General features: G+C 41.0%; 1 protein-coding gene and 1 pseudogene across 1 annotated transcript; one reads left to right on the top strand and one right to left on the bottom strand.

The window, feature by feature from the left end:
* Positions 1 to 13,061: 13,061 nt before the first annotated feature.
* haus7 (HAUS augmin-like complex, subunit 7) lies at positions 13,062 to 39,874 on the bottom strand. The gene is made up of 10 exons (XM_048560661.2): positions 39,763 to 39,874; positions 37,171 to 37,286; positions 33,696 to 33,778; positions 25,697 to 25,758; positions 21,341 to 21,447; positions 18,645 to 18,794; positions 17,627 to 17,729; positions 16,350 to 16,556; positions 15,706 to 15,817; positions 13,062 to 13,229 (listed from the first exon to the last, which is right to left on the bottom strand). Exons 1-10 carry the CDS (start codon positions 39,817 to 39,819, stop codon positions 13,162 to 13,164), a joined length of 1,065 nt encoding a protein of 354 aa, XP_048416618.1. The 5' UTR covers positions 39,820 to 39,874; the 3' UTR covers positions 13,062 to 13,161.
* Positions 39,875 to 52,065: 12,191 nt separating this feature from the next.
* LOC125466438 (deoxyribonuclease-1-like) lies at positions 52,066 to 65,838 on the top strand (annotated as a pseudogene).
* The last annotated feature ends 6,251 nt before the right edge of the window (positions 65,839 to 72,089 follow it).

Genomic DNA, 72,089 nt, shown 5'->3' with positions numbered 1-72,089 from the left:
TCTTCCAAAGTTCACTTATTACAGCAAAAACACTGAGGATTCAAAGCATTGTGCTGCAGAAATCCTTGCATAAAGTATGCTGTCTATTTCTGTAGAAATATTATTTAACAGCAATAATGCACTATCAAACATTGGTCAGTGAAGACTATCAACAAACTATTATAAAAAAGTTCAGGCATTATGTTGTCACTCACTCTAAAATCAATGTAAAAATCAATAGACCTTTTGCCCTAGATGTTCCTGCAGGAAACATGTTAATATGGTCCACTTCACAACAATGGTGCAAAGGGATAGACATCCTAACCTAGTGGACAGGTACAAATAAATGTTTGAAATATAACTATCAAGGACAGTCAGCATAGATTTAAGGGAAGGTATGTTTTAGACATTTAACTGAATATACTACAAATGTAACAAGGAGGTCAATGATAGTAATCTATTTAAAGTAACCTATCAGTATTTTAGTCAGGTTTTTGACCAGGTTCCATGAGGAAGATTGGTCAGAAAAGTAAGAGCCCGTGGGATCTAAGTTGGAGACAAAGTTTTTTCAAAAGGCAGAAAAAATGGTAATGAGCAAGTGTATTAATGATGGGAAGGGTGCTTCCAGTGGGGATCTACAGGGTAAAATAAAAACACTGATTTTTGTAATATGAATATCAATATCAATGTCTTGAATGTAAGGGACATGCAGAATTTGGTTGTGAATGATACAAAAATTAGCTGGGGAGTTGGGGAGTAGGGAAAAATGCAAACGACTGCAGGGAAATATCAATGGATAGCTCATTTATTGGCAGTGGAATTCAATTCCGAAAAGCATCAGTTAATACTTTCAGGAAGGACAAAGAAGCGAACACAATAAACGGTAGTATATTGTCACCCCAATGGGGTAGCATGCCATAAATTGGGCTCTGCTTTTCCAGGCTGATAGAAATCATGGACCAAGCTTCTGCACTAAACCAGAATTATTTATATAAGTGATTAGATTATGGATACAGGTAATCCAATAAATTTCATTAGAATATACCACTATTATCTAAAACTCTAATTCCCTTATAAACTCTCCCTTTACACACAGGCACATATACATACGGAAAACAGATAATTGCCAGAGATAGAGAAATAACTGAAGTTAGTTGAATGGTTTTTGTTTTCATACTCCAAGGTTAAGATTATTCTCTGAAAACTTCCACTGTTTCTAAGAAGTACTGATTGACTGATTCACTTGGAAAATGTCTCAGACTTATCAATCCAAAAGTCACAGCTATAGCAACTACTGTAGGAAAGGTAAGTGATTTTCTTCAAATTTAAACTAAGTCTTTCACAGCAGAAAACAGACTGCTTCTGATGAGACCAATAGCGCGTACCTCTATGTCTTTCTCTTGCTTGTGTCTGTGTCTCTTTAACTTGTTTCCAGTCCCAACCTGCTCAGTTAACTGAGAACCAATAACCTTCACTTGTAAACAGCTCATTGGCTCCTGATCATCTGCACATAGAATCATAGAATCCCCTCAGTGCGGAAGAAGGCCATTTGGCCCATCAAGTTCACACCTAACATCCAAACAGCATTCCACCTAGACCCCTACTTTATCCTTGTAATCCCACATTTATCATGGTTAGTCCACCTAGGCTACATATCCCTGGACATTGTGGGAAATTTAGCGTGATATAACCTGAACATCTTTGGATGTGGGAAGAAACTGGAACACCCAGAGGAAATCCACACAGACATGGGGAGAACATGCAAATTCAACAAAGATTATCACTGAGGATGGATTTGAGCCCAGGTCCCTGGCGCTGTGAAGCAGCAGTGCTAACCACTGTGCCAGCATGCCACACATCACAGGAAACTAGTGCCACTAAAAGAGTTCATAGTATACATCAAAATCAAAATTAAGCAGACATCCTGGTAAGGTTAGCTTACATTACAGTCTGAGTTTTTACAGATACAGAAATAAAAAGACATGGTTCTTGTACAAACTGGGGAAAGTACAGGTACAGCCAAATGCATGAGTTCACGTCTTTATCATAGCAAGACAGATAGATTCAAAAAAGTTGTTTATGGTGGATAGAGGGAATTACAAACAGCAGCAACCTGAGCTGAACATGGAAAGTGCAGAGAGTCACTTAAAAAAGTTAGGTGAGCAAAAGGGGACACAGAAATACACTTTTGGGTAAAACAACGGTTAATCCAAAAGCATTTTACAAGTATTTTAGAAGCAAAAGGATCACTGGGAGATAATAAGGCCTATTAGTGATCAAATTGTCAATCAGTAGGTGAAATTTTAAATGACTGTTGTGGGTTTGAAGTAATATGTAGATCAAACTAAGTATGGATGGAAAATTCCCTTCATTAAAAGGAATATTCAACGGTGGTCAAATTAGATTAGCTTTTTTATTACAATTTTTTCATTTATGTTAAATTTCATCACCTGTCGTGGTAGGATTTTAACCCCTGTCCTCAGAATATTGGAACAAAAGCAAAGTTGCTGGAAAAGCTCAGCAGGTCTGGCAGCATCTGTGGAGGAGAAAACAGAGTTAACATTTCAGGTCCAATGACCCTTCCTCAGAATCGTTTCGGGTCACCGGACCTGAAGCATTAACATTGCTTTCTCCACCACAGATGCTGCCAGACCTGCTGAGCTTTTCCAGCAACTTTGTTTTTGTTCCTGATTTACAGCATCCACAGTTCTTTTGGTTTTCCTCAGAATATTGGCCTGGAGTTCTGGATTACTAGCTTACAGTCAGTATCACTGCATCCCTATCCCTCTCTAAATGTGAAACTTGCATGGATTGAAATGAGTAAACTACATACAACATTTAGAGATCATTGCTAACGTTGAAGATGGATATTCCAGACATTTTCATTATTGAAGCTGTGTTTATATTTGATTTTTATCCTCACTCACAAGAACAGGGCTTTGGTGTGAGGTTTGAAGTCTTTAAGATATCATAAATGCGTGGGACAGATGGGGCAAACTAGCGGGTCTTTTTCTGTCTATCAGTATTTGTTCATAATAATTTTTGCTAAATGCATCTATTTAAAAGAAAAAGTAATGCAAAACAGATATCTTACATTTTTGCTGCATTGCTACTTTTGTTGGACATTCCTCCTTGAGAGTTTGTTTTCGAAGTTGATCTTTCTATCATGGCCCTTTTGCCATTTTCAGATTCATACATTCCTCGCTAGATTTTTGAAAAGAAATAGATACTGATTGCCAGAAGTAAAATCATTTCTCTTTACTAAGGGCATACGAATGTCAGCAATGTCACTGCTAATAAACCTAAGTATTTTGATTACTTTTAACACTTTATCCAGTGTCAATAAGAAGACTAAAAAACAAAAACGATTTGGTACATTTTACAACTTTAACGCTGCTACCTAAATGCAAATTGAGATTGTTACTTCTTCACCCAAAATTCAGGAAAACATAAACTGTTTTACAGCATTTCCACTTTTTACCAAAACAGAGCAGTAGAGAGTGCATTAAATTAAAAAGAGTGGAGAGGGGAGAGATTTGTAGCCCTACGAAGCAGAAGAATATGGAAGGGTAGCTATTGAAGTAATGATATCTAGTGTGGACAGGCCACGACAGACAGTACAAACAAAACAAAAGTAGCAAATAGGATCAAAGACAGAAAAATGGTGAAAAAGGCAAAGTTAACAGTTCTTAAATGTACTTGGTATTTGGAACAAAATATATGATTTAACAGCACAAATAGAGATTAGTGGATCTTATGGACACTTCAGAAACATCACTACAAGAATATGAAACCTGGCAACTAAATATCAAGGGTACGTCTTTTCAAAAGGACAGACAGGAAGAAAAGGGTGGTGAGGTAGCTTTGTCAATGTGAGATGGAATAAGCACAATAGCAAGAAGTGATCTGGGATTAGATGATGTAGAATCTATTTGAGTGAAAGGGGAAGATGACGCTAGTGGGAATGGTCTATAGGGCCCCTAACAGTAGCTGTTCTTCAGGACATAGAATAATTCAGGAGATAATGAGGGCATGTACTAAATGCGGCACATTAATCATAGGTGACTTTAATTGGCATGACGATTGGGAAAATCAAATTGCTAGAGGCTGCCATATGGAAGTTTATAGTGTGTTTGGAAAAGCTCCTAAAACAGTATGTTGTATACACAACTAGGGGATCAGGATTTTGGATCCAGTAAGCATAATAAAACAGGTTTAAGAAATGATATCAGGGTAAAAGGAAGCAGAGGAAGCAGCGACCTAACATGATAGAATTTAGCATTCAGTTTCAGAGCGAGCGACATGGGTTGTAAACAATTTTGCCAAACTTAAATATGTTTAATTCAAAGGAATATGGGTAGAGTTGGCTGCAGTGCACTGGGAAAGGAATTTAACAGAAAAGATAGTAGCAGATATTTAAGAGCACAGGTTATGTCTTACAGCAAAGCTATAGCAAAGTTACCACAGTCCCAGAGAACCGTAGGGCTGTTCTATCGTCAGAAACAATAGTAATGGTTGAACTGGAGACTCACCACATCTCAGGCAAGGGGAGAGGTTGAGATGGCAAGATCTTCAAAAATAACATCAGATGATACGGGAATTGAACCTGTATTTTTGGTGTTACTCTGTATCATCCAGACAAATTGACCTAACTGACACCCAGCAAAGATATATCCCACTGAGGCTGGAGGATTCTAGGAAGGGGTGGTTAACTATGGTTAATCATGGTACAGTATGGTTAAGCATGATATCAAATTGAAAGAAAAAAATATGCAATGTGGCAAAGTGGTAAGCCAGAGGTACAAAGATGACCTGCAAAGAGGGAGAAAAAAAACTGAGGGTAAATTAACATGTAATGTAAAAACAGACAGTAAGAGCTTCTTTAAATATAAAAAAGGAAGAGAGATGTTAAAGTGAATGAATGCAAAGTACATCTCAGAATTCTAATTTCACCTCATCAGCTTGATCATCGATGCTGTCGCCTGAAAAAGTAAAAATAATATTACAGCAACATACAAAGCAAACATGAAGTAACTTGTAGAATAACTGATTTCCAAATAAGGTACACTTATCATGCCACAAGTAAGTTGCCAGACTAAATTCAGAAATCACAGGTAATAGTTGTAATATTTTTTAATGTGCAAGTTCAGGATAGTTCACTTTTATTATTACATAAAGAGTATACCTATTGGTAACCACTTTTAATTTTGAATACTATAACTTAAAATGAAAAAATAAACAACCAAATACATTTATACTGAAAGGTAGGCATACATATCGACAAAATTGTAGATTAATTCACCTCTGAATACTTTTAAAACAATCTATATATAAAGATAATTACACAGAGTTGGCAAAACAGCTAAATTAACCACCATAGACACGTCTAATGGGAAGTGTTTGAAGAATTGGGAAATTACTGTGTCTGGAATGTATCTTAACAGTAATTGCATAGGACACACTTACAGTTTAAGTATGGGTAAAGAAGTGACCTTCAAATTAAAATCTGAGCCAAGCAATTATAATTGACAAAAGCTTAAAGTTCTTTTGTCTGCTTCGTGGCTGACATGTTCACCTGTACAAGCAAAACCTCTCAAATTAATACTGACCTATCTTTTGGCATCATCTCCTTCAAAGCAGTCATCATTCTTTCCCACAAAATCCACCTTAACTCTCAACTCCCCAGTTACGGTCTCCAAATTTCCCTTCCTCTTTCAACTCCTTAAGCGCATTCACAATACACACCTCTTTCCCATCACTCCCAGATCAAGATACAGTTTCTGTTCCACACAGCACAATATTCTTGACATCACTTACATCAATGACTATACTCACTGCTCCTCCTTGTGCTCTTGGACTTTCTCTCAGTCTTTTAAACCCTGTTTGTCATTCTATTCTCCACACTGTCTGTCCTTTGCAGGTCACCGTCATAGAACTGTTCTCTCCTTACTTGGCTTTTAACTCAAAAGGTTTCTTCTCCCCTGGTCCTCTCTTCTATCCATATGCTATCCCTGGCCAGTATCTGAAAGTACAAATTCCGTATGCATGATAAGGCAAAATTTTGCATTTTCTGTTCCTGTTTGATTCTAAAATTGTTAGTCCAATCTCTAATCTCCTGTTTTACGTTTCAGTTAAGTCAAATTTTTTACTGTTTTGAAGTGGGCAAAACTATAAATATTCAAATTAACTTGATTTAATCCAACTCCTTACTACCACCCCTGGTCAAGTAATAAGTGTGGGACCAAATAAGATGAGTTAATTCCATCTTAATACTTTCACTGGCTGGCATTTGTGTTTCCAGCACCAACAACTACAACTATTTCGCAATATTCTTACAATGCCCTTAGATCCTTGCTCAATGCTTTAACGCCAGTCCTTTTTAAGGCAACATGCTATTGTCAGAGATCCACCAAATTGCTGTGCCCAACTCCAGTGACCTCCTTCAGGGCTAAATTCCTTCTTTAAGCCTACAACTCTAACCAAGGTAACTATATCATCAGTCACTATGCTCCTGACCTTTGGACCTTATTCCCTAATCTTTCTAGTCTAACTGTTCCCACTCTGAATTTAGAGTGTATTAAGCACTTCCCCAACACCTTCCTGCAACAATGCAACACCATTCACCTCTCTGATGAAGGGTCTAGGCCCGAAACGTCAGCTTTTGTGCTCCTGAGATGCTGCTGGGCCTGCTGTGTTCATCCAGCCTCACATCTTATTACCATTCTACTTATTGTTTTTGCCTGCTTAGTGTTAATTTCACCCCAACAATGCAATGCACTGTTTAATATGTCCATGTAAAATGAGTATCCAGAATCATTTAATATAACAAAATGTGAGGCTGGATGAACACAGCAGGCCCAGCAGCATCTCAGGAGCACAAAAGCTGACGTTTCGGGCCTAGACCCTTCATCAGAGACGGGGATGGGGTGAGGGTTCTGGAATAAATAGGGAGAGAGGGGGAGGCGGACCGAAGATGGAGAGAAATGAAGATAGGTGGAGAGAGTATAGGTGGGGAGGTAGGGAGGGGATAGGTCAGTCCGGGGAGGACGGACAGGTCAAGGAGGTGGGATGAGGTTAGTAGGTAGGAGATGGAGGTGCGGCTTGGGGTGGGAGGAAGGGATGGGTGAGAGGAAGAACAGGTTAGGGAGGCAGAGACAGGTTGGACTGGTTTTGGGATGCAGTGGGTGGAGGGGAAGAGCTGGGCTGGTTGTGTGGCGCGGTGGGGGGAGGGGACGAACTGGGCTGGTTTAGGGATACAGTTGGGGAAAGGGAGATTTTGAAGCTGGTGAAGTCTACATTGTTATCATTGGGCTGCAGGGTTCCCAAGCGGAATATGAGTTGCTGTTCTTGCAACCTTCGGGTGGCATCATTGTGGCACTGCAGGAGGCCCATGATGGACATGTCATCTAAAGAATGGGAGGGGGAGTGGAAATGGTTTGCGACTGGGAGGTGCAGTTGTTTATTGCGAACCGAGCGGAGGTGTTCTGCAAAGCGGTCCCCAAGCCTCTGCTTGGTTTCCCCAACGTAGAGGAAGCCACACCGGGTACAGTGGATGCAGTATACCACATTAGCAGATGTGCAGGTGAACCTCTGCTTAATGTGGAAAGTCATCTTGGGGCCTGGGATAGGGGTGAGGGAGGAGGTGTGGGGGCGAGTGTAGCATTTCCTGCGGTTGCAGGGGAAGGTGCCGGGTGTGGTGGGGTTGGAGGGCAGTGTGGAGCGAACAAGGGAGTCACGGAGAGAGTGGTCTCTCCGGAAAGCAGACAAGGGTGGGGATGGAAAAATGTCTTGGGTGGTGGGGTCGGATCCAGAATCATTTGCTGGTACTCCTCAATTTGCAAAATCTTTTAGAAAGCCAGAAGTAATCAGCAGTGTTTCTCAGTATTTTGAAGCAGTAGAGCAGTCCCAAGACTACCATTCCTATTGCTATTAGGGGGCCATCATCCAAAATATTTACTTCCACATTCCTATCAGCTGTGACACAATTGCAATGCACATGGGCTAAATGCCTATTGCTGATATGATAGCCCAGTATAGCCAGTCATGCACAGCATACCAGTCCTCAACTGCAAAAATACACCCCAAGACTCAGCAAAAGGCTTATAATTCCCTGCAAAATCAGGAACGGTACTGACCCTGAAACTTAAATTTTATCCCAAACCGATTTCACAGAATCTGACAAAGGCGGATCATGAAACTATTCAAGCAATAAATTTACTTGCTCGGAAACTTGTACGTAATGAATACTGTGCAGAGTTGATTTGGGAATAGAATGGCAAAGTTAAGATTTACTTCAGGGGCTACACATGTTACTTGGGTATAAGATGGTAGTTTATTTGCCCAAAATACAAGTTTGCTGGATTGAAAATGAAACAACAGCCAAATGTAAATATAGTTTGACTCCATAAATTACACATTTGTAAAGACACAATATCCATGTTAAAAGTGTATTTAAGATCTAAATTATGCAGAAATAACACCAAAAATACCATTGTAGAGTACTTGAATAGCACTGACAAGGGCACTGAAAACCCTAATTGCAGTACATTCATACTCCTTTCAAGTAAATCATGCCAAACACCATACTGGTCAGGCAACTAGCCTGCAAAGTGAATGACTGGTAGAGGCACGTAAAACAGGCAGATTATAAAGCTAATCAGGGTCCAATGTTAATTTGAAAATATCCGCATCATTTTAAAGTTTAATGTTCAAGCTAACAGCCTTTCAAACTTGCAAAACTGAATGCACAATGTATCAGCAAAAAGGCCCAGTCAACAGTACTATTTGAAGAAATTGACCCATTAATAAGTTAGTAGCTGGTTGATTTCTTTTGGCTTCTGCTATGAATTGAGAAGTTTTCAAGCTTTTATTACTTCTTAAAATGCTGAAAAGACAACAGTGAGTGATGTAACAAGTGCTGACCATCTCTTTTTGCTGGCATCAAGGCTCCAGCATAAACCAGTTGCTCCGCCTCCCCCTCTCTCCCTATTTATTCCAGTTCCCTCTCCCCATCCCCCTCTCTGATGAAGGGTCTAGGCCCGAAACGTCAGCTTTTGTGCTCCTGAGATGCTGCTTGGCCTGCTGTGTTCATCCAGCCTCACATTTTATTATCTTGGAATGCTCCCAAATATGGGTACATTAATAGGCTCTTCACCTTGGAATAAAACGTTATTCGGAGCATGAATAATGGCCTCAATGAGCAGGACAATGTGCTGCAAGGAGGAGGAGGAACTGGAGAATAACATCAAACCAGGATGTACAGGAAGTTATTCACCCATCTGAGCATCAGTGAGGAACAATGCATCAGGTATAGTAAGGTGTTGAGCTGGATGAAGACAGCAGGCCGAGCAGCGTCAGAGGAGCAGAAAGGCTGACGTTTCGAGCCTAGGCCCGTCTTCAGAAATGGGGGAGGGGGAGGGGGAGGGGGTTCTGAAATAAATAGGGAGAGCAGGGGAGGCAGATAGAAGGTAGATAGAGGAGAAGATATGTGGAGAGGAGACAGCCATATCAACGAGGCAGGGTGGAGCCAGTAAAGGTGAGTGTAGGTGGGGAAGTAAGGAGGGGATAGGTCAGTCCAGGGAGGACGGGCAGGTCAAGGGGGTGGGATGAGGTTAGTAGGTCGAAGATGGACGTGGGGCTTGAGGTGAGAGGAAGGACAGGTTAGGGAGGCAGGGACGAACTGGGCTGGTTTTGGGATGCAGTAAGGGGAGGGGAGATTTTTCTGTGCTTCACTAAGAACATCCGCAATGAAATCTACCACCATAAATAGTTTAACCTCAGGCTGGGCAAGTATGTCATTGCTACCAGCTGTTGAAGTTGACGTGGTCAAGTAATTGAGCCGCTGGACTTTGAAATCGTTGAAATAAGCAAGCAGCCCATCGTTGCTATCATGTGCTTCACAATCAGAGGACATGGCTTAATTGCACATTCCTGCATCAGTTTTCAGTTCAGGGACTATCAAATTGATCTTTTGTTATTCTTAGATTGAGTTTCCCATTTCCAAACAGCTTTTCCTGTGTGAGTGAGATCCAATGATTTCATTATTCATTAAAGTGAACAACCATGGAGTAGATTGTTCCAAACAACTGATTGCATTTCACCTCAAGAATATCAACAATACTTCCTAATTAATTTAGCACAACAGAAAACATGTAGTATTGGAATTACTTCTGGGAGACTTTGGCTGTCTTGTAATAGATTAAACCAAAATAATTTAACTGTTGGATTTAACTAGTGTGTCAAACATGTAGCTATTTTTGAACTACAGAGTGGAAACATATTTGTCCCCAATGCATGTGGAGTGGTTGAAGTACTACATATGTGTATCGGCTCGCATATTCTGATGAGGCAATCCCATGCAGATTGCCACTTTGGCCCTTCCTTTCTACAAGATTGGGGAACTTCACTCAGAGATCCCACAGAAATGGAATTGTCCTTCCAATAGTTCATTCATAGCAGATTGTTAAGTGGTGGTAAAGCACACCCCTTTCCCCAGCAGCTGCCATATTCTAAAGCTTAAGAACCTTGACAGCCACTTTGAGACAAGTGCAGTAACGTAAGTACAATAGGAAATTGTGATGCTAAGTATGCTGAAAGGTGGGGTGCCAGATAGATAGGAAAATATGGTGCCAGGAGGGCAGTGTAGGAAATGGCACTAATCAGGTACATGCAATGTCAATAAAACCTACAGGGACATAGCTTTGTTAATGCAATGGTCCTAGATACAATAGCCATTATTCATCAGGCTGCTGGAAACATATAACATACATCACTTGATATTTGGAGGCTCATAACTTTTTCTAAAATTTACTGACCGCTTCCCATTTTGGTAGATTTCAAATTTGAGGGAACGTGATTTGTACCAGCCATGGTGGCTCTGCTTATCTGATCTTTCTGTATAATAGGTGATTGATGAAAGACAGACGTCACAAAACTCCATCATAGGCATCGATTAAAACTTTCCTGAAGTAGTTGCTGTGGACACTGCTATTATTACATCATACAGTTGCTGCATTTGCCAATGGACTTAATGTGTAATGCAATAATCCATTACCTGATCCTCTGTGACCTGTGACATCACAAAACGAGACCACATGCAGTAACGGATACCAGGTTGGAATCAGCTGCTCTGTGAAAATTCAATATCGATATTTTTAATCAACCCATTCAAACACGGCGTGCTTCACCTCTTGAACAGGTGGATCTTGAACATGGACCATTTGACACAGAGGTAGGGAAATTACCACTGCATCACAAGAGCCCCAGAAAGCTTAAGCTTTAAAAATAGTACAGGCAAGATAATAGTGATAAATGAAAGACTGACAGCAAACAAAATATAACTCTTATGAAAACTATCTAGCTGGACAATGTCAGGTGTACCTTTAGTCAGCAGATTTCAAAGACTGCAGATGGCTGAAGCACCCCTAGATGAGGAAGGAGGAATGGGGAGCAAACATGCTTGATGACTATTCATTATTTTGTGCTGGTGCTGCATGAGCATGGACATGAAGTGATTGGGCTCCATTGTGATGTCCTCTAGTAAAATGATATCCCACAACTCACTGCAGCATGAGATTGAAAAGTCAGTCTTTGAAAGAGGTATTATCGGATTATAAGTACTATAGAAGGGTACCATAATGGGGATTCACCACATTTGGCTGTTTTGTTTTTAAAAGGAGTCCTTCACTTAATTAATTGATGCGACTTAAAATACCCTATTTGTTGCTAGTCACATCAATTTTGGTAACTAGCAAGAATATTTTATGTGGCAAAAAGAGGTATATTACTGTGTGGAGAATAGAATCAAGCACCACGTGAATAATTTCTAAAAGGACAATTTAAAGTTTCCATATCCACTGTTGTCACAAGACTGATGCATGAGTTTAGGGTCCACTAGAATTCAGTAATAAGTTGGCCAGGAATTTAAACTGTTGACTTGGTTTCTCACTCCACAGATGCCACCAGACTTGCTGAGCTTCTCCAGAAATTTCTGATTCTGTTTTCCGGATAAATTGGTTTTGGTAATGGTTGATTGTCAACAGCTTGTTTCTCCTACAAAATTGTTGAGATACTTACCCCTTCATTCTCAATTTTTCCCTTTAACTTTCAATCACAGATTTCTTCTCTTCCAAATTTAACTTGATTGACCATTATGGCTTTCTAATTTATCACCAATTGTTCACATCCGCTTTGATCAATACCACATTTTGCTCAATTTACTCTTTAATTATGTCTTTTATATTTTGTCTCTTTCCAAGATAGTAATCAACTGGCACTGATCATAAGTATAAGCCACATTTGACAGTGGTGGCTAAATGAGTTCTAGTCAATATTGACTCATCTGCTGTTAACACTATCCATAGTTGAGAGGTATGTGCTACAATATTAATTTAAAGCAAACTACATGATAGGTGAAAATACTTCAGCTGAATAATTTATGAATTAATGCATTTTGTAGTTTGTAAATGAAAATGTACGCAGATATACACAAAAAGGGAATGATTTCTAATTTTCATCTAATCAGAGGTACTTCACTTGCACTAAACTTGTGCAAACAGCACATAATTTTATACAATAAAACTGAACATCTCATGGACATTCTACCTATAACACAAATACAAAGTGATTCCAGAAATTTAAAAACTGTAATCTATGATAGATGCTGCAAGGACAAGATTCATGTACTGTGAACGTCATTGTTTTGTTTTAATCTTTGCACTTTCTCTTTCAAGTTTTGGCTAGTTGTATAGAAAACACTGCTCAAAGTAGAACAGAGAATATGAACAAAGTCAGTTCTTGCAAAATAGAATGTAAATGTTTTTATTTCAGAAGATCTTTTCAAAAGAAAAATCAAAATAGAAAACAGCAACGCTTCAGGCAAAGTATGTATAGCAACATTAAGCCAATAAAAGCTTTGTTTAAAAAACATAGTTCCACTGGCGAAGCTCACTAACACCATTTACATCACATGGTTGTTAAAAACAAATAATGTCATAAAATTCAACGGGGTGTTGCACCCTACCACCAAATTTGAACAAAATCACTACACTATACAATAAGTTTTAGAGTCAACATTCCACTCGAGAATTTTAAAGGGTTTTATTTTCAAAGAATAGGTGAGAAGAGCTTTGCAGGAGTCAACAGTGATAGAACATATTATGTACATAGAGTATTACAACTTAGTTATGCATGGCTCCGAAAGACTTCCAGAAATTCAGTGTATTTCTTCTTCATTTCTTTAACCTGTACCGCTGCAGAAAAGGGAAAAGATGAACAGTCATATTCTTTGACAAATTTAATGTCCTTAATGTATAATAATCCTGCATACTAAATATTTAGAAACATGATCATGTCTGTCATTAATACAAAAACAATGCAACTTTTGCACAAAAATCTTATGTACATTAACAAAACTTTTATTAACTATAATAATTGCAACTGTAACATGCCTTAATTTGATTTGATTTATTATTATCACATGTACTGAGGAGCACAGTAAAATACTGTTTTGCGTGCTATCCAGGCAAATCATACCTTACATAAGGAGATCAGGGCAGTAGAACAGAATGCAGAAATACAGTGTTATAGCTACAGAGAAGGTGGAAAGAAAGAACAACTTCATTCTGATGCTCCCAGTGTTCAAATGGCCTAATGACCCATGCTCTGCCCAATCTGTGTGCATGTATGGCCAATCAGCAGTCAGGCAGACACCTTGCTCCATGGTAAACATGGTACCTGCTCAAAACATTTGTAAAGTACATAACAACAAAATTTTGTTATGGGAACACTCATAACCTGAGGTCAAATGAATAAGGACATCAAATATAACAAGGGGAGGCAATGAGCCAGTGGTATTATCGCTGGACTGTTAAGCTAAAGACCCAGATAATGTTCTGGGAACCTGGGTTTGAATCGCGCAATGGCACATGGTAGAATTTTGTTAATTCCAGATATTTATTCACTATCTAATGATGACCATGAATCCACTGTCGATTGTCAGAAAAACCCACGTGGTTCCTTTAGGGAAGGAAATTGCCATCCTTACCTTGTCTGGCCTACATGTGACTCCAGACCTGCAGCAATGTGGTTGACTCTGAACTGCCCACTGGGCTACTAGGGATGGGCAATAAATGCTGCTTGGTCAGCGACGCCCTCATCCCATGAATGAATAGAGAATAAAAAACAAAAACTAGCCCAGAACACATGGATCAATGGATTCACATACTGAAGCATCGCAATCCTTCTGGAAAGGAAGATTAGTGAAGGACTTGAAAAGGTAACGCTCTGCACCAGCATCTGAATACGTAGCATACAAACAGTAGGAGAGGTAGGTAATGACCTAATGGTATTATTGCTGCGCAATTAATCCAGAGACGAGGTGATGTTCTGGGAAGCCGGGTTCGAATCTCACCATGGCAAATGGTGGAATATGAATCCAATAAAAATCTGGAATTAAGAGTCTAATGTACATGCATTACAGTATACTAATAGCATAAGGCAAAAGGTTTTTTTAAAAAAAATAAACCCATCTTAGTACATTGATATTTCCATTTTTTTTAGGTGGGGAAGGTGTGACAATGCTATGGTTTGAAGAGGTATATTTTGTCCTTTTATGAAAAAAAGGTTGCAAGAGGCACTGAGCAGTCTGCTCAAAATCAACAGAGTAAACAACTTGTGAGGACTTCAGTTTTTTAAAAGTTGGAACAATAGAAGCAACATGAATGGCTGAACCAGGACTTTTAGTTTGAGCTTTCTGCAGTTGCTGGGTCATGATGTTGAATGTGGAGACTCTTATTCCTCTCTGTGCTCCAGCTAAAAGCTGCGGTTCTCTTCCTGCTGCTAGAGGTGTATGTGAAACAGTCTGCTTTACCAAATTTGCCCTTGCCAAGAATATGTTTATGACAGGATACTGTATTGGAAAATTAATTAATAGTAGTTAATATATATTATTTTGATAGAGTTACAATTAAGCCGATTCTTTCATTTTTATTTTTACATTACATTAAAATACAGACAAAATTAAGTGTGTTTTGCTCAAAAGGTGAGTAACATGATTGATTGCATTGCATCTGGAATGCAACACCTTATACTTGCCTTTAAAGTAAGGAAATGTTACAGTCTAGTTTGTCTCCCAATATGTTTCGAGGGGGTTTACTTTGGTCCATACAATGAATAGGAAAGTTTTAGAGAGATATGGGCCGAACACAAGCTAGTGGGACTAGTTTAGTTTGGGAAACTTGGTTGGCGTGGGCGAGCTGGACCAAAAGCTGTTTTCATGCAGTATAACTCTATGACTCTATGATGTCCATAATTGTCTGGAAAAACCCATGTGATTCACAAATGTCCTTTGAGTAAGAAAACTGCCACCCTTCCCTGGTCTGACCTACATGTGACTCCATACCCCAGCAATGTCACTGACTCTTAATTGCCCTCTGGGCGATTAGGGAAGGCCAATAAATGGTGAACTAGCCAGTGACGATTTCATCTCATGAGTGAATAAAAAAAATTAATCTACAAGAAATATTAGGCAAAATTCTAATTTAAGTTGGTCGATGAGAATGTTTATTCAAGATACATGTTCATGTAACCTTGCAAAATTCTGAATATGCACCATATCTTTGGTATATTTAATGTCACAATTAACAGTGACATTGACAATGGAAAGATCATGCAACATACAAGTGTATATTGAGAGGTAGGCAATAGTTGCCAGATTGCTTTACTTACGCAGTGTAGCAACTTCACCACCTTCCCAGTTTATCGCATCTTGTTGAAGTCCATTCACAACAGTCTCCAACTTCCTGCATGTGTCACTTATCTCTGCCAAGGCTGCAAGCTCCTTTGTAACAGGGTACGTGCATGTAATCAGATAACAAGCATTTTTTAGGTTCATATATCACACAGACACCAAGTGTACAGAAGAACAGATCCATACCAAATGATTGGTACGAAATGTGCAAACTCTGGCACATGATTTGATGAAGGTCTCATTTTGTGCAAGTTGGATGAACTTTATACAATTGGTTTACATACTGTGAGCTGATTATTAATGTGAAGGAACTACGTTAACTCGCTCTTATAGCTTCAAACTACAAATAATGTGATCAAGGTGCAAGCCTGCTCTCAAGATTCAAAAATGAATTAACTGGATTCTGTGTTCATGGAAAACAAACATTTTCATGTAAATTCAGAAATCATATCTATGATTACTGCTAATTTGCTTTGCCTCCAAGCTAAAAGTTATTATGCCCAATCTGACTGCATTTCAAACAAATAATTCTGCTTTAAAAGATTAAAAAAACAAAACTTAAGTGTTAAGAATCACATTACTGCACTTTAAAACCACAAATATGTATATGTATAAGACTTACATCAACACAAGATGTCAGAAGCTTATGGACAGCTTTGCAGAGTGATCCAAAGTTGCAAAGTTCAGGTGGTGCTTTATTACAGTGCATCCCAAATTCATGCTCAAATGCCAGAGAAAACACAGTCATCAGCTGATGGAAGTCTGAAAGCGTGAGCTTCAAGGTTTGAAAGGTGGTATCATTATTCTCAGCGGGACCCAGAAAAACAAGCTAATTTTTTTTGGAAGAAAGGTTAAAAACAAATTACCAGCATTACCAGGGCAGCTCCTTGTTCAGAATGAGTAAATATACAGAAATGAATACAGGATCAAATTCCATGGATGCTGAATAACTGACGTTAAAAATAAAAAATACCTAATTATTCAGCAAATCAGACAACATTTGTGATGGAAGAAATAAAATTAATATTTCAAGTTAATGACCTTTCAGTCATTATTTCTCTCTTCACAGATGTTTGCCTGACCTGCTAAGCACTCCTACAACTTTATACAGAAAATTAGACATGTCTAATAACTGTGGCATTGGATTGGATCCATCAAAGTGGAATAAACATACCACAATCCTGCCTACATTTACTTTATAAAAGTCCACACTTGGCTTCCAATAGATATGAGCCATAATGCAGAATTGATCATAAGCTGACAATATTTGAAATTTAATGCAAATAGCCCACAGATTAACTAGTGCAAAAAATGGTAAACATCTTGCTGGTGCATTATAGAGTATTCTTAACATTAGGTTTGTTTGAGCTACTGAACAAGATTTATTCTGCACTAAACCATCCTACATCTGATCTGGGATTGCCAGATACTACGTTAGGAAGATGTTCCAAATCAGCAGCGTGATCATTCAACTTTGTACATAATTTATGTAGTAAAGTCTTTCAGAAACACTGTAGAATCTATTCACCAAAAATATTGCAAATCCCACCTCACCCTCTCTTAATTCAGATACTTATTGTTTGTAGAGAAACACCCTCTTTCCACCACTTAAACGGAGAAGCAGAGGTTGGTTTTTTCCAGTTTCATCCAATCTCACAGGGTGTTCATTTCTCTCTAGAGTTGACAGAAACGTTCTTACAACCCAACTGCACCACTTAATGCTATTTACAGCTCCAACTGACTGAACAAAAAGGACCAACAAGCATCGACACAGTTGCCTTTAAGACATTCAGAGCAACTGCCAATAAGCAATCATTTACAGCTACCTTCTTAATAACAGGCATTGGCTTTTCAGGATAAATCAGTTATACAAAGTTTCAAATATGCTATAAATCTTACTGTTTTCTTCATCTCTTCCAAACATCCATTTGTTTCCTTTAATTCCTCAGACAGCTTCACCAACATTTTCTCCACTGAATCAGTAGAAGGTGGTGAGCATCTCCTGAAATTATTTTCAGACAAAAGAATTGGCTGTAAATATAACAGCTTGCCTCTAAAACAGTTTGAAGTTTATGCAAGTCTCTCTCTTTTTTGGAGACACTTTGCATGTACCTATCCAAGGAAATTAAAAGAACTATAATTGCTAAACATATTAACCTTACATGAGTCATTGTACGTTATCCTTTGAATGAAATGGTAGAGACCTAAGCACAATCTAAATTGACACATTAATGCACCACTGATGGTGAGCTGCATTTGGATGCACCATCTTTTGGGCAAATTTTATTTTTGGATTTTAACAGAAGAACCTACAACCTTCCCAGATGGATTTTAAGATCCCAAGTTATAAATGAAATAAAAAACAGAAAACACATCTGTGTCATCATACACTACCAATACAGTTAATCTGCTCACTTATTTCTTCAATGTTTGTGAAATCTTGGTGAGCACATGTCAGTGATCATATTTTCTTGCATCATAGTATTGACAATATGTTGAAAACATTTAAACTGATTCTGAAAAACTTTGGCATGTCCCAAGGACACAAAAGTCATAACTCATAATCGTAAGCTGGAGTCAAAGTTTAAATCTTCAACTGTGAAACATTCTTGCAGAAAAATTTGATCTATTTGTAGATAAAGGCAACAAAAATGAATTGTAAAATTAAGTAATGAGTTTCCAACATTATTTGGTTCATGTTCATTTTTTTTTGAAAATTTCCGATGCCTGCAATATTTCAAGAAAAACTTGCAGATTCAATACAACTTTTCTCCAATGTTTTTCTCCTCAATATACAAGCTGGGAGTTTTCAAATTTCATGAAAAACTGTTTGTACATTTGACCCTTCTAGTATTACCATCTGGGTAGTAAAACATTCTTAAAAGGTTCAGATAACATTCTACCAAAAAAAACTTGCTTTTTTCCTCGTGATTCAAAATTGGCCTCAGCTCTTCTAAGAAGTCTGTGTGCATCAAGAGAGAGATTGAAATCCAGTTTTGCAGGTGATCGAAGATGGGGGTCGTTTCGAACTTCTGTGAGTAACTGAGAATTCCATGCATGTACAGAACTAAAATCAAAATACAAGTTCATTAGCATATTTTAACGTATCAAGGAAAAATTTCAGTTTATTGGTGTTCAAACCAGTGAATTATACTCAGCATGAAATTTTAACTTTAAGGGTCCATTGTAATGTCTTTACGTATGACTTGAAAGGGTGAAATCATGTAATCGTTAGATTTATTTACCATATTCCAAACATTTCTCATAGGATGGTTCATCTTCAATTTCGAATTGCTCAATCGGCACTTAATTCTATGGATTCAACAATCTATCTCCAAGGTGGAATCTTCCCCTCCATTAAAATGGAGAGGAAAGTGGCAGGAGGGGAAAAAAATTAAGGGAATTGGCATCAAGGAGTTTTTTGCCACTACAGGAATTAAGCTTAAAAGACCACAAGGGCTTCTTTATTCTTCCACTATGATTACTTTGATACTCAGCAAGTAGGAACCCTGGCAGCCTTCCAAACCTATAAAACAGAGTAGACTGCCAATCGAGTAGGGAGAAGTCCTCTGATCTACTCTAATTTGATGGTCAGAGGGGCATTTGAGACACAAATGGGGCTGACTGCTGAAAAATAAACTTCTGCCAATACTTCTGACAACTTACACCTCTATCCCCAACGCCCCACTTCCCACAAGCCCTCCTCCAATGGTGAGCCGCAGCTTCTGGATTTTTAGTGATATATGCTACAGCTCACGGTGGCTGCCAGACTCCGATTATGCTGGACAGAACGTAACTGCTGCCAGTACTGTCCTGGGAAGTGATCTTGTTGAAAGCCCAATGGGTGACCACTTAGGCATAAGATCTTGGTGGATGCCTCACCTGGTTTTATCCCTGTCACCATATTTAGAACTAAGAAAGAATGGAAAATTCTGCCACAAGGCTTTGTAAAAAATTCCACTGAGTATAAATCGATACTCCTATCTTTTGATACTTGTCACAGTCCATATATGTGTAACAAAAGTTTCACTTAACCATCTTTAGACTACAATACAGATGTATGAATATTTCACATTTTTCCCATTATGCTTTATTGAAATCCTCCAAACACCAGGGAAGGAACTTCATACAAACAACATTTTTTTAAATGTTAAAGGCATAACATTTAAGAACTTACTTTGGTTTTCTAAATATATATTAAACTGCACAGCAATACACATTTTTAAACATGTTAATTAAATAGCGTTACTGTCATTACAATACCAATAGATTTCCTATAGCCCTTTCCAAAGTCAAAATCAATTGCAGTTTAAGGGCACATTGTGTTAAAGACCATTGGATATTACAGTAGCATTTATTGACATAAGTCAGGACCCATTTCAAACAATACATTGTATGCATTCTGATTTTAACCATTACGTAGCAAAATTACAGCAATTTAGGCATGAGAGTAGAGCTAATCAGAAAATAGCTGTTTCTCAACAGAGCAAGAGAAGACAGAAATTGTAAAACTGAAGCATTGGTGCAAGGACAATTTTACTATAATGCTTAGGCACCATAAACATGAACACTGGAATTTGTAAGATGGGGGACTAAGAACTGAAGCATTATTACAAATATTTTTACAGTGCAAATATACTTCACAAAATAAACACCTGAACTTGCATTTCATGGTACTTGCTCAGAAATAGCAAATAACACAGCAATCAGGATACTGAATTTGATTTGCAGTCTCTACCCAATTACTTGGTTTCAGATTTGCCAGCTCCAGATGTGCTCCAACTGGCAACAGGTCCCTATGGTAGAAAATTGTCTAAGGTTCTTGTTCGCTTCATTGGGATCCCTGAAGGAACGTATGTGCGTGCACACCACTGACAGGATTACACTATAAGAATATAAAATGCAGGAGCAGAATTAGACCATTAGGCGTATCAAGTCTGCTCAACCATTCAGTTATGGCTGATAAGTTTCTCAATCCCATTCTCCTGCCTTCTCCCTGTAACTCTTGGTCTCCTTACTAACCAAGGCGCTATCTCCCTCTCTCTTCAATGCACTCAATGGTTTGGCCCCCACAGCCTTCTGCAGCAATGAGTGCCGCAGATTCACCATCACCTGGTTGAAGAAATTCCTCATCTCATAATTAACCATAACTTTCTTCCTATACCTAGGTTCACAACTTTTTTTTTAATTCTGATATTTCCATTAAATTATACCCTGGTTAGGAATCAATACCTTCAAGAAAGGATGGGAGCAGATTGGAGCAAGAAAGAAGGTCTGATATCATTCGGTAAAGGATCCAGGGAAACATCAGAAGAAGTTTAAATTTTCTGTATAGATATAACAGATTAAAAATGTATTTTTCAATGAAATTAAGTTACTGCAATGAATTAAGTTGACATTAAAAATTATAACTCTTTGGTGCATGCTCTGCTGTTTTCTCCTTCAGTTCCTCTAATAGAACATGCAACATTTTAGCCCAAACAGGATGTAGATTACACCTCTATCACAGATGTACACAGGCCCTGACGATAAGCAAGGAATGAATCCCTTTTAATGAAGGCAACTTTAGAAATATGAAACAGGATTACATGGGAACAGAAAAAATTTACTTACCCAATACATTTTAAATCTGTTGATACTGTAGTAATTTGTTTATATTGCTGAAGGCCACCCAACATTTTATCCATCATTGTCAACTGTCTAGAAGGGCTTTCCTGACCCTAGTATCCAAACAAAAATATTACAATTTTGTAATTTGCAGAATCATTTAACCCATCATAAATGCAACACTAAGATGCTACATATTTAAAATCAGCCTATTTCTGTCGTGTTAAGGATACCCATCTAAATTGTCACAATTGTGCAGTACCATGCCATATTTTAGCAAGGCATTTGATAAGGTTCCCCATCATTCAGAAAGTAAGGAGGCATGGGAGTCAGGGAAATTTGGCTGTCTGGATACAGAATTGGCTGTCCAATAAAAGACAGTGGGTGGTAGTAGATGGAAAGTATTCAGCCTGACATTCAGCAACCAGTGGCATTCCACAGGGATCTGTTCTGATCTGCTCTTTGGGATCTTTATAAAGGACTTGGATGAGGAAGTGGAAGGGTGGGTTAGTCAGTTTGTTGATGACACAAAGATTGGTGGAGTAATGGACAGTGTGGAGGGCTGTTGCCAGTTGCAATGGGACATTGACAGGATGCAGAGCTGGGCAAAGAAGTGGCAGATGGAATTCGACCCAGAAAAGTGTGAAGTGATTCATTTTGGAAGGTTGAATTTGAATGCAGAATACAGAGTTAATGGCACGATTCTTGGCAGTGTGGTGAAATACAGGGATCTTGGGGTCCACATCCATCAATCCCTCCAAGTTGCTACCCAAGTTGACAGGGTTGTGAAGAAGGCCTATGGTGTGTTGGCTTTCTTTGCAGCAGAACTGCGTTTAAGAGCCGCGACATTATGCTGCAGCTCTATAAAACCCTGGTTAGACCACACTTGGAATATTGTGTTCAGTTCTGGTCGCCTCATTATAGGAAGGACGTGGAAGCTTTAGAGAGGGTGCAGAGGAGATTTACCAGGATTTACCTGGACTGCATGGCAGGTCTTATGAGGAAAGGTTGAGGGAGCTAGGGTTTTCTCACTGCAGCGAAGGAGGAGGAGAGGTGACTTGACAGAGGTGTACAAGATGATGAGAAGTATAAATGGAGTGGATAGCCAGAGACTTTTTCCCAGGGCGGAAATGACTATTACGAGGGGGTATAACTTTAAGGTGAATTGGAGGAAGGTATGGGGAAATGTCAGAGGTTGTTTCTTTACACAGAGAGTGGTGGGTGTGCAAAATGCGCTGCTGGCAGTGGTAGTGGAGTCAATTCCCATCAACTACTTTCAACATATTCAATGTTGAATATGTCGAAAGTAGTTTATGGGGACAGATTTACTCATTAGTTTGCATATATCTAAGTTAGATTTGACTAATATATGTGATTAAAACAAAATCCTTGAGTTCATTTTGATCAGACCTTAAAGAACTTTCAGCCTAATACATAGTGCCAACAAAAGTATGTTTCCATCAAGATGGTACTGCAAGAGATCAGTAACTACAAAGCTATAAACCATGGAAGACATGGAAAGAAAATCAAGTTCATTAGCATCCACTGAGTTCCAATACAGCACATCAGACAATACATTGATAAAGGAGAGTGTGCTCTTAATGCCTGACAGAAACAAATCTACCAGCTCAAATGTGAAAGCTTTGGAAAGGGTGCAGAGGAGATTTACTAGGATGTTGCCCGGTACGGAGGGAAGGTCTTACGAGGAAAGGCTGAGGGACTTGAGGCTGTTTTCATTAGAGAGAAGAAGGTTGAGAGGTGACTTAATTGAAACATATAAAATAATCAGGGGGTTAGATAGGGTGGATAGGGAGTGCCTTTATCCTAGGATGGTGACGGCGAGCACGAGGGGGCACAGCTTTAAATTGAGGGGTGAAAGATCTAGGACAGATGTCAGAGGTAGTTTCTTTACTCAGAGAGTAGTAAGGGAATGGAACGCTTTGCCTGCAATGGTAGTAGATTCGCCAACTTTGGGTACATTTAAGTCGTCATTGGACAAGCATATGGACGTACATGGAATAGTGTAGGTTAGATGGGCTTGAGATCGGTATGACAGGTCAGCGCAACATCGAGGGCCAAAGGGCCTGTACTGTGCTGTAATGTTCTATGTTCAAATGTGGCATCTATTAGGTAGATCTGCAACTGAAGTATTGGAACTGAACACAATCTGCAACTTCCAAGTCTGGCAAATGCCTCATTCTACCATGACTGTCAATCCACAGGGTCAAGCCTGGCTCAGTGCAGAGTGCAGGAAAACATGTTACGAGTAGCAGCAGGAGCAGCCACATTTAAAAATAAGGTACCAAACGAGTGAACCTGATGAGACAAATGCAAACTAAACAACAGAAGCAGCGTGCTGTAAACAAAAGTAAGTGATTCCACAAACAATACATCAAATTAAACTCAAAGTCTACCATATCCAGTTGCACAATTAAATAACCGACTGGAGGCTTCAGCTTCATTTAAGGCCTCCAACATCCCTGATAATATTCTTGAGCAAATTTGATCTCTTCCACATAATTTCAAGAAAGAGCAGAAAGCAGTGGACATAACAAAAGTGATGCATCCTGACAACATTTCAGTTGCATTGAAGACTGGTGCTTCAAAACTAGCTGCAAATCTAAACAGGCTGATCCAGCTCAGCCAAGACACTGCCAACTACTTGCCAAAGTAAAAAATTGCCCAGTTATATCCCTTCCACAAAAAAAGGACAAATCCAATCTGGCCTCTCAGTGCGCCATCAGTTTTTCAATCAAGTGACAAAGGTGACAGTGACAACCATTAAGTGGCACACTCAGCAATACCCTATTCACCTACACTCAGCTTTGGCCCTGCCAGGGCCCCTCAACTCCTGACTTATTTAGAGCCTTAACTCAAGCTAAAACATCTCGGTAAGCAAAGAGTGACTACCTAGGACATAAATACAACACTTTACCAACTGTCGCACCAAGCCGCCCGAGCAAATTGAAATTGAAGGGAACCAGAGGAAAACTGACCACTGACTGGAATCAAACTTAGCACAGAATAAGATAGTTCTAGTTATTGGAAACAAGTTCTCTCAGTTGAAGGGAATGGCTGCAGGAACTTCTCTGAAATTCGTTCTATTACTTTATCATTGATCTTCCTTCAATCACTTCCCACAATCACAAGGTCAGGAGTGGAGATGTTTGATGATGACTACTCAGTATTCAGTACCATTCATAAATAGTGAAGCAGCCTACGCCTGCATGCAGTAAGATCTGAATGATATTCAGACTTGAGCTGCTCGTGCCATTAATGCCACAGAAGTGTAATAATGATTTACAAGTGGTATCTAACCACCTCTCTTGAAAATCTAATGGCACCCACACCACTAAATACTCGAACAACAATATCTTGGGAACAGCCATTGAGCATAAACATAAATGTTCCAACTACGTACGTGCATTCTGTGACTACACAGTAAGTCAGAGATTGCTAATTCTGTGGTGAATAACTTTCCTCCTGCCTCTGCCAAAGTCTAAACTAACTACAAGGCACAAAGACAGGAGTGTGAATTCCCTCCACTTGCCAGGATTTATGTGCCTCCAATGGCACTCAGGAAACTCAACACCATCCAAGGAAAACAGCCCTCTTGATCACCTTACACATTCACTCCCTCGCCACTGGCACATACTGACAGCAGCATGTACCAACACATGGCACAATGAAGCAACTTGCCAAGCCTCCTCTGACAGCCCTACCAACAGCCCCAACATTCATCATCGAGAGGGACAATGACAGCAGATGAATGTGAACATTACCATTTGCAAGTTTCCTTTCAAGCAACACAGCATCCTAATTTGGAACAATTATATAGTTCTTTCACTGCTGTGGAGCAAAATCCTGAGACTACTTCCCAAACAGCACTGAATTTACTTTTATTAGATCAGCTGCAGTAGTTCAAGTAGTCAGTTCACTACTACCTTCTCAAGGGCAACTAGGGATGACCAAGAATTGCTAAGGCATTTACACCCCATGAATTAGCTCATCATAATCCAAAGAAGCAGCCTTCAAGTACATACATTGACCTATTCTTCCATAACATCCAAAGTCAGGCTAATTGCCATGGGCATCCTACATTGCACCCTTATGAGAGAAATGCCAAACTCAGACTATTATACAGTAATGTCAGCACAATATTGGAAAAAATAAAAAAAGCAAAGTGCAGACAAATGATATGGAGGAACTCGTGCAGGTGACCACTACAAAGCCCAGGCATCACGAGCTCAGCCACACTTGTGCAAGTATAGCATCCAATGGGAATTTGCAATCTAATTTTAGAATAGCCCAAAAAATTGAGGAAAATTAGGTAATTTAACAACAATCAAGATCATACATTACCAAAAACAGATCATCGTCTTCAGCACTGCAGACCCCCAAGCTATGACCAAGCCATGTCATTTCTGTGAAACAGAGGGCGTCAGTATTTTTAACACTGAAGCAATTTTATATCAACTAAATTCACAATGGTTTTAATTTCAGGTAAATTTAGCAGTTATGTTTTTAAATGATTGCAGTTCTATAAAAGTAAAATATATACTGTCCAGTATTTCTTTGAGTATAGAAGACAAGGCAGTGATTTAATTTATGTATTGATAATTATAAGAGGATTTAAACAGGGGGATACAAAAAAAATTTCCCTTGATGGGATCATCTTAACTTAAGGGCTATTTCATTCAACAGAGATCAGAAAGTACGAATGAAATCAGGATTTGAAAACTGTTTTCTCCAGAAGCTGTGGTTGTTGAACTGACTGGTTAGACAGACTGAGAATTCTTCAGGCCACAGAGTCTTGTTTCTGGGATCGCAGATCGCTTGTTTCCAGACTGGGACTAATGGTCCTCTTCATGTCCTGTTGCCCCCTTCTTTTCCTCGTGTGTTAGTCATACCCCCTCTCTTTTCCATCATTCAGATTTACTGCATCATTCCACTCTTGAACTGACACTCCATTCATCAAATTCAAAACAAATTCAGAACTCTAAAGTCTGTGTCTCTAAAGATTGCTTTGCATATTAAATGCAAGTTGTGAACCAATGTAGAGACAGCACACCATATTATTCAGTCACATTTTTCAACGGTGTAGTTTCCAGAAGAATATCATACATTCTATTTCATTTATGATGGCATTTTTGAAAGCATCTTTTAAAAGCAAATACTTGTATGATGGATTAAATATTCTACTTCAAGTTATGAAAACCTTAATCTGAGATTTTGGCAGATAGCCAATAGCATTTACATTTGGCACACTTATTCTGAAAAGTCCTTGTGTAAATCTAAAAGTTACAGCGTGCATGGAAAACCTACTTCATGTGTTACAAAAAAATCATCTTTAGACACCATTTCAATCTTTTGTCCAGGCTCATACTTCAAATGTGGGTCTGTTATTAACAGTCAGACTTTCAATATTGATGTTCCACATTGTCAAGCACTTTAACAAGCTAAATGAATGAAAATGTTCCAATCTCTGTTTTCACACATGCAAGTTCTCTCATAGACAATCTCAAAACTTTGCAATATTTATTATTTTTAAAAAGGGTTTGAGTTACAGGTGCTAAAATCAAGTATTGTTTTACCAATGGTGTCAAGTTATTTGTTCTTCTGACTTTGATTTTACTTAATAATATAAATTCATAGTTCATTCAGTGTGCCAGAATTTTACATTAGATTAGTTGTAAAATTCTGGGAATAACAGCTTTCAGCGCAACAATGATGACACAAGAAACATTTCTGCCCAAATTACATCACACAATTTATTTTTAATTAGTTCATGGGATGCTGGAATTGCTGGCTGGGTCAAGAAGTTGCCATCTATCCTTAGTTTCCCTTGAGAAGTAAGGGGTGAGCTGCCGTCTTGAACAGCTGCAATCCATTTGGTATCATTGTACTCTCAGTGTTGTCAGGGAGAGTGCTGCAGGATCTTGCCCCATCAACACTAAAGTCTTGCCAATACATTTTCAAGTCAGAATAGCAAGTAACTTGGAGGGGAACTTGCAGCTGGTGGTCCTCTCCCCGTATCTGCCACCGTAGACCACCTAGACGGTAGGGGAGTCAGTTTGAAAGATCTTCATGTTCTTCTTTCAGTCTCCCCCTCCCCAACCCTACTGTAGCAGCCTTCTGGCTGCTAACTGGGCAAAACAGCAAAGGATGCTGGGTACATTGTCCAAGGAAAACTCTGAAGTCACAAGACCCACACACCACACACAGTGCAAACACAGCAGCCAGGTGCTAGTGACATTAACATAACGAAAAAGATAACATTTATCCTAAACAGACATACCCCTCAACAACCATTCACCAAACAAAGGAGGGCCTAGACAGAAAAGGTTCTGCTGCCCAAAAAAAGAGTAGCGAACCACCCCAAATGACTGACAATGTTTCTATGTATCAAATGTGTCTCCCTGATTGCCAGAAAGTTCCAGAAAACCATTCAAAAAAGGTATAAAAACTCAGTTCACCTGCCAATTAATTTCTTTTGAATCTTCTGGAAGCCTTCTGAGGAGACCAGCATGGCAACAAGCAGACACCAACTGACAATCCAGAGTGGCAGGGGACAGGGAGAGAGGGGTGTGACGGAAAGAGGACAATTGCATAAGTCTACAAGAGACTCAGGAAGTATTGTCTGCTTAAAGGACTAAATATGATTAGAGATACAGTTGGTTCCGTTCACGCGTGATCTCATGTTACAAGAAAATCGCACAAGAGCCGCACCATTTAAACTACTGGAGCCAAAATCACATTATAGCCAATACAGGTAAGGAAAGTTCACATTCTACAAATAGTGGTCTAGATTCTTTAATTGTGTTAAAGCCAATTCACATTGTAGCAGAACTGATTGTATAGTATGTTTAATATTAAAGCTTAATGTAACTTTCTTCCTAATACAGTTGGGATTGTTTTGCACTGCTACCAGATTGTGTTTGCAGTGATTTGACTGCTTCATTTCTGCTGGACACCAGGGAAAATTCTGGTTGGGGTTGTCTAACAGGCAACACTACCCTCTTATATACTTCGGAGAAACTTGAATCCAGACCTTCTGGCTCACAGGCAGAGACACTAGCATTGCATTTCAAAATGATATATTCGTTAGGATTCATCCACTTACTAGGACTGTATGATTACTGCCACCTGCAGAATTGAGTATTGCACACAATATTCTCCAAAAAGATTTCCAACAGAGATACAGCACATGGAATTTACAATAGGAATATTGAGCCCAACCACTGTGCGCCCATTTTAACCCTCCACACAGTGTAAAATAGTCACACAAAAGTGGCCAATCAAACTTCTGCTGTGTTCATCCAGCCTCACATTTTATTATCTTGGAATCTCCAGCATCTGCAGTTCCCATTATCTCTGATACTATTTTAACCTCACTGCGAAGCCTCTTCCAGGGATGCCTAACCTGAAGAAGTTACCCTCCTCCCTCCGGACCAACCTCAGGGAATCTCTCTCCCATTGCAACTCTCTTGTAATCTCTTCGGCCTTGAAACTGCTCGACCATGTCCTGAAGCAAACCAGGTACCACAGCCACATCACCTTTCTCAGCACCTGCCTACGGAACCAGATCATCCCCAAGGGACTACAGTCCACATTTCAGCCTTCCCAATTTGGCCCCAACCGTGACCACCTCTACACCCAGAATATTCAGACCCTTCAGAAGCGGTTCTCCCTGCGAGTCCTGAAACAGACACTCGCAGCCATGCGCCGGCACCTCCAGGCACTGCAATCCAGCCTACCCCAGCTCAGAGCCTCCCTCTCCCAGACCTGCAAAGGACCCCTGCTGTTTTTTATCCTCCGCAGGATCCACAGACTGAACACCCAGTTCCACTCAGCTTTACTGGACACCAAAAATCGTAAGTACAACCAACTCACTGGCCCCTGCCACCCACAAGAGGATTCCTGCGCCTCCCAAATCCCGACTCTGTCCCTGCCCCTCCCCCACCATGCACCCGCCGCCATTGACCATGAGGACACGGCCGGAGACCCCACCGATGACGTCACATCGGCCTCTGCCGGCCACAGAACTTCCGGAACCGCTGCTGCAGTCACCACCTCCACGTCCAGGTACTACAGCCCACACACCACCCTCACCTCAGCTGCTGCCGCCCACCCCGATCCTCCCACCGCCGACGGAACCCCGCCCACGGTCGACGCCGACGGAACCCCGCCCACGGTCGACGCCGACGGAACCCCGCCCACGGCCGACGGAACCCCGCCCACGGCTGACGACATCATCGCTCCGCCCACAACCTCCACAGCCTGCAACCCCAGAGGAGACAGCCACCCTGAGCCCTGCCGAATCTTCACCATCCCCCCAGACCTCCCACTGACTGAGGACGAACGGTCAGTCCTGAGCAAGGGGCTCACCTTTGTCCCCCTACAACCACACATCAACGAATACCAGTCACGGTCGGACATAGAGCAGTTTTTCCGCCGTCTTCGCCTGCATGCCTACTTCTTCAACCGGGAACCCAGCCCTCCTTCCACTGACCCCTTCACCCGCTTCCAGCACAAGTCCTCCTCCTGGACACCACCCCCAGGCCTCCTACCCTCCCTCGACCTCTTCATCTCCAACTGCCGTCGAGACATTAACCGCCTCAACCTCTCCACCCCTCTCACCCACTCCAACCTCTCCCCCGCAGAACGGGCAGCCCTCCGCTCCCTCCGCTCCAACCCCAACCTCACCATCAAACCCGCAGACAAGGGTGGCGCAGTGGTAGTATGGCGTACTGACCTCTACATCGCCGAGGCCAGACGCCAACTCTCCAACACCACCTCCTACCGCCTCCTCGATCATGACCCCACACCCGAGCACCAAACCATCATCTCCAACACCATTCATGACCTCATCACCTCAGGGGACCTCCCACCCACAGCCTCCAACCTCATTGTTCCCCAACCCCGCACGGCCCGTTTCTATCTCCTTCCCAAAATCCACAAACCTGCCTGCCCTGGTCGACCCATCGTCTCAGCCTGCTCCTGCCCCACCGAACTCATCTCCACCTATCTGGACTCCATTTTCTCCCCTTTGGTCCAGGAACTCCCCACCTATGTCCGTGACACCACCCACGCCCTCCACCTCCTCCAGGACTTCCAATTCCCTGGCCCCCAACACCTCATATTCACCATGGACGTCCAGTCCCTGTACACCTGCATTCCGCATGGAGATGGCCTCAAGGCCCTCCGCTTCTTCCTGTCCCGCAGGCCCGACCAGGCCCCCTCCACCGACACTCTCATCCGCCTAGCGGAACTCGTCCTCACACTCAACAACTTCTCTTTTGACTCCTCCCACTTCCTACAGACTAAGGGGGTGGCCATGGGCACCCGCATGGGCCCCAGCTATGCCTGCCTCTTTGTAGGTTACGTGGAACAGTCCATCTGCCGCACCTACACAGGCCCCAAACCCCACCTCTTCCTCCGGTACATTGATGACTGTATCGGCGCCGCCTCTTGCTCCCCAGAGGAGCTCGAACAGTTCATCCACTTCACCAACACCTTCCACCCCAACCTTCAGTTCACCTGGGCCATCTCCAGCACATCCCTCACCTTCCTGGACCTCTCAGTCTCCATCTCAGGCAACCAGCTTGTAACTGATGTCCATTTCAAGCCCACTGACTCCCACAGCTACCTAGAATACACCTCCTCCCACCCACCCTCCTGCAAAAATTCCATCCCCTATTCCCAATTCCTCCGCCTCCGCCGCATCTGCTCCCACGATAAGACATTCCACTCCCGCACATCCCAGATGTCCAAGTTCTTTAAGGACCGCAACTTCCCCCCCACGGTGATTGAGAACGCCCTTGACCGCGTCTCCCGCATTTCCCGCGACACATCCCTCACACCCCGCCCCCGCCACAACCGCCCCAAGAGGATCCCCCTCATTCTCACACACCACCCTACCAACCTCCGGATACAACGCATTATCCTCCGACACTTCCGCCATTTACAATCCGACCCCACCACCCAAGACATTTTTCCATCCCCACCCCTGTCTGCTTTCCGGAGAGACCACTCTCTCCGTGACTCCCTTGTTCGCTCCACACTGCCCTCCAACCCCACCACACCCGGCACCTTCCCCTGCAACCGCAGGAAATGCTACACTTGTCCCCACACCTCCTCCCTCACCCCCATCCCAGGCCCCAAGATGACATTCCACATTAAGCAGAGGTTCACCTGCACATCTGCCAATGTGGTATACTGCATCCACTGTACCCGGTGCGGCTTTCTCTACATTGGGGAAACCAAGCGGAGGCTTGGGGACCGCTTTGCAGAACACCTCCGCTCAGTTCGCAACAAACAACTGCACCTCCCAGTCGCAAACCATTTCCACTCCCCCTCCCATTCTCTTGATGACATGTCCATCATGGGCCTCCTGCACTGCCACAATGATGCCACCCGAAGGTTGCAGGAACAGCAACTCATATTCCGCCTGGGAACCCTGCAGCCATATGGTATCAATGTGGACTTCACCAGTTTCAAAATCTCCCCTTCCCCCACTGCATCCCTAAACCAGCCCAGTTCATCCCCTCCCCCCACTGCACCACACAACCAGCCCAGCTCTTCCCCCCCACCCACTGCATCCCAAAACCAGTCCAACCTGTCTCTGCCTCCCTAACCGGTTCTTCCTCTCACCCATCCCTTCCTCCCACCCCAAGCCGCACCCCCAGCTACCTACTAACCTCATCCCACCTCCTTGACCTGTCCGTCTTCCCTGAACTGACCTATCCCCTCCCTACCTCCCCACCTACACCCTCTCCACCTATCTTCTTTACTCTCCATCTTCGGTCCGCCTCCCCCTCTCTCCCTATTTATTCCAGTTCCCTCCCCCCATCCCCCTCTCTGATGAAGGGTCTAGGCCCGAAACGTCAGCTTTTATGCTCCTGAGATGCTACTTGGCCTGCTGTGTTCATCCAGCCTCACATTTTATTATCTTGGAATCTCCAGCATCTGCAGTTCCCATTATCTCTTCTTATTTAATTCAATCACTTTATATATGCCTATACATGAAACCTATGAATTAGACTTCTTTCTAAGGTCTTAGAGAAAATTTGTAGCTCAAGTTGTGAATGCAGTTAATCGTTAGCTTGCCAAGCCAAATGTTCTGTGTACAGACATTTCATTACCATTCTAGGCGACATCATCAGTGCAAACTCTAATCGAAGCATTGGTGTTCTGCTCTGTTCTGAATTTATATGATCCTCTGGCGTGATGGGTCTTGTCGCTTCCGGTTCTGTTATTTTAGCAGTGGTCTGTATATGGGGTCTGTTTCTATGTGCCTATTATTGGAGGCACGTGTTGAGAACCAGGCTTCCAGAAATTCCCTTGTGAACAAGAAAACAACAGAAGAGAATTTCTGGAAGCCTGGTTCTCAACACGGGACTCCATTAACAAACATGTAGAATTAAACCCAATATACAGGCCACTGCTAAAAAAGAGAGAACCGGAAGTGACAAGACCCATCATCTCAGAGGATCATATAAATTTGGAATTCAGCAGAAACCAATGCTTCGATTAGAGATCACACTGATGATGTCGCCTAGAATGGTAATGAAATGTTTGCACACCACAGAACAACCAACTTGGTGAGCTAAGGAATAACTAGACTTCTTTCTACATCAAATAAAAACAGCAAAAACAAAAAACGAGAACAGGTAAAGTATCGGCCAGAGTTTGTAGTCAGCAACAAAGCACAGATGTAGCCCACTTACCAGAAAGTAAGCTTCACTGAGATATCCCAGATTTATCTGGCAAGATTTTCACCCTCAGTATTTCATAATGGTGTTGCAAGTGTTTCCATTTTTCTTTACTGGTGACTACTTAAAACTTTTTGTATAAAACAAGTCAAAAATTGGGCCATACATACGACAAAACAGTAGAGGCAGAAAAATTTTTCAATCAAAAAAACAGTCTATAAATGCCTAATTTAACAGCACTCCACAATTACTAAATCATTTTTTTCAGAACCAACCTGGTCTTCTCTCAAATATTATTAATCACATTAATGTTATAAGTCCAGTTACACGTGAATGAACAAGATGTAGTTAACAGTTTCAAGTGATGACACAAGTGCTGGAAAGTTGAAACCCTTGTGAATTTCATGACTACACAATCTTTGGTGGCGAGCAGAGGGGTCTCAAAATGCAGTCTGTCCAATCGTCAATGACAGATAGTAACTTCAGAATTTAGTGCTAATCTCTGCAAAGATTACATACTAAAGGTTCAGCCAATTTAAAAACTGCAACTACAGAAAATTTATGACACCTTGCACTGCCCCCATAAAATTCAGCTGTAAAGTTTGGATCTATAGCAAGTCGATATATAAAAAAAGAAAACGTCGTACTTTTTATGATAAGGTCTGTTCCATAGTCTTGCATGGAATGAAAACGCAATTCCACAAATTTTCTTTCAAGTGGTGGATAGCAGCTATAAAACAAGGAAGAAATCATTTAACATTTTAATTCCTTTCCTATTATAATATATTAGCTAGTTATGTCAACCACAAACTGCAGAAAATCTACATAAACGAACAGTAAAAGCAAAGTTACAAATCAACATCTCATTAAGAGTTAAAATTCAGTACACCAAGGTCAAACATTTTATCTGTGTCTTTTGCAGTATAGAATGAAGTTCTATGGGTCATAAACTGCGTTCATAATCATTGTTGCCATCAATTTACTTCTATCAGAAGTTGAAAATGCTGAAGTTTGATGCGTTTATGCACCAATGGCCTGGATTTTCCGCTGGCCGTCCAGTCTTTATTCCAGATTAAATGGGAGTTATGCATGGGGATCATTTGGAATCTGAAGGGACTGCCCAGAAATTGAATTTTCCTCAATGCCTGAAACCAACTGAAAGTCTCTTTTTAAAATCAAAAATTTCAGAAGTTCCAAAGAAATTAAGCAAAACGGAATCATAGAATCCCTACAGTGTTGAAACAGGCCCTTTGGCCCAACAAGACCACACCAACCCACAGAGCAACCCACCCAGGCCCATCCCCCTTTAACCCATCTAATCTACACATCCCTGAAAACTACAGGCAATTTTGCAAGGCCATTCCACCTAAACTGCACACCTTTGGATTGTGGGAGGAAACCCACGCAGGCACAGGGAGAATATGGAAACTCCACACAGATGGCTGCCTGAGGTTGGAATCGAACCCAGGTCCCTAGCGCTGTGAGGCTGTAGTGCTAACCACTGAGCCACCATGTCACTCAAGAAAAGTTAGACTATGTATTGAATAGTCTAATTCCTGGGCAATTTTTAAATTGATCATTACTTACCCCACCCCACACACCCAGCTATCACCCCAGCCTAGAAACCCCTGCCTGGGTCCAAGCTGACATTCCCACACCTAGCCACTGAACCTAATCCGATACCCATGCAAGCCCCACTTTCTAAATCCACTTCAACCTGATCCTAAACAATGCATCATTCACTCACCTTGTCACTAAACATTCTAGCATCACCTTCTTTTTCACATTTGGTATCCTACCCAACTGGGACCCTACTATCCTATCTGTAGCACCTACCTCACCCCAGCTAATATACTTAGCTGGCACCATACTACCTACCTATCTGACATCCTACTGGCTTGGCATCACACATCACACATTTCTTAGGTACTTTATGGTTTGACAGCAACTGTCAACGTGGCTGTCAGGATCTCAATTTCAGAATAAGGCAGCTGACTGCTATAAAAAGGGGGTGTGGTTTGTCTTGTTCTGATGGTCCTGTATAAAAGAACTGTCAAAATGAAAGTGCAGCTCAGCATTTCTGCGGGAACCCCGAGTGGAATTTCCTCTAATTATGAACTGATAAGTGAGTGGGAGTGAATTTCTCAGTGAATCACAGGCCTCAACACTGTCACCAGAATCAGGCATCCACTGGTCCAGAGTCAATAAATGTGGTGGTGGACAAACACAGTAGGTTACATAGCATCAGAAAATTCAACAACTCAGGTAGAAACCCTTCATCAGAACTGACGAAGGGCTTCAGCCCAGAAGATTGGCTTTCCTGCTCCACTGTTGCTATGTGACCTGCTGTGTTTGTCTAGCCCCACATTTACTGAATCTGACTTCCAGCATCTGCAGTCCTTACTGTCCAGTGGCCAGGCTTACTTCTCAGGGGATCCAAATATGAGAAGGTAAGGGACTTTTATACTCACAAGGTGCAGTGTTGTAGGGAGACAGGACTCAGGTGGGTCACAAGCAAGAACAAAGGGTTGGTTTTCAAAGGCCATACCTTGACACCCATTGATACTGCTAAACTGCCTCATATTGAGGAAACCCCAAAGGTACTCCTTCCAATTCGGCAGGCAGAACCATGGTTTCTCAATCTGGAAACCAGCCATCATTCTTGCCCATCAGGGAGGCAGGTGATCAGGGAGGCTGCAGGGTTGAGGCCATAAGTGGACAATAATAAACCATTTAATGCCCTTAACTAGTGGAGTGGAGAAGGTAGCTCATGGGCCTTCATGGCCAGAATTTAATTCGTGAAGTGACAAGAGCAGGGTGATTTTCTCTCCATGCTTAACATGCTCAATTATTTCCATTTTTCACCAGCTTTAGGAGAGGAGAATCTCTCAAATTAAGGTTCAAATCAATGTCACTTTCCGGCTCTAACATCAGACATAGCATTGGTCAAAGTAAACTCCAACAGTATGGTTTTGCTTCAGACAGGAGCTTCTCTCATTGTGTTAATATGACATTTTCACCCCCTAGATTAGCCAATCATTAGACTGCAGGTGATAACATTTGTTATGGAAGGATTTTGGTCCATCTATTAATGAGAATTGACGTTGCCTAATTTTTAATTTCTTCTTTAAGCTAACCTATTTTTCTAAAAACCCTCAGATAATATACTCACCTCTGGAGCAGGTGGGACTTGAAACCAGGCACTCTGGTCAAGGGGTAGGGACACTATCATTGCACCAGAAGAGGATGGCCTAGATTCTACATTTAGAATCCTTACAATTCATAGGGAGGTGATGGCCTAGTGGTATTATCACTGGACTGTTAATCCAGAGACTCAGATAACAGTCTGGGGACACAGGTTCGAATCCCACCATGGGTGATGGTGGAATCTGAATTCAATAAATATCTGGAATTAAGAATCTAATAATGACTGTGAATCCACTGTTAATTGTTGGGGGAAAACCCATCTGGCTCACTAATGTCCTTTAGATGTGACTCCAGACCCACAGCAATGTAGCTGACTCTTAACTGCCCTCTGGGCAATAAACGCTACCTAGCCAGCAACACCTTCATCTCGTGAATTAAAGAATTTTCAGATGGCACTGACTGAAAGATTAATAATCATGAATACTTCCTTGAAATATATCCAATCCAAGCTTGATAGGCTGCACTGAATTAACAACCTATCCAACAGGTAATACATTCCATAGCCCAACATGACATATAACATATTTATGTGGGATCTTCTTGTTTTAGAGGCTACTACACGTAACTTAGAGGTATAGATGGTTTCAACAAATATATGCTCACATTTGATACTTAGATTGTCCCGTATTTAATATCTTACTTTATAAGAAAAGAGCCTGCAATATGGTCTACTGGGAACAAACATTCTGTGTCCTTTCATTTTGAAGGTTACTAACTGCAACCAGAAAATACATAAATGCTGCTGGGATCAAAAAAAGGCTGAGAAAGTATTATTCATCTCATAGCCATAGCACACATAGCCAATCCAAAGTAGGATTCCAGTTCTACATCCCTCTGTTCTTTAAAGGTAAAATATTTAGAACATATCATAAACAATGAAGAATACTGAACTGCACAAATGAAATCAATGTGTACCTGATGCATAACCATTCTAAAATTTGAAGTCTGTCAACACTGGGCGTACACAACAACTGAACAACTGCATCCAAATCATTCACGTTGATTCCTTCCAGAAATGGACATTTCAGATTCTGAAAGAGCAATTACCAACATTATAATGTATTAAAACTTGATAAAGTTTTTACATAAAGCCTGCGTCCTGCAAAGTCCCTGAAAGCTCTAGAGAAACACAACAGGGAATTTTAGTTACAAAGTAGATTCTATGTTGTTCATCTGTAACTTCAACCTATTTACAAATTTACATTCAGCTGGAAGTGGTTGAATGGCTTGTTTCTATTTTTGTGCAACAGTTCCAATTCATTACAACATACAATTCTCTACAATCCATCAATATAATAATTAGTTTAACTTAGACATAACTTTCCTTCGTTCCCATTGACAAAACTCAATTTCAATCATAAAATAATTACAAAATTCAAAACAGTAAGCCAGCAAGAGTATCATATTCAGTCCCTTTCAACCTGCAAAGTTTTGCACTTGCCAGGCTTAATGAATGGAGGAATAGAATCAAAAGGGCTGACTGGCCTACTCTTATTCATAAATCTTGATAAAGGCAACAACAAAATTGAAATTTTCCTGCCAGTGTTAGGTAGGACTGCATAGTTATATAATTTATATCAATACAAATAACAAACAAATCTCCTAAAGCATTGCTTATAACGAATTACCTGCATCACATCTAATGTCTACATAATGAGCAGCACTGATTGTGGAATAAGCAAAATTGAGTTTTTACATTGAATTTATTTTAAATGAATTGAATTCATTTGAACATTAGCCGTATTTTCAATGTACAATCACAAGATTATGTACATCTTGTACATGTTGATAAAATCAGATTTAAATATTGTAAAAAAAGTATTGTACTCATCATTATGGTATATTTTTGACATTGTTGAAAATGAAAGTAATAATAAAGAAATAAACACAAGCAACAGGCAGCATTAGGCATCATCGCTGACTTTTATCAGGAATAGAAATAGTTGACATGAGGAGAAGGCCATTCAATTCATCAAACATTGTTGAAGTTTTAAAGAAATGAAAACTAAAACAGGGTGGACTCCAAGCATATCTATATTTTACAAAAGTTACAGTTGCATGCACCATCCACAAAACCTCACTTCCTGTTCTCGCATTGCCTTTTGTCGTATGTCAAGAATTTATAAAATTGTTTATGGATGAACTAGAACTGTTGACTTATCTAGTGAAACAACTAAAAGAAGAACTTTTTTCACATATGTCTAATATAAAAGATTGTTGCCCAATTTTGAAAAATTGCCAGACTACAATTGGACAATTAAGAAAAGATTTTCCCATTAAAAAATGTATTGAGGAATGTGGTACATTTACATTACAATCATGAATGTTTACAATAGCAGTATTTTATTTATGTTTTGAAATTACAAGTCTGTGCTGGGGAGGAGAAAGTAACATGTTAAGTGATGCAATTTCAGGCACCACATTGGTTTTCCCTAACGAAACTGCACCGTTCATAAGAAAAGCCCATTATACCATGGATCAATGCTTGAATGACTAATCATACAATTTTAAATACTTCATGCTCAATTCAGCCTTCTGCATTTTGGTCAAACTAGTCCTCCGTTATTTCATGCAGCAAATAAAAGTTCTGACCAACCACCTAATTTTTCTCACTACTCTTGTACATTCAAGGGTAAAGCAAATTAAAAACATTTTGCTTAAGAGGCACAATGCCTTCAGAGGTTTCTGAGCACTCTTTCCGAGAGCGGCTTCAATAAGATCCCACACAATTGAAAGCTTAATACTGCAGAGGCTGGAAACCTGAAATAAAAATTGCACTCTGTTTCTATAAACCCAAGGGCAGCCTATAATTCATTCTAAGCTATGGATTTTGCACTAAGGGTTCCACCAAGTGGGCCAGTCATCCAACAAGGTAAACAGGTACCCTACAACCCAAAAGCCAAGCCCCTAACATGAAGGCTGCATTGGTGGCATGCAGAGGTTGGGGTTCAATGTGTAGCAAAGCCTTATTAACAGTGTAAACACAGGCTGAACCTGGAGATAAAACCAACTATGGAGGGACTGCTTGTGCGGCAGCAGTAATGTTTCCCACCCACCCCTGGACTAAGAGACCTGTGCTCAAGCCCCACCTGCTGCAGAGATAAGTAAATAACATCTTTGAACGGGATGATCAGAACATTAGTAAAACGACTGTTCCTGTGGAGAATGGCGGAGGAGGCATTCTAATTCAAACTCGAGGGTTTGGGCACCTCAATCCTGAAGAAGCGAAATACCCGAAACAATGACTTCACCTTTCCTCCAGATGCTACCTGGCTTGATGTGTCCTTCCCTTGTCTACCTTGGATTCCAGTATCTGCAATTGCTCTGTCTCGGTGCATTGAAACCCCTAACTCAGTCCAGATTACCCTGAATTCATCTTTTAATTGTGTGTGTATATGTAGCGAGGAGAGGCGGGAAAACATCTTTCAATTATCAATCCACCTGACGAAACTGCTTCCGAGCGGCTACTAGTCTGATATCTGCCTTGAATATATCGCTCTTTCTTACCAATAACTTTTGCAGCACTCGAGCTACAAGCTGCTTTTCACTCAAACCCGCCGCCATTTTAAACAGCCGCCACCACACGAGCCGCCCGCACAGGCCGGCCTGAAGCGTCTTCACCATCCATTGGCTCAGTGCACTGTCAGTCACATAATCTGCCTGTTGATTGGCTGAAATGGCAGCCCATCGCCGTTCACCGCCCACAGTCTATCCCCGCCCTTTACCGGGCTGGCACTTGGCGGGTTGTGCGCATGCGCGTTTGTGTGGCCGTCACCTTGGAAAAAACCAAGATGCCTTAAAGGGGCAATTCTCATCGAGCGCTACACCACAGGACCAACTGTATTTAAGTAATATTATAGTGAACGCTGCCCTGTCCTTTGTTACCCAATATTGAATAAAATAGAAACAAAATAGGATGTGAAAACTGAGCAGTTCAGGCAGCATATGCAAGGAGAAACTGGCCATGCTAATAAAATGTGAGGCTGGATGAACACAGCAGGCCAAGCAGCATCTCAGGAGCTCAAAAGCTGACGTTTCGGGCCTAGACCCTTCATCAGAGAGCTCTCTGATGAAGGGTCTAGGCCCGAAACGTCAGCTTTTGTGCTCCTGAGATGCTGCTTGGCCTGCTGTGTTCATCCAGCCTCACATTTTATTATCCTACAACTGGCCATGCTAGTGTTTTAGTTCTCCGTGTGATTGCCCCAATGGTTACCATCTCTGCAGGATGCCCTGAATTCCACCAGAGTTTTAAAAAACTAATCTCCACGAAACTGCTGCCTGCAACATAGGAGAAAAATCATAGCAAGAATAAATTAATTCTGTTATAGAGTCATTGACTTATACAGCATAGAAACAGACACTTTGGTCCAACTTGTCCATGCCAACCAGATATCCTAAACTGATCTAGTCCCAATTGCTAGTCTGGCCCACATCCCTCTAAATCCTTCCTATTATGTACCACCCAGATGCCTTTTAAATGCTATAGTTGTAGCAGCTTCCACCGATTCTTCTGGCAGCTCATTCCATTCACGCACTGTTGTCTGCATAAAAAAATTGCTCCTTCTGTCCCTTTTACATCGTTCCCTCTCACTTGAAATCTATGCCGTCCAGTTTTGGATTCCCCTACCTTGTCTATTCACCCTATCAATGCCCTCATGATTTCATAACCTCTATAATGCCACACCTTAGCCTCCAAAGCCCCAGGGGTAAAAAAAAACCTATTCAGCCTCTCACTTCACGTCAAACCCTCCATTCTGACAACATCCTTGGAAACGTTTTCTGAACCCTTTCAAGTTTAACAATGTATTTCCTGTAGCAGGGAGACTAGAACGAAATGCAGTATCCTAAAAGTGACCTCACCAATGTCCTGTACAGCCACAATATGTCACCCCAACTCCTATACTCAATTTGTTTCTCACTCTTAGGTTGTTGACTTGCTCACCGAGCTGGCTTGTTTTTGTTCAGACATTCATCTCCATGTTAGGTAACATAATGAGTGAGGCCTCCGACGAAGTGATGTTGTTCTACTCCGCCTGGAATTTATACTGTCTAGTCCCTTATGGTGAGTAGCCTTCCTGCTCCTCTGTTGCTGCTTGGCCTGCTGTGTACATCCAGCTTTACACTTTGTAATCTCAGATTCTCCAGCATCTGCAGTTCCTACTATCTAGTTGACTTTGCTTCTAGGTTAGGGAGGGAGAGGCGTCCCATCTACACCCCTCGTAATTTTCTGCCCAATGTTTTGGGTGATAAACCTTTCAGCAAGACTGGGAGATATTAGAAATGCAGTAGATTTTGAGCAATGAGTGGATGGAACAAGAATGAAAGAAAGATCTGCAATACAATGGAAGGCAGGAGAGATATGGGGACAGGAGTTAGTCTCAGAAGGGCATCAAAGGAAATGCTGATGAGGCAAGAGAAAAAAAAACGAAAGATGTGTGTAGAGCAAGTGTGCTGATTTCTATAACTGAATGAGAGAAAAACTGATATGTGCCAAGAAAAGGAAAGAAAAAACTGGGGTACAAAGTTCATGGTCTGAAATTGTTGAACTCAGTGTTGAGTCCGGAAGGGTAGGCTGTAAAGTGCCTAATTGAGCAATGAAGTACTGGTTCTGAAGCTCACTGGTTTTGAAACAGCGCAGCTGGCTAAAGACAGAGGTTTCAGCGTCTGAGCAATGTGGAGAATTAAAATGACAGCCCACTGTAAGCTCGGAGTCATGTTTGCCAAATGATCAGAGATTTTCAACAAAGCATTGAAGCTTATTCATATTATTTTAGCTTAATAAGTACATGCAAGCCCTTGAAAATTCAAACTGGAATAAAGATTTTGGGAGGCTTTTTTTGTGGAAAAGCAATATGCTGCTATGTACTTTGCTATTAATATAAATCTATGAAGAAACTCAGCAGGTCTGGCATCATCTGTGGTTCAAAAGAAGAGACTTTGGACTCAAAACCTTAATTTTGTTTTTCTCTCCACATGTGCCCTCAGACCTGCTGACAGTCTCCAGCATTTTCTGTTTTGATTTCAATGACATTTTGCTTTTATGCAAATAGATATATACATCTATGTAAGCACAATTTTCCTTTTCCTCCTGTATCACCTGCATTGTTTAGCTGCACTAAAAAGGTTGTCATAATACTTCTGGATTGGTAATGCCAGCAATCCTCAACTTAAATTATGACTGTTCAGAAGTAAGTTTTGCAAGGAATAGAGCGAGGAAAGAGCTCAAAAATGGTCTGAGGAGAGCCAGGAGGGGGCACGCGAAAGGCTTGACAGAACGGATTAGGGAGAACACAAAGGCATTTTACACTTACGTGAGGAATAAGAGAATGGTTAAAGAATGAGTAGGGCCGATCAGGGATAGCATAGGGAACTTGTGTGTGGAGTCTGAGGAGGTAGGGGAAGCCCTAAATGAGTTTTTTGCTTCTGTCTTTACGAAAGAAACAAACTTTTTGGTGAATGAAACCTTGGAAGAGCAGGTGTGCATGCTGGAATGGATAGAGATAGAGGAAGCTGATGTGCTGAAAATTTTGTCAAACATTAAGATTGACAAGTCACCAGGTCTGGACCAGATTTGTCCTCGGCTGCTTTGGGAAACGAGAAATGCAATTGCTTTGCCACTTGCGAAGATCTTTGTATCCTCACTCTCCACTGGAGTCGTACCTGAGGACTGGAGAGAGGCAAATGTAATTCCTCTCTTCAAGAAAGGAAATAGGGAAATCCCTGGCAATTACAGACCAGTAAGTCTCACGTCTGTCGTCTGCAAGGTATTAGAAAGGATTCTGAGGGATAGGATTTATGACCATCTGGAAGAGCATGGCTTGATTAAATGCAGTCAGCACGGCTTTGTGAGGGGCGGGTCATGCCTCACAAACCTTATCGAGTTCTTTGAGGATGTGACTAGAAAAGTTGATGAGGGTCGAGCTGTGGATGTGGTGTATATGGACTTCAGCAAGGCATTTGATAAGGTTCCCCTTGGTAGGCTCATTCAGAAGGTCAGGAGGAATGGGATACAGGGGAACTTAGCTGTCTGGATACAGAATTGGCTGGCCAACAGAAGACAGCGAGTGGTAGTAGAAGGAAAATATTCTGCCTGGAAGTCAGTGGTGAGTGGTGTTCCACAGGGCTCTGTCCTTGGGCCTCTACTGTTTGTAATTTTTATTAATGACTTGGATGAGGGGATTGAAGGATGGGTCAGCAAGTTTGCAGACGACACGAAGGTTGGAGGTGTCGTTGACAATATAGAGAGCTGTTGTAGGCTGCAGCGGGACATTGACAGGATGCAGAGATGGGCTGAGAGATGGCAGATGGAGTTCAACCTGGATAAATGCGAGGTGATGCATTTCGGAAGGTCGAATTTGAAAGCTGAGTACAGGATTAAGGATAGGATTCTTGGCAATGTGGAGGAACAGAGGGATCTTGGTGTGCAGATACATAGATCCCTTAAAATGGCCACCCAAGTGGACAGGGTTGTTAAGAAAGCATATGGTGTTTTGGCTTTCATTAGCAGAGGGATTGACTTTAAGAGTCGTGAGATCTTGTTGTAGATCTATAAAACTTTGGTTAGACCGCACTTGGAATACTGCATCCAGTTCTGCTCGCCCCATTATAGGAAAGACGTGGATGCTTTGGAGAGGGTTCAGAGGAGGTTTACCAGGATGCTGCCTGGACTGGAGGGCTTATTTTATGAAGAGGGGTTGACTGAGCTCGGTCTCTTTTCATTGGAGAAAAGGAGGAGGAGAGGGGACCTAATTGAGGTATACAAGATAATGAGAGGCATAGATAGAGTTGATAGCCAGAGACTATTTCCCAGGGCAGAAAAGGCTAACACGAGGGGTCATAGTTTTAAGCTGGTTGGAGGAAAGTATAGAGGGGATGTCAGAGGCGGGTTCTTTACACAGAGTTGTGAGAGCATGGAATGCATTGCCAGCGGCAGTTTTGGAAGCAAGGTCATTGGGGACATTTAAGAGACTGCTGGACATGCATATGGTCACAGAAATTTGAGGGTGCTTACATGAGCATCAATGGTCGGCACAACATCGTGGGCTGAAGGGCCTGTTCTGTGCTGTACTATTCTATGTTCTATGAATAAATAGAGATAAATGTTCAGTCTTTCAGTCAGGCAATGGTTTCCTTTGATTGTGTGCTTCCAGATATTGGTAGAGTATTTATCAATTTCAAAATCATGATGATTTCAGTCGTCTTCAGAGGTGAAGATAACCTGGTGGCAGCCAACTCAAGGCATCTACATTATCTATATGTCTCCCTGATATGATGAAGCTTCACCAATGTAGAATCCTTTTGGGCCGAAGCGTGGATTTGCTTGGCAGATATTGGTAGAGTGTCTATCAAGTTCAAAATCATGATGATTTCAGTCATCTTCAGAGGTGAAAATAACCTGGACAATGTTCCAAGGTATATTCATAGGTAACAAATAGCAGAGCTCGATGTTGGTTCTGAACTGACATAATGGGCAGAATCACCTTATCTTCCTTGAAGAGGTCCAGCAGAGATTTTTGGTCAGTTGCTGTGGTGAAATGCCAACCATAGACATACTAGTGGAACCTTTATACCACAAATGTCAATGCCAAACCTTTCTCCATCTGGGAATAGGGCATACTTCCTTTCTGCCTCCACCAGGGTTCGTGATGCGTATGTGATTAGATCTTCTGTCCTCCCAGCAATGTGATTATATTGCTCCTATCCATGGGAAAGACATCGCAGGTTAAAGTGAGTGGTCTTAGGGGTCATAATAAGCTAATATATTTATCAATAGTAATTGTTGTTTGACATTTGCCAAGGCTTTCACTTGTCACATTTGCCACTACCATTTCTGATTTCTGTTTTAGCAAGCCCTGGAGGGGTGCCAACAGGCTCACGAGGTTGAGTATGTCCCATAGTAATTTATGAGACCTGGGAAAGACTACAATTCTGTTTTGTTCCTTGGAGTCAGTGCCCTCTGAATGGCCTTCATCTTTTCTTCAACAGGGTGTAATCCATCCTTGTCAACCCTGTACCTGAGGTATGTTACCTTGTTTACCTGGAACACAGATTTTTCCTTTCGTTTTTGTATGATACCAGCGCACAGAAATGTAACAAAATCTCCTCTGAACTCTCCAAATGTTTCTTCACAGTAGCTTAGAGATTAAAACAACATCAAAATCTGCAGATATATCATATCCAATTCAGAAAATATGTGATCTCCAACTAGCTTTTTATACAAGTCTGTATACATGGCATTGTATAAGTGGGGAGCTCTGTTCACTTATAATTCCCACTAAGAAGGACCATGTTGTCAGATTTTAAAAGTGGTACTACTAGTGTGACCATTCAGCCATTCCTTTGGGTTGCAGTATTATTAATTCCACAAACCCTCGATATTTCTTGAAGTGCTGACCTAGATTCACAACGTTCTGCCAGTTTCCTCGGCCTCATCAAGAATTTAGTAACTGGATCCTTGGGAAGTCTATTTGCTGTGTTAAACCTGTAACATTGCAATATTACATCTGATTTGAGGTCATGGTGATCTGCTATCATATCCATCAGTTTGTCCAAAGTTTTTGACTCCAGGGTTGCTGGGATCTTTACAATGCTGAAAGTCAGGATTCTATAAGCAATCAGGAACATGACTTTTTGTCAGTGATCCTCTTCGATCTTGTTTGCCTGGAAAAAGTAGCTCATTCTTTTCTGAGGTCAGTCCTCCACACCCACATCATAAGGTTCCAGTTTGCCAAACAGCAGCATTTTTAATATTTCCTCTCAAACTGTTATTGCATTTGTTGAAAGGCATAGCTGTCCAAAACCTTTCTTGATTCTCATCACCAATGTACTAACTCAGGGAACACAACTAAAAGGAGACCCATCCAGTCCCCCACCACTGACACCCTCATCCACTTATCCAAACTCGTCCTCACCCTCAACAACTTCTCCTTTAATTCACCTCAGATGCTTACCTGCACATTTGTCAATGTGATATACTGTATTCTCTGTTCCCGTTGTGGCCTCCTCTACATTGGGGAAACCAAACGGAAGCTTGGGGACCGCTTTGCGGAACACCTACACTCTGTTCGCAACAAACAACTGCACCTCCCAGTCACGAACCATTTCAATCCCACCCCTCCAACAACTCCTCAGACGAAAATCTATCCTGGGCCTCCTGCACTGCCACAATGATGCCACTCGAAAGATGCAGGAACAGCATATCATATTTCGCTTGAGAACTCTGCAGCTGAAGGGTACCAATGTGGACTTCACAAGCTTCAAAATCTCCCCTCCCCCGACCACATGCCAAAACCAGCCCAATGAGGCCCCGCCTCCCTAACCATTCCTCCCACCTCAAGCCCCACCCCCATTCCCTACCCACTAACCTCATCCCGCACCCACCCCCGGCCTGTCTGTCCTCCCTGGACTGACCTAACCCTCCCTAACCCCTCCCCCCCACCTACATTCACCTTCACTGGCTCTAACCGCGCCTCTTTGACGTGTCTGTCTCCTCTCACCCAGTCTTCTCCTTTATCTAACTTCTATCCGCCTCCCCCATCTCCCTATTTATTTCAGAATCCCCTGCCCCTCCCCCATTTCTGAAGAAGGTTCCTGACCCAAAACGTCAAGCTTTCCTGCTTCTCTGATGCTGCTTGGCCTGCTGTGTTCATCCAGCCTCACACCGTGTTATCTCAGATTCTCCAGCATCGGCAGTTCCTACTATCTCTGTAACAACTAAAAGGAACATCATTTAATCATTGAACACAAAAATAGAGCCACTACTCATGGCATACATAGGCAGTTCCAACCCAGGATAGACAGTTCTGCAGGCTCATTCCTGGGTCTGCCTTATAATCGGCTCAGGTGATGAGTTCCAGTTGAGTGGGCTGTAGCTGTTATTAAGATAATGCATACTCAATGAGCTCCACAAAGGGATTAATTAGAAATTAGCCTTGGGCCTTGTAGGGGTGATCGCACCTGCCAAAAAGTCAATTCTCGCAAAAGCATGAAAGCGGTGGTATTCGGGTACACCACCATCCTGCCTAATTAAATGCCTTTCCTAACTCCAACCTCACCATCATCAGAAACAGAAGACCCTGCCTAATGACTCACACATAAATTGTCAATATTTTTTAAGGAAAGGCAAGTGCTGCGGATTAACCAAAACTACAACGGAAGATGCTCAAAAATAATCTGCAAATCAGGCATCATCTGTGGATGGAGAAATAAACATTTCAGCACTCCTTAATCTGTTGACCTTTTCCTGTATTTTCTGTTCTATTTTAATCAATTACAAAAGGTTTTCTAGTCCACTTATTTCTATGTGACACATGAGTAACTGTGGTTCTAGTAACAGTAACATTTGGTACAGTAAACACCTTTTAGTTCCAAGTGCAGTTTTCTCATCATCCTAATAAACAGCCATACAGACAATTCAAAACATCAGAACATTACACCAATTTCATATGTTTTAAAGTTTAAACACTAAGTGAAGTTTTGTTAGATAGATGTTGGTGGCAATGTAAATAAAGCTGGCCTTATACTTCTCATTTTGATATGGGTGAGGAGCAGATGTTGTGGTACAATGGTTTCACATTCTGTATTAGTTATTTAACAACTGACTACTAGAAGAGCATGGAATTTATTATGAGTGGGGCAAGATTGACTTCATATTGAAAACATTATTGCTCCTCAACTTTAGATTTAGTTTGACTGATAATTCAGGTAAGTTAAAATCGTATCTATATTTTCTAAAGTTTCCTCTAAATCAGATTCCACACATACATAATGTTGTGTGCTTTTTCTCTGTCTGTCTACCCTTATATCTCTTTCAAGTTTTATTTTCTCTCCCTTTTGCCCTTTTGTAATGCTTCTGTAGTTATTCATTTTGCTCACGATCTTCAAACATTTCTTCATTTATACAGCTTCATTTTCTGCTGAAGGATCCTGTTTCCTTGGTTGGCTATTGACTCTGTTGTGAACATGTGTGGGCAGCTTAGTTTATTTCACATTTTATCATTAACACAAGCCTGTAATTTTCTCAAAACTCCGTTTGCTCCGGTGTCAACATATTGCTGGAAGTGCCGTAGAAACTTGTGGGTTTCAGTTGTACCTTCCTCACAGCTGTAGCAACAGTGTGGGAGAAGCCATAAGGACATCACAAGCTCAATATTTACATTTCATCTGTTCCTGTGCCTTCCTTGCCTAAGTTTATATAGTGCCTTCAAATATTTAACAAGGTAAGCTTATGAGAAAACAATTTCACAGTTTGATCTTGAATACCTCCAAGTACAATCTGCTTCCCTTAATGAGTTGAGAGATATGTGGGTTAGCTGCAGTTCTTTTTAATCATACTTTGGAATGAATTAACAAGAGTAGGCCTCTCAGCACTTTGAACATGCCGTGCCATTCAATAAGATCATGGCTGTTCTTAACTCCCTGTTTGTCCCAACCCTTGTCTTAAAATTTGTCCATTAAAATCCATACAAGTTAGTCTTGAATAAATTCGGTGGAATAGCTTCCACTGCTTTCTGGAAGAGAGTTCAACAGATTTACAGTCTTCTAAGAGAAAATAAATTCTCTTCACTACCATCTTAAAAGAGAGATCAAATAGTCATCAACTGTGCCCCCTCGTTCCAGCTTCCCTTAACCCATAGAAGTCACAGATTTAGTGGTCACTTGTCTCTGTATAAACATTCTGGCCTCACTGAGGGTTATTCTCAGATGAAAGGAGAACTGGGCATGATCATGATATTTTTGTGTGGCCAACAGATCTCTGAGTACACTTGAATTAGTATATGAAGAAGGGCTTTTTGGTTAGTTACTGGAAAGCTGTACATCCCCAGGCAAAAGCGGAATCAAATTTACTAAGTCCCTCAAAGGGAAGCTGAACATAGTGGATTTTTATGTGAAGGTAACAGCTGTGATGTAATTAAAACACCCTTACTTTATCAGCAAAGCATTTGAAGAAATGTACCTTTTCAGGAAATATATCTTACCCCTTTATTATATACACGTAAATGTTCATTCACACAGCATGTCGGAATACTGAAAGCAGGTGTCTCCAAACACATTTTCCCATGTCTGTAAATTAATAATGCATATTAACATAGCTTATCAACCCTCAGTGTATATTAATAACTGGAAAAACAAATTGAGTGTAGTCTCATTTTTTAGAGATTCATTTGACTGAAGGTTGTTTTGTTCTCAGGTACGATAAATTGAAATTCAATATTATTATACTGTGAATTTTCTTCTAAAATAAAAATGTTGATATTGTTGACATATATATTTGTAAACTCTGAAGTTTAATACATTTTCCGAAGAACTATAATAATGGTCAATTATAAGTTTATGAATTTTTAATGCAAGAAAACAGTTACATTTGGGTAATCAAGTGATGATCATTTTGGTTATATTTATTGAAAAATATTTTATGCTTGAAAATATCTGTACTTGCTGATACATAGGTTGTACCATTACAGTGGAATTATATAACTAAGGGATCACTTTTTCTGCCATTAATCAAAATTACTATAAGTCATGTTTCTAAAATGGGAATTTGTGGGCACAAATTAGTGTGAATTTTCTTTGTGCTGTTTTGAGGTGAAAGGATACACAGAATTGCTCTTGAGACAACAGTAAAAGTAGAATAAGAATAATTTTGATGATTCAGAAATTAGGGCACCTTCATGCATGATTTTTATTTTGATTGCTCAGGAAGGTCTTAGTTTGAATATCAAGAGCTGCATTTCTCATTTCAACCAATGTAGTATTTACATTCCATATAGACAAAGACTTTCCTTTTGCCCTATACTACTGACCCTTGCAGGAATGGAAATCTGGCTGCACATCACATAAAACTCCACCATAACAAAATAATCTGTCAGCACTCACTATCCAAATTCACTTCCAAACAATGACAATTTAGGTCATCTGCATTCCCGTAAAATCTATTGTCTCCATGAAAGGAAGGAAAACACGAGGAGAAAAGCATATGCACGTTGAGTCAACCTTTTTATTCCGAGAGGCTAGATGAAGGACCAAGGCTTATAGTGTAGTATGTGCAGACTTTGAAAAAAAAAGAAGAAATTTTAAAGGTAAATCAAGGAGTTGGCAATTAAATGACATGGCATCTGGTTTATAAAGTTTGCAGGAGGAATGAAGGGGAGGTGAACATTTCAACAAAAGTCTTGAAAAGAATAAATCAAAGTAAACAATTCTATAACTCATAATCAGAAAATAGTACAGGAAGGAGGAAGAATCTATAACTTATGCATTTCTGGTTCACTTGATGCCATGTTCTAAGTGTATAATAGGAGAGTGTTGTTTTTTGACAAATTAATATGAGTAGAGCATTCTCATGTAGATTTTGCCAGGATAAAAAAGTCATTTGATATGTTAGTGTGTGCATCACTCATTGAATATGGAAAAAATATGTGTACCAAAAGTCTAATAAATCTAATACCTTCAGTTCTTGTTCACAATTTTTTTACTTGTTCATTTTGTGGAATATGGGTACTGTTGGCTGGTCAGCATTTATTACCCCTCCCTAGGTGCCCTTGAGAAGGTGTTGATGATCTGCCTTCTTGAACAGCCGCCATCCATCTGCTGTGGGTTAAACCACAATGCCTTTAGAACGAATTCCAGGATTTTGACCCTGTGACAGTGAAAGAATGGCAATATATTTCCGAGTCAGGATGGTGAGTGGCTTGGAGGGAAACTTGATGGTGGTGGTGTTCCCAGATATCTGCTGCCCTTGCTCTTCTAGATGGAAGTGGTTATGAGTTTGGAAGGTGCTATCTGAGGATCTTCGGTGAATTTCTGCCGTGCCTCTTGTAGATAGTACACACTGCTGCTACTGAGCGTCAGCGGTGGGGGGAGTGTATGCTTGTGGATGTAGTGCTAATCAGGCTGGCTGCTTTGTCCTGGATGGTGTCAAATTTCTTCAGTATTGTTGGGGCTGTGCACATCCAGGCAAGTGGGGAGTATTCCATCACACCCCTGACTTGTGCCTTGCTAATGGTGGGCAGGCTTTGAGAGTCAGGAGGTAAGTTACTTGTTGCAGTATTCCTAACCTCAGACCTGGTCTTGTAGTCACTGTGTTACATGGTGAGTCCAGTTGAATTTCTGATCAATGATAACCCCAAGATGTTGATAGTGGGAGATTCAGTGATGGTAACACCATTAAATGCCAAGGTGTGGTGGTTAGATTGTCTCTTATTGGTGATGATCATAGCCAGGTATTTGTATGATGTTAATGTTACTTGCTACTTCTCGGCCCAAGCCTGGATACTGTCCAGATTTTGTTGCATTTGAATATGGACTGCTTCATTGTTTGAGGAGTCACGAATGGTGCTGAACATTGTGCAATCATTGGCAAACATCCCCATTTCTGACCTTACGATGGAGGGAAGGTCATTGATGAAGCAGCTGAAGATGGTTGGGCCGAGGACACAACCCTGATGAACTCCTGCAGAGATGTCCTGGAGCTGAGTTGACTGACCTCCAACAACCACAACCATCTTGCTCTGTGTCAGATATGACTCTGACCACTGGTGTGTTTGCCCCCAATACTCATTGATTCCAGTTTTGCTAGGTCTCCTTGATGCCACATTCAGTTAAATGCAGCCTTGATGTCAAAGGCTGTCACTCTCACTTCACCTTTGGAATTCAGCTCTTTTCTCCATGTTGTCAAATGCTGTCAAGTTGATGGATTCAATATCCTGTAGAGCTGTACAAGGATATATATCTAATTAATTTTCAACTTAAGTCTTAAAGCCTCTAACTCATTTAATTGTTTGTTTCTCTTTTAATCCTAGAGCTACAAAAATGGCATTTCTTGTGATGATGATTCTGATTGGCTGCTTTATGCAGGGAAGTCAAGGGCTTAAAATTGCAGCATTTAACATCCAGAGATTTGATCAGTCAAAAGTCAGTGATCACAGGACTCTGAACATTCTTATCCTGGTAAGCACAATCAGAGCATTCTTATCCTGGTAAGCACAATCACAGCAAATATTCAGCAACATCTATAGATTGAGCACACACTTATTTTTGCTTTCCCTCAGATTTTACAAAGGTATGACCTTATCACCATTGAAGAAGTTATGGACGCTGACAATTCAGCAATAACACAACTAGTGATGGAACTGAATCGGTAAGTAAATAGAAACATTATCCTTGACCTTAATTTGAAGATGGAGCTATTCAGGTCAGAACTAAGAAAGATGTTAAATGGTCCGACCCTCAGTGAGATCTGGGGGATATCAATTCTAAGGCATTATCTGCACAGATTCCTGCCCAAAATTGGCGGGATGCAATAGCTGGTCAATGGTTGTGAAAGGAATGTTGGAAGGAAGGATTTAAAAAACAATTCTGAAAACTTGAATTATCAGATGGATTTAGGAAGAGCTATATAGTCACAAGAAGTTAGAGAAGTCCTACCAGTCCATGAATCTGTACATCACACCAACAGTGCACTGTGCCAAACATACTATTTTGAACAACTGCTATTCACACAAATAGTAAATTCCTCTCTGATGTAAAATGTGAAGCATATAAATTCCTGTTCAGTATGGTTTTCTGACCAATGATCATCAATGAAATTAAATAAACAAACTGAAGATACAAAAATAACCTCTCCCTTTCTTGCCATCTGAGACCTGAATTTAGAATTATCATGTAGTTCACTATATTGTTAAAAACAGCCTTTTTTCAAATTAGATCATAATTTGATGATTTTATAGATTCTTATATTTTTGAATCATTTAACACAAGCAACAATAATGTTTTTGTTTTTCAGATCAACCAAACTGCAATATAATTACATCATCTCTGATCATCTTGGTCGCAGTTCATACAAAGAAAAATATGCATTTGTGTACAAGTGAGTCTCCTACTTGAACATGAGTTGTCCATGTCCCATGCAGAGATGCAGAGATGGAGTTTTGGGTTAAGTTGACTTGATTCATTTAGCTTCTCTATGAAAAAAAAAGTTTTGCCCTATTTACTGAACATGTTAGCTTCCCCAAATCATAGTGACCATGACATGAGCATCCTGGTTTGATAAAATAAAGAGCGCATTGTCTGAAGATTTTACACAGATGATAATATTTGACAGTCCAGATAAAGATGTATTTAAGTAAAACAACAATAAACAAACTGCGGATGCTGGAGATGAAATTAAAACATAAATTACTGGCAAAGCTCAATAGCTCTGTCAGCATCTGTGGGGAGAATGCAAAGTAATGTTTTCAGTCCTGTTACTCTTCAACAGAATTATTTAAGCAATGTGGTAAAGTATCCTTCTGGCAGGCTTCCATGGCAGAACAAATAAACTACATGACAAACTCCCCTTTCAGTATTCCACACTCCCACTCCAGAACAGAATGTACGAAAGTTCATACTGACAGCAGATTGTAACGTCGTCTTCCAAGGTGCAGGGAAATGTTTAATCAGGCTACAGAGTGTGGATAGAGGATCCTGCCATCTTCCCACCTCTGCCCTAATTACATCTGGAACAGGAAGGTTCACGGATGACTCCAGCCTCCACAACAATTGAGGCGCTTAAATGGGAGTCAACGTAGTTTAAATTAGTATATAAACTAAATGATATTCCAATGACCATTAATTTGAAAGTCAGATGACATGTTCCTTTCTAAAACAGGTTTATTGTACCACATTATGCACATTATTTTGCCACTGAAGGGCTCCTGTGGAACAATGGCGGCATCCCTGCCTCCAGGCCAGGAGGCCCAAATTCAAATTCCACCTGTTCCAGAGATGTATAATAACATCTTTGGGCTTGTTGATTATAAAATTGCACGAAATATATTTTACCATTGAAGTGCAAGTGCATTTAATCTGGATTGACCTTATAGGGCCACTTTGTCCAATTATTAAAGGAACATCCTGTGATCATCTTTGACATCATTTGAATGAGAGTGACATCAAACACCCCAAGTAAAACTAAGTAAATGACATTCTGGGGAAAACTCTTCACTAGTTTGAGTCATACCTCGCACAAAGGAAGATGATAGTGTTTGTTGGAGATTAGAGATCACAGCTCCAAAACATCTGAGCAGAAGGTTGACAGGTTAGTGTCCAAGTTCCAACCATGTTCAGTTGTTTCATCAAGTACCTTCCCTCAATCATGGTCAGAAATGGGGATATTTACTGTCAATTGCACAATTTTCAACACTATTCACAATAACTCAGATACTGAAATAGTATCTGAGAAAACTAGACTGAAAATGTAGATTTTGCAATTTGAAATGCCACAGGTAAGGAAGGAACAATCCAAGTTGAACCATATTTAGACTTCAGTGCACTCAGAAGATTGTTGTATGTGCCTTTAGCAGCATTAAAATACAATTTAAAAGAAAGAACTGCAGATGCTGACAAAGGGTCACTGGACTTGAAATGTTAGTATTTGTGGAGAGAAAGCAGAGTTGTCAGTCTTGCTGATTTTCAGTTTTCGTTTCAGATTTCCAGGATTCACAATTCTTTGTTCAAAAACAAATTGCCTGACAATCAAACATGATGACTGACTTTGCTTTGTTTCTGGCAGCGAGAATATTCTCAAGCCTATGGAGTGGTACCACTTTGATGATGGCTGTGAACAGTGTGGGACCGACACTTTCATCCGTGAACCTTTTATAGTGCACTTCCATTCCCTCACTACAAGTATGCTTTGGTCATCTCAAACAGTTATTTTGTTTTGTTGGGAAAATCTCAAATGCACTAAAGCTAATAAATTATTCTGGTGTCCTTGCTGACAAATAAAACACCGAAGTTGAAAACCTGATTGAGAAGGTGATCAGCTTCAATCCTGATGAAATATATTACTAGTAGCCAGTGACTCAGCTAGAAATACAAATAATTTATTGCCACATTATACTGGCTTTCGCTCTCACCAAGAAATATGTTGCTCAGAAAAGTTGATTTGAACTGCAGGTTTTTAATCTCATTAAATACCACCAGGACTCTGTCAGGTACATCTTGCCTTATACAAAGTCAATAACACAAACAAATTGAACTGATCTAAGTAGCTTTATTCTCCAAGCCCCACATGTCCATACATCATAAGCCAAGTGACATATGGCAGAAGATGCTTTATTGTGATTGAAATCATGGAAGAAATGTTTTTGCAGCATAAGAATTCTTCTAATTATTGTTATTTTATTTTTACTCCTCCTAACTCAAGCCACCTTGAGTTTTTCCCATTGCTGTACTTCTATTTAACATGAAGACACAAGTCATTCAGTAACTCTGATGCTTTTTCTGTCTTGGTGACAGACTAAAAATGGGCATGATTTTAACTCACTCTGAACACATTCACCTATACAGAGGTAAGCTTACCTCTGATCAAGAAATCATGAATTTGCCACATGGGAACTTACTGTCACAAATGCGTGACCTACTACCACAAGGGACAATCTTCTGGTTCTCCAACACCATGTTTCAGCAGATGACAAGAATTTTGTTTTCGCAAAATCTTATGTTTATTTTAGATGCTGAAAATCTGGAAACCTGAAAACCAGCAAAGTTTGTGTCAGTTGTACCCAAAATGAAAACTCTTGATGACTGTGACTTTTAAATTTTGTGAAATTTGTGAAATTTCCTTTCTGTTTTTAAAGTATGTTGAGTAATGAACATGCCACCCGTACCACTGAGAAAACTAAACCAATCGCCCTTCAATCAGCTTATTAAGAGCTGACAGATAGGGCGTGGGTGAGTTTCTTGGCAAGCCCCAGGCTTTGACAATAACATCCCAGTTCACCATAAACTAGCAACCAATCAGAGTCTGCTGCTTGAGGCCTATATATAATCATCAAGAAGGTAAATACCTTTTATGCCCTTGTCATGCAGTAGGTGAGCCATAGGGAAAGGGGGTGAGTCAGAAGTGAGGGCATTGGAGGCTTTCAGAGACCGTCTCTTTCTTCCAATCTGTGCTTCAAATTGACCCAAATGAAGGCAGTTAGAGGCCCCTCTAAATCAATGGCCACGTTGCCCTTGTTTCAGATTCGGGAAACTATCCACAATTCTCACTCATGAGGTTGGTAGGTGATCAGAGAAATGGCAAGTTAAGGTCCTTGTGTGGCCATTAGGTAGCCATTTAAGAGCCTTAATTGATAGCAAGCCAGGAAAGTTGCCCATGGACTTCCTCGCCTGTGACTTAATTAGTGAGAGGGTGAGAAGGAAAAGAGTTTCTCTTCAGGGGCATGTTATGCTCTTATTTCGCCTTCTCACCACCTGCATGGAAGGGAAAATCACACCCTTTGCCTTTATTTCTATAACTCAAAGGCACTGCTGTGGATTGAAATTTTTATATGTCCCAAATACAAATTGAAATGTTGTGCTTGTTTTGTTTTGCCTTCAAAATAACAGGCAAATTCTAAGAAATATTACCCTTCACAAAATCTCTGATAATAACATTTGTTACAACGTGTTTTGACAGCTGTCAAGGATTTTGTACTCGCAGCCATCCACACCAGTCCAAGTTATGCTGTCAGAGAAGTTGATGGATTGTATGATGTTTGGGCTGATGCAAGAAATCACTTCAATACCGAGGTAAGTACTACTATTACTTAGTACTACCACATAGTATTTACTACTAAGTAAATACTAAGACTGCTCATTCAGCCTAAAAGATGGACATAAGATATAATAGGCGTAAGCTGGTGCTTATGCTTTACCCTTATTTATCATCTTATCAACGTATCCTTCATTTCCTTTCTCCCTCATGCCTCGCGTGTCCTTGAACAAATTTATACCACTCTCACCAGATTAATTCTGTGAGCAGTACGGTTGCTCAGTGGTTAGCACTGCTGCCTCACAGTGGCAGGGACACAGGTTAGATATGTGGAAGGCTTTCAAAGAGAGGTTGACTAGTGTGCAGGACAGACATGTCCCTGTGAAAATGAGGGATAGAAAGGACAAGATTAGGGAACCATGGATGACAAGTGAAATTGTGAGACTAGCAAAGAGGAAAAAGGTAGCACACGTATGGTCAAGGCGACTGAAAACAGATGAAGCTTTGGAAGAATATCGGGAAAGTAGGACCAATCTGAAACGAGAAATTAAGAGGACTAAAAGGGGTCATGAAATATCTTTAGCAAACAGGATTAAGGAAAAACCCAAAGCCTTTTATTCATACATAAGGAGCAAGAGGGTAAATAGAGAAAGGGTTGGCCCACTTAAGGACGGGGGAGGGACGTTATGTGAGGAGTCAGAGAAAATGAGTGAGATTCTTAATGAGTACTTTGTGTCGGTATTCACTGAGGAGAGGGACATGACCGATGTTGAGGTTAGGGATAAATGTTTGATTACTCTAGGTCGTCAACATAAGGAGGAGGGAAGTTTTGTGTATTCTAAAAGGCATTAAGGTGGGCAAGTCCCCAGGTCTGGATGGGTTCTATCCCAGGTTACTGAGGGAAGCAAGAGAGGAAATAGCTGGGGCCTTAACAGATATCTTTGCAGCATCCTTGAGCATGGGAGAGGTCCCGGAGGACTGGAAAATTGATAATGTTGTCCCCTTATTTAAGGAGGGTAGCAAGGATAATCCAGGTAATTATAGACCAGTGAGCCTGACGTCAGTGGTGGGGAAGCTGCTGGAGAAGATACTGCGGGATAGGGTCTATTTACATTTGGAAGAAAATGGGTTTATTAGTGATAGGCAGCATGGTTTTGTGCAGGGAAGGTCATGTCTTACCAACTTGATAGAATTATTTGAGGAAGTGACAATGTTGATAGATGAGAGAAGGGCTGTAGATGTCATTTGGAACATAGAACAATACAGTGCAGAACAGGCCCTTCGGCCCTCGATGTTGCGCCAACCTGTGAACTAATCTAAGCCCCTCACTCCTGCTCTACACCGTCCCCATGGACACAAACCCCTTCCCCGTTCACTCCCCTCCCGCTCTACACCGTCCCCATGGACCCAAACTCCTTCTTGTTCACTCCCACTCTACACCGTCCCCATGGACCCAAATCCCTTCCCCGTTCACTCCCGCTCTACACTGCCCCATGGACCCCAAACCCCTTCCCCTTCACTCCTGATGGGCTTCAATAAGGCATTTGATAAGGTTCCCCATGGTAGGCTGATGGAGAAAGTAAAGTCGCATAGAATCCACAGTGTACTAGCTAGATGAATAGAGAACTGGCTGGGCAACAGGAGACAGAGAGTTGTAGTGGAAGGGAGTTTCTCAAAATGGAGAACTGTGGCCAGTGGTGTTCCACAGGGATCCGTGTTGGGACCACTGTTGTTTGTGATATACATACATGATCTGGCAGAAGGGATGGATGGTCTGATTAGCAAGTTTGCAGATGACACTAAGATTGGTGGAGTAGCAGATAATGAAGGGGACTGTTGGAGAATGCAACAGAATATAGATAGGTTGGAGAGTTGGGCAGAGAAATGGCAGATGGAGCTCAATCCAGGCAAATGCAAGGTGATGCATTTTGGAAGATCCAATTCAAGAGCGAACTATACAGTAAATGGAAAAGCCCTGAGGGAAATTGATGCACAGAGAGATCTGGGTTTTTAGGTCCATTGTTCCCTAGAGGTGACAACACAGGTCAATAGAGTGGTGAAGAAGGCAGACGGCATGCTTTCATTTATCGGATAAAGTATTGAGTACAAGAGTTGGCAGGTCATGTTACAGTTGTATAGGACTTTGGTTCGACCACATTTGGAATACTGCGTACAGTTCTGGCCACCACATTACCAAAGGTGTGAATGCTTTGGAGAAGGTGCAGAAGAGGTTCACCAGGATGTTGCCTGGTATGGAGGGTGCTAGCTATGAAGAGAGGTTGAATAGATTAGGATTATTTACATTAGAAAGATGGAGGTTGAGGGGGGACCTGATTGAGGTCAACAACATCATGTGAGGTATAGACAGGGTGGATAGCAAGAAGCTTTTTCCCAGAGTCGGGACTCAGTTACTAGGGGTCATGATTTCAAGGTGAGAGGGGAAAATTTTAAGGGAGATATGCGTGGGAGGTTCTTTATGCAGAGGGTGGTAGGTGCCTGGAATGCGTTGCCAGCGAAGGTGGTAGAGGCAGGCATACTGGCGTCATTTAAGATGTATCTAGGCAGATACATGAATGGGCAGGGAGCAGAGGGATACAGATCCTTGGAAAATAGGCGACAGGTTTAAATAGAGGATCTGGATTGGCGCAGGCTTGAAGGGCCGAAGTGCCTGTTCCTGTGCTGTAATTTTCTTTGTTCTTTGATTCCATAAGACCATAAGACATAGGAGCAGAAATTAGGCCATTCTGCCCATCGAGTCTGCTCCACCATCCAACCATGGCTGATAAGGTCCTCAAATCCATTCTCCTGCTTTCTTCCTGTAACCCTTGATCCACTTGATAATCAAGAACCTATCTATCTCAGTCTTAAATGTACTCAATGATCTGGCCTCCCGAGCCTTCTGTGTCAGTGAATTCCAAAGATTCAACACTCTCTAGCCAAGAAATATGTTGCTCAGAAAAGTTGATTTGAACTGCAGATTTTTAATATCATTAAATGCCATCAGGACTCTGTCAGGTACATCTTGCCTTATACAAAGTCAATAACACAAACAAATTGAACTGGTCTAAGTAGCTTTATTGTCCAAGCCAATATCAATTCCACCATTGGGCAACTGTCTGTGTGGAGTTTGCACATTCTCCCCGTGTCTGTGTGAGTTTCCTCTGGGTTCTCTGGTTTCCTCCCACAGTCCAAAGATGTGCAGGTCAGGCAAATTGACCAGACTAAAATTGCCCATAGTGTCTAGGGATGTACACGCTATGGGGATTAGCCATGGGAAATGCAGGGGTACAGGGATAGGATAGAGGGTGGGTCAGGGTGGGATGCTCTTCAGATCATGGGTGTGGACTCAATGAGCCAAATGGCCTGCTTCCACACTAGAGGGATACTATGGTTCAATGAATTTCATGTCTATTCCCTATTGTTGAAGGGATTTTTCCTGAATTACCTACTAAACCTATTAGTCACTGTCTTTATTTACAGCCCCTTATTCTAGTGTCAAGAATAAATAACATATTCCCCATTTATATCAAATACTTTTGATGTTTCTATCAAACCCTTCAGATTTCTAAAAAGGTTAGTCTCCTTCCTTCTAGAGAAAAGAAAGCGCCAAACTGTTTAACTTTGCCAATAGGCATAACATCTCAGTTTTGGTACGATTCGAATAAATCTCCTTTGAGTATTCAGTATTTTTATCTACTGTTGAGATAATCTAATGGTTCAATTCAATCATAACATGCTTTTTTCTGATTTTTGTGATATTAGCTCCTAGTTTGCTGTCCATACTTGGCTTTTCTGCTTTTTGAGGAGATTTCTCTTCCAGACATCTTACCAAATTGTGACCAGTTATTACTGTATCCGACAATACAAGGGCACATTGAGTTGACTTAATTGCAGATTTTTCCTGAAATGTTGAAATCCTGAATGTTTAGATACTTTTATCAAAGATCCCCACCTAAATATTTCATTACCTTTTAATCAGAAAAGAAATTGAAGCCTAATTTTAAACTGTCTGCACTGTAAGATTGGGGCTCTCATTTAGTTTATGCCCGATGATGTCAATGAAGAATAAATTAGGCTGTCTGGTAATCAATCAAATCCTATCCCAATAAAAACAAAGTTGCTGGCAAAGCTCAGCAGGTCTGGCAGCATCTGTGAAGGAGAAAACAGTGTTAACGTTCATCAGTTCTGAGGAAGGGTCACCGGACCCAAAACGTTAACTCTGTTTTCTCCTTCACAGATGCTGCCAGACCTGCTGAGCTTTGCCAGCAACTTTGTTTTTGTTCCTGATTTACAGCATCCACAGTTCTTTTGGTTTTTATTTTTTATTTAAATCCTATCCCAACCCAGGCAGGCTACATTTATATTATCCACTTAATTTCATCCTGAATAAGCGTAACTGTATTCGAAAAAAAAACAAGTAAATTCAAGTCGCAAGATAACAAAGTACGGAGCTGGATGAACACAGCAGGCCAAGGAGCATCTTAGGAGCACAAAAGCTGACGTTTCGGGCCTAGGAGGATCTAGGCCCAAAATGTCATTTTTTGTGCCCCTAAGAAGCTGCTTGGCCTGCTGTGTTCATCCAGCTCCACACTTTGTTACCTTGGATTCTCCAGCATCTGCAGTTCCCATTATCTTTAAATTCAAGTCGCAAGTTGACTCACATTGGATACATTCATTTTGTTGACCAAGATTACTGAATTGACACCCATTGTAACACTTCTATGCCTGAGAGCCCCACATCCGTAAATGGATGTAACAATTGACTGCTTACCTTCTGGTCTATTTTGATCAGTGTACAGAATCCAGTGTCAATGTCAGGTACTTCCAAATGAATTAATTACACAGAGTGCAGTTCTTCTGTTGATATTTTATTCCAAATAGCCTAACCTCAAAAGTAATTTGAATTTAAAACAATTATGTAAGTGTTACATCAAAGAAAGTGTATATTCAGTACATTCAATCATTTAATTTTCCTTATTAATCTTTGTAAAGCACTTTGAGATGTTTTATTACATTGAAGATGTCAAATCGATTAATAATTGCTTCCTTTGTTAATATGGCTCGATTGTTAAGAGAAATAGACACTTTCCAAACTAATTCCACTTGTTGTCTCTTGGTTTCCAATGCAGAACATCTTGATACTTGGAGATTACAATGCAGCGTGTACATATGTCACAGATAGTGACTGGCCTCAAATATGACTGCGTCAACATAAAAATTTTCATTGGCTGATTGGTGATGAGATAGATACAACTGTCAGTAAATACACACATTGTGCATATGACAGGTAATGCTGACACACATTGATGTAAGTATTCATAGTGTATGTATTTTATACTTCAAAAATATGTTCATTGTTTCAACCCAGTCATATTTCCAATTTTGACATTTTGCATGAAAGCAGTTATACCTCAATTGGTAGTAAAGTGTGAAGCTGGATGAACACAGCAGGCCAAGCAGCATCTCAGGAGCACAATTGGTACTGTCTTTCTTGAATCAGAAGGTTACTAGCTCAAGTCAGAATCCACTATATGTTGTCTTTTGGTGAAGCATTGTCTGCCCTCTTGGATAGACATACAAGATCCTGTGGTGATTTCTGGAAGAACAGCAGGGGAGTCACCCCCCAGTGGCTTTGTCAATTCTTAACCCTTAATCCATGTCACAAAATTTAGTATCTGGTCATTATCACATTGTTATTTATGGGACCTTGTGGAGTACCAATTGGCTACTACGTGTCCTACATTCCAAGTACTTCAAAAGTACTTAATTGATTATAAATCGATTTTGGGGCATTGTGAAAGATGCTATATAAATGCAAGTCTCTCTTTTTATTCTTAGGTTTGTTGCGACCACAAAAGGATTGCTTAAGACCATAGTTGCTGGCTCAGTCAGGGCCTTCAATTTCCAAAAAGCTTTTGATCTCCCATATCATACAGTAAGAAAATGATATTTGTACACAACTGCGAACTGTAAAAAAAATTTTACTATTGCTTAGAAAATATTTATCAATAGAACAGTTGAGGGTCACATTGTGTATAGTTATTGTTATAGCCTTTGTTCAAATATTAAAAAATAAATTGTTGACATTTTTGACCCATATTTTAGATTTGTTTCTATACTATAGGTGAAAGAAGTCTCAGATCATTACCCTATTGAACTTGAACTGGAAGACGATCGTAAGTAAATAAACATTACCCTTTATTAAGGTATTAGAACACGTGATTGTGAAGCAAAATAACACAATGGAGCTTAAACTTTGGTAATCTCAGTAAGATAAACTTTTGATTAAAAATACCTCATGACCAGCTTAAATACAATTTTATATCATGTGCTGAAGGTACTTTTTGAACAGCATTTTAAAGAGACATTTTTTATTCATAATGTAGGCTTGTCACTCTTCTTAAGAAGCACAAAATAGTTGCAAAATTCCCTTAAATTCTAATACCAGTCAAACACATTCCATGAGAAAAAATATGCACAGTTGGTGTTTAATATTTCATTTTTATCTCAACAAAGACTGAATTGTCAAGTTTAATGATTGTAAAAAGAAGGAAGCACAGCATTTTGCTATCAGTTTTGTCAATGGCCCACATATAGAAATCAAAATACAGGCTGTTTTCCTTGTTGTTTAACCACTATGATGGTAATATTAAAGTTATAAAAAAGGGACAGATAACATTTTTATGGTAATCCATGGAAAATAGCAATCGCTGACAAAGTCAGCATTGCCCTTCACAAAACATGTTCCAGGCCAATTCATAGGACAGTTAAGGATCAGACTCATTGACACATATCAGGAATCACATACTATCCAGGTTGGAAAAGGACAGCAGGTTTCCTTCTCAAAGTGACATCAGGAGATGAAACGGAATTTTGCAACAGTTTGGTGGGTTTTTTGTCAGCACTGCTGATGCAGTCTTTTAATTCTAGATTCTCTTAGTTAGCTGAACTTAAATTCTCAAACTGTTACCGTGGGTTTTGAATTGATGCCTCTGTATCATTAATCCAGGATCTTTGGATTAGTAATCAGTGACTGGGCTATGAATATGAAACCACAAGTTCGCACATTATCAATGGTATTCTCATTTTTCCATATTTTTAATAGAATAGCTACAATATTTGAGAAATTAATTTACATGTTATTCAGATGAGTAGAATTTGGTGTTGCTTTCCAAATTGATATGATTATGGCCAGAATTACTGTGATCATTTAGAATTATTCTGACAGTGAGTGCCAAGTCATTGAAGTATCATTACTCCCAACTAGTTAAATACCTAAGGCAAGGGCAGATGAATTTCAGGCTGTTGTTACTGTTTGCAAAAATACTCAAATCCAGATTGATATTTTCTAACAACACTGTAAAACTTTTTAAACAGTTGAGATTTTAGGGGATAATTTTAACATCCAAAATAGAGGAGTTAGAGTTCAGTAGGAAATGAAATACATAAAAACCTGAAATGGGAACTTAACCAGCTACAAACCTGAGCTCTTCTAGTTTTAACGGAGGCAAAGAATCAGGCAAGCATCCAATCGGCTCTCAGGAGGTGGGTCCATTGTTAAAGTCTTTTAAAAATGGAAGTGGGGAACCTTTTTATCCTATGTCAACCAGGTTTTCCAGGCCTCTAGCAACCAGCAGTTAAAAAGGGCTACATCTATCAGTGAACAGTTTCATTGGACTGCTTGTGAGCTAGGAGGAAAAGTGCCTACTCAAGACTCACAAGCTTATTTGACCTTGCCCCCCCAACTCCCTGGTCTCATCTGATACCACCTTCCATCACTGATTCCTGCCAGACTCCTCCTGGCATCCTCCCCATCATTAACATCTCCTCTAACCATAGCCTAGCCATCATCCACACCCTTACTAGCCCTGATCTCAACCTCCAATAACCAGGAATTTTACCTGACCCTTGACTGTGGCATATTTAATATTCAGGTATGTGTATGGTACACAGCTGAATTAATACAATTCATTCATAACTTTTAATAGTAGTTTTCAATGTGAAGTGTGGTGTTGTCATTTGAGGCAAGGTGAGCAGTAAATTAGAAAGCAAGTATTAGAAAGACGGCAGTGCCATAACCCATAACCAATCCCATGGACCCGCACGCCTTCCCATTCACTCCCACTGCACACAATCCCAATGGACCAAACTCCTTCCCATTCACTCCCACCGCACACAGTCCCAATGGACCAAACTCCTTCCCATTCACTCCCACTGCACACAATCCCAATGGACCCAATCCCTTCCCATTCGCTCCCACTGCACACAATCCCAATGGACCAAACTCCTTCCCATTCACTCCCATTGCACACAATCCCAATGGACCCAATCCCTTCCCATTCACTCCCACTGCACATAATCCCAATGGAACAAACCCCTTCCCATTCACTCCTGCTGTACACAATCATATTCCGCTTGGGAACCCTGCAGCCCAATGGTATCAATGTGGACTTCACCAGCTTCAAAATCTCCCTTTCCCCCACCGCATCCCAAAACCAGCCCAGTTCGTCCACTGCACCACACAACCAGCCCAGCTCTTCCCCTCCACCCACTGCATCCCAAAACCAGTCCAACCTGTCTCTGCCTCCCTAACCTGTTCTTCCTCTCACCCATCCCTTCCTCCCACCCCAAGCCGCACCTCCATCTCCTACCTACTAACCTCATCCCACCTCCTTGACCTGTCCGTCTTGCCTGGACTGACCTATCCCCTCCCTACCTATACTCTGTCTATATCATTTTATGTGTTCATTTTTAAAGAATATTGTTCGAAAAGAATGTGCTTGTTTGCCTACTAGCTCTTGCAATTGTCATGCATAGAGTAAAGCTTTCTTCTGCCTTATCCAGTTTTGTCTTTTTGCATAGCTAACACTGCTGATGCTAAATATGAGACTGGGACAAGTATTGGCATCAATGGTGGAATCAGTGGTGGTCCATGTAGCTGCGAAGGTGTAGATATGACATCCTGCGCTGGATGATGTGGTGCATATTCACCTAATTTTCCATGCAGTTGTACTGCAAGCTGTTCTGAATACCAACATTGTTGTGTTGACTATGGAGATTATTGTTAAGGTTAGTAAAGCACAACCTGTTTGTGGTGTCTATTCAGAAGTTGTTAGATCCTTACTAACGAGCACATATTTGTGCTTTTGAGTCTGTTGGCTGTTTTGGAAATATGAACGTGGCAAAGTTTCAAACAAAAGACGAACATACTAAATACATCTGTCTTAGACCTACATTCACATTGCAGACCAGATTAATTGATGTGAAAACATTGTTTGCTGTGAACCACCTCTGAATGGCCTCGAATACAGTTTAAGTAAGGGGACAGCATTGTATGTTTATATGGTTTGTAATACAATGTGATGCCAACACCAACCCAGGTTACCATGAAGGACTCTCTTTCTCAATCTCTCCCCACAACTGAGACATGATGACCCTCAGGTTAAACTACTTCTGGGCACCTCTGTCTGCATGAGGGAGCAGCCCTATGGTCAGATAAGACTATGACAAAAACCAAACTGGGTTGGGCAATAGAATTGGAGGCAAGTCTTTGACTTGTGGTGAAGTTGAAAGAGTCCAAAAAGCCTTTGTAGACTCCAGTCACAAAATTACAAACTACTACAGAAATAATCAACAAGCCTACATAATGTTTAACTTTGCAGCAATAAAATAAAAATCAAAGTGTTGATCAAACATCAGATCAGCCCATACCTTGAATACCACATAACAAATATGGTCACAAAAAAACCACAGGGGAAAATTTTGTGCAGACAAGAGCTTTGACGGTGATATTTGGAGTCATATTTTAAAACATTTGCAGAAGCAAGGACGAGGTCCAGATTCTTTTGCCATTTCCAACCTCCAAATGGCATGGCAGGTTGCTAGCATGGCCATGCCTCGCACATTTTTGATGAGCCTAGGTGGAAGAGTTAGCTACCATTTTGCAAGTAGTCATTAGGTCCGTCAAGGCCACTATGCACTCAACGACTTGAGTATACCAGTTCACAGTTGCGTCCTCCACTAAGGCCGAACCTCGGAACTTTATTTTTCCTGACTGACATTTAGAAGAGCTGTTACCTCTTCTGGGATTATAATGGGAGGTTTTTATTTATTATGTATAATCCAAGTGGGGAAAGGGGACAGCCCCTCTTGGAGCTGGTATCCTTGGTGATTATCTAAGCACCCTCGGAGAAAGCAGCTTTGGCCAGCTCCCTGGTGGGATGACTTGAAGTGACCTTGGGCAGCAAGCTGGCAGGTCAGCAAAAACCTCATCCTGTCACACCTTTGCCCAAATTATAAAAAGGAAGTCTGCAACTATATGCTGCCATGTGAAGAACTCCCTCTTCATGATAATAGCCAGGCAGCTGCAGCCTCTTTCTTTTCAATTTTTAAAAAAATGTCAGCAGAAGGTGCCTCCTTCTTAAAAAGTCATTTCTTTCTCTTACCTACTGTGGCAGCTCCCAACATTGAATGTGAGGCTCCCACAGTGTGTCGGTGATGAAGAACATAGAACATAGAACATAGAACATTACAGCACAGTACAGGCCCTTTGGACCTCGATGTTGTGCCGACCTGTCGTACCGATCTCAAGCCCATCTAACCTACACTATTCCACGTACGTCCATATGCTTATCCAATGACGACTTAAATGTACCTAAAGTTGGCGAATCTACTACCGTTGCAGACAAAGCATTCCATTCCCTTACTACTCTCTGAGTAAAGAAACCACCTCTGACATCTGTCCTATATCTTTCACCCCTCAGTTTAAAGCTATCATATGAAGCCCACCCTCTGGATTTATTTGAATGCCATACCTGTTGGTGAACATTTATTTGGGTACCTCTTCAAAAATCACCCTCTGGGTGCCAACAGCAGTACCTTTACTTCCTTGTAATGATCCAATCGAGACTCACAAGTAAAAATTCAACTTAATATCATAGATCTTTTATGATGAGTTCCCTGTAGATAAAAACATGTGGTCTCCCGCTATTGGCATGCACTTGACCTCACTTGAATATCCCCTAAATGCAGAATTACACCTTTAAAGAGATGTATTGGCCATGAATTTTCTGAATGGCAAGTTCCGTGCCAAAACGTGATGTTAGGTGTTTCCAACCTTCCAGTGGAAAAAAAGGTCCCTCAAACATGCTGCCGGAATAATTGGAACATGCCACAGTGGTGTTAATGGTAATTTGGAAATGATACATTCAATGACTAATGTATTCGCCCCATAATATTAAAGGATAAAGTGATGTATCAATGTGTCTCATATATTATTTGGTATTTCTCCAAAGTTAAATGTAAAAGCAGATCTGATTAAAGGGAATGGGATGAAAATATTTCCTGTGAATCAAATTGAGAGAATCATTGTTCATTGTTGAGATAACTGCACAGAGGGTGGTATCCCATCACCAAGGTTATTTACATTTGCGCTCTACATTAACTGTGACCAGCCAGCTCCAAGCCAGTCCCTAGACTGAGGAGACATTATGAATCTCCTGTTTATATGTCAGCCAGGACTCCCTGACTGGCCCAGGTTAACAACCCCAATCAAGGATCTCACAGTCAATGGATGCACCTGACCATTGTTTCAATCACTACTGTTGTGAACTCCACAAGCTCATTCAAAAAGAGTAACCAAGAAACAGCAAAGTGTAACCTGGATATGTACCAACTCATTTGAAATCCTGTGTTTCAAGAAAGAGTGAATTGTGTATTAAAATAGCTAACTTAAAACATGAAGTTGTATTTTCGCAGAAGTTAAAAATTTAGTTTCAGATCATCGATCTCAGCGACCCCAACACCCAAAGTAAAAAATTCAAATTTGTTCCACCTATTACAATAATTGTTTTCTGCTGAATAGGAAGGGTGATAAGAAGAGCAATGTAGAGGGCTCAGGAAATTCTGATATTGTATAAATAATGGGATGAGCAATATAGATCATTTCCTGGTCAGACTGTGCTGTATCAATGCTTGCATCATTGATACACCTTTGCTTCCAGTAAAACTTTTCACAAATTTCTGAGCCAATTAAATTGCTGTTTGGATTATTAATGGTTTATTTTTGTTTCAGGTCACGTGTATTGAAAGTGGGAAAGTTACCGGAAGTCATGAAAGCTTAATTAAAATGCCACCGAATGAACTCCAAAAGCAGTGAATAAAATTGATGATTGCAATTTAGCTGCACTTCAGTTTTATTACATACGCTTGTCAAGATACTTGGAACTAGAATAATCACATTGTCACAGTGTACCTGAGAATAGAATGAACAAAAACAAATTTAGATAGGTTTGGTTCCTGAATACCTGGGAACTACTTAAATCCAGACTCTTCCAGGAGTGAGACAGTTTCAGAGGGCCTGTTACATAACAGCACAGGGCTTAGGATCAAGAGTAGCTCCATTTCACCTTGTGATCCTGCTCTGCCATTCAGAAGTATTCCCTTGCACTCTTGAAGGGTCCAGAACAACTTCAGTTACAATTTATAGACATTGACCGCATTTCAATATCATTCTCCATCTGCCAGTCTAAACAAATGAATGTCAGTAACTCTGCTCTCAAGTCCCCACTGCATTTCCCAAAATATACTTTCCAACAAGAATAACTGAATAGCAATAGGATGCAGAAATCCTGGGTGGTTTACTCATTTCTGTCACAGAGATGTTGAATCTAATTGTAGCTCTCCAGCTATCAGCCAAGCTGAAATAAGTTAACTCAATGCATACAAAAAGTCTGTATACCTATTTAATCAATACCATTAATTACAACAAAGACAGATTAATACTTTAAAATTCGATATAAATTTGAGTGAACAGCAATTCTTAGAATTAAAAAAGTCTGAGCCAAAATGATGTGGTTACATTATATTGACCCTGAATTCTAACAACCAAGCAAAAAAAATTGAATCGTTCATCACTGAAAGGCATTATTAGCTCACGGTGTTTATTTCTGAATTCCATTCACCTTACTTTACTGAATTGTTTCCCACCCACTCCCATTTTACAAATACAAAATATCCACTCTTTCAGCTAAATACAATTTACAGCTAAATGAGCCATTAAGCTGTTTCTTGGAGTCTGATTAACATCTCGGCATCTAACCAACTTAATGACCCAATATTGTCCTGGGTATGTTTTGCTTTTGAGATCATTTCTATGACTGTAAATCCAGATAACAGCTTGCACCAGTACACCATTTTCTGGGAGAATGAAAATGTTTCAGGTTGACTGACTAATGGAAATATGAACAGCAATAGAATGAGATAAAAAGATAGAAGCTATTAATTCACATAAACCTAAATGTTGGCTGATCCTGAAACTCTACACATGACTGTTGTGTGTGAGAGCGTGCCACCCATCAGCTACTTCCAAGTGTTTAATTGACAACAGCTCAAAGTATCTTAAGGAAGGAAGCCTCACTGGATTTAGTTTGGGGAAATGATATTGGAGCATATTTGAGGAGAGGAACATTTGAGAAACACTGAAAATGAGATCATTGGTTTGGAATTTGATCAAAAACAAGTACTCAACTGGAAAAGGGAAACTTCAGTGAATTGAAAAGACAACTGGCCCAGTTGATAAAATGTGAGGCTGGATGAACACAGCAGGCCAAGCAGCATCTCAGGAGCACAAAAGCTGACGTTTCGGGCCTAGACCCTTCATCAGAGAGGGGGATGGGGGGAGGGAACTGGAATAAATAGGGAGAGAGGAGGAGGCGGACCGAAGATGGAGAGTAAAGAAGATAGGTGGAGAGAGTGTAGGTGGGGAGGTAGGGAGGGGATAGGTCAGTCCAGGGAAGACGGACAGGTCAAGGAGGTGGGATGAGGTTAGTAGGTAGCGGGGGGTGCGGCTTGGGGTGGGAGGAAGGGATGGGTGAGAGGAAGAACCGGTTAGGGAGGCAGAGACCGGTTGGACTGGTTTTGGGATGCAGTGGGTGGGGGGGAAGAGCTGGGCTGGTTGTGTGGTGCAGTGGGGGGAGGGGACGAACTGGGCTGGTTGAGGTCGCAAAAAACAACTGCACCTCCCAGTCGCAAACCATTTCCACTCCCCCTCCCATTCTCTTGATGACATGTCCATCATGGGCCTCCTGCACTGCCACAATGATGCCACCCGAAGGTTGCAGGAACAGCAACTCATATTCCGCCTGGGAACTCTGCAGCCATATGGTATCAATGTGGACTTCACCAGTTTCAAAATCTCCCCTTCCCCTACTGCATCCCTCAACCAGCCCAGTTCGTCCCCTCCCCCCACTGCACCACACAACCAGCCCAGCTCTTCCCCCCCACCCACTGCATCCCAAAACCAGTCCAACCGGTCTCTGCCTCCCTAACCGGTTCTTCCTCTCACCCATCCCTTCCTCCCACCCCAAGCCGCACCCCCCGCTACCTACTAACCTCATCCCACCTCCTTGACCTGTCCGTCTTCCCTGGACTGACCTATCCCCTCCCTACCTCCCCACCTACACTCTCTCCACCTATCTTCTTTACTCTCCATCTTCGGTCCGCCTCCCCCTCTCTCCCTATTTATTCCAGTTCCCTCCCCCCAACCCCCTCTCTGATGAAGGGTCTAGGCCCGAAACGTCAGCTTTTGTGCTCCTGAGATGCTGCTTGGCCTGCTGTGTTCATCCAGCCTCACATTTTATTATCTTGGAATCTCCAGCATCTGCAGTCCCCATTATCTCTGGCCCAGTTGAAGTGGGATGAAAAATTGACAGGCAAAATGGTAATTGAACCATAGGAGATGCCCTTCAAGGAGGTGGTTCAGGGTACAATAGGCACATCCTAACTAGCAGGCACTGGGCCCAATACCTAAAGCCCAAACTTGAGGGGTCTCACTGGGTCTATGTCAGGGATGGTGACACTGTGCTTGGGTTAGGCACTGGGAGTGGGACCGCTGTGTTCCCTTTGGAAGTTCAGGGTAGTGCCAGGGGCCCAGACCAAGAGCAGAACTATGTCCCATGAATTCTTCCCTGTTCCTGACCACAAAGTCTGGGAAATGATATTGAAAGCTGGAATTTCCTTAAAGGCAATAAAACGAATCAGAAAGTTGAGGCTGATGGCAAGGATATTTCCATAGCAAGTTGGTGTGATCTGGGATGCAATTAAAATGAAATGCCATCTGCTAAACTGCATCAATTAACATGTAAAACTCAAAATAGCACCTAAAATGAGCTTCTAAACACATGGCATTGCTCAATTCACGTACTATAATCTTTTGTCTGCAAAGTCGAATGATGACAGTTTGACCTTAGCTAGTTTTATTAGATAAACCACAAAGTGAAGACAGGTGGCCTCAAATTAAACTGTGTGATTCACATCTGTT

The sequence above is a fragment of the Stegostoma tigrinum genome, chromosome 31, assembly GCF_030684315.1.
Source record: "Stegostoma tigrinum isolate sSteTig4 chromosome 31, sSteTig4.hap1, whole genome shotgun sequence".
NCBI classification, from domain to species: Eukaryota; Metazoa; Chordata; class Chondrichthyes; order Orectolobiformes; family Stegostomatidae; genus Stegostoma; species Stegostoma tigrinum.
The sequence above is the reverse complement of the archived record's forward strand: the minus strand, read 5'-3'. Positions and strand labels throughout refer to the sequence as shown.

Bases quoted from the DNA above. Each gene is read 5' to 3' on its own strand.
- haus7 (XM_048560661.2), bottom strand. From the start codon at position 39,819: ATGGCGGCGGGTTTGAGTGAAAAGCAGCTTGTAGCTCGAGTGCTGCAA. The intron at 25,759-33,695 runs GTACGACGTTTT...TCTGTTTCACAG, and splicing joins AACAGACCTTATCATAAAAA to AAATGACATGGCTTGGTCAT. The intron at 18,795-21,340 runs GTAAGTAAATTT...TTTTGATTTTAG, and splicing joins ACAGATTTAAAATGTATTGG to TTCTGTACATGCATGGAATT.